General features: G+C 46.6%; 4 protein-coding genes across 4 annotated transcripts in view; 2 read left to right on the top strand and 2 right to left on the bottom strand.

Annotated features, from left to right (window-relative positions):
- LOC132591642 (zinc finger protein 585A-like) overlaps positions 1-2,979 on the top strand; it is a 32,856-nt gene extending 29,877 nt beyond the window's left edge. The window contains exon 7 of the mRNA XM_060271008.1: positions 555-2,979. Coding sequence (XP_060126991.1) covers positions 555-1,798 — 1,244 coding nt within the window. The 3' untranslated portion in view covers positions 1,799-2,979. The remainder of the gene's footprint in view (positions 1-554) is intronic.
- Positions 2,980-7,414: 4,435 nt separating this feature from the next.
- NRM (nurim) lies at positions 7,415-13,400 on the bottom strand. Its single transcript, XM_035107239.2, has 4 exons — positions 13,131-13,400; positions 11,756-11,958; positions 11,040-11,216; positions 7,415-9,362 (listed from the first exon to the last, which is right to left on the bottom strand). The coding sequence occupies exons 1-4, from the start codon at positions 13,273-13,275 to the stop codon at positions 9,045-9,047; spliced, it is 843 nt and encodes a 280-aa protein (XP_034963130.2). The 5' UTR covers positions 13,276-13,400; the 3' UTR covers positions 7,415-9,044.
- A 16,042-nt stretch (positions 13,401-29,442) lies between these two features.
- Positions 29,443-38,306, top strand: LOC118081076 (cuticle collagen 2). Its single transcript, XM_060271214.1, has 2 exons — positions 29,443-29,820; positions 36,225-38,306. Exons 1-2 carry the CDS (start codon positions 29,736-29,738, stop codon positions 36,902-36,904), a joined length of 765 nt encoding a protein of 254 aa, XP_060127197.1. The 5' UTR covers positions 29,443-29,735; the 3' UTR covers positions 36,905-38,306.
- A 2,877-nt stretch (positions 38,307-41,183) lies between these two features.
- On the bottom strand, positions 41,184-70,160 carry LOC118081075 (inactive serine/threonine-protein kinase TEX14). The gene is made up of 20 exons (XM_035107234.2): positions 69,728-70,160; positions 65,630-65,772; positions 65,185-65,299; positions 63,549-63,714; positions 61,896-62,038; positions 60,285-60,345; positions 60,062-60,192; positions 57,100-57,216; positions 56,868-56,991; positions 56,617-56,789; positions 56,388-56,533; positions 53,816-54,006; positions 50,936-51,050; positions 49,609-49,703; positions 48,164-48,313; positions 46,214-46,421; positions 45,047-45,126; positions 44,837-44,910; positions 43,166-43,233; positions 41,184-41,465 (listed from the first exon to the last, which is right to left on the bottom strand). The coding sequence occupies exons 2-20, from the start codon at positions 65,766-65,768 to the stop codon at positions 41,356-41,358; spliced, it is 2,406 nt and encodes an 801-aa protein (XP_034963125.1). The 5' UTR covers positions 65,769-65,772; positions 69,728-70,160; the 3' UTR covers positions 41,184-41,355.
- Positions 70,161-70,437: the final 277 nt, after the last annotated feature.

Here is a 70,437-nt window from a genome sequence, read left to right as displayed (position 1 = left end):
GACCAGCAGCTTCTTAATAATAGTTTCTGGAAAGCACAGGAGGGCAGAGGGCTCTTGTGCTGAAATCTTGCTTGCTGGTTTCCAACAGGCATCTCCTTGGCCACTGTGAGAGCAGGATGCTGGACTAGATGGGCCTTTGCCCAATCCAGCAGGCTCTTCTTAGGTTCTAATAATATTCTACTGTAATGTTTTTACACTTACATGTGGCATGATAACAGTTAATTTTTACTTCTTACTCATAGAGGAGACTGCAATTGGAGCCTGAGATCATTTCCTAAATTGAAAAAAAGAGAGACGAAAAAGACAGAGACGTGTTTTATAAGACGGTTCCATCGTAGATCTCTGTTATAAAATGATTGTTCTTCCTTAAGTGTGAATGGAGTGATCATGGGTTTCTCTTGTCATTAAAATTTGGAACATGGAGAGGACAGTGGAGAATGGAGAGGGTGTTAAAATAAGAGAAGGTGCACATGGGGATGACGTGTGTTCAGTTCCTTTCTTGTCTTTCTTGAAAGCCTTAACACGATTCTCTCCCCCCCACCACTCCCAAACAGGTGAGGAGGAGGATGATCAGGATTCTGCGGAGTCATCTGTGAATTCATTGGGAAGAACAAAGAAACAGTTTAAATGCAGGGAATGTGGAATGTGCTACAGTCGTAGTGGAACACTTCGAAGACATCAACGAACTCACACAGGGGAGAAACCATTTAAATGTATTGAATGTGGAAAGAGCTTCAGTCAAAGTGGATCCCTTAGAATACACCAACGAACTCACACGGGGGAGAAACCGTTTAAATGTATTGAATGTGGAAAGAGCTTCAGTCAAAGTGGAGACCTTAGAATACATCAACGAACTCACACAGGGGAGAAACCATTTAAATGTATTGAATGTGGAAAGAGCTTCAGTAGTATTGGCGAGTTTAGAAAACACCAACGAACTCACACGGGGGAGAAACCATTTAAATGTATTGAATGTGGAAAGAGCTTCAGTAGTAGTGAAAACCTTAGAATACATCAACGAACTCACACGGGGGAGAATCCATTTATATGTATTCAATGTGGAAAGAGCTTCAGTTATCATGGAGCCCTTAGAATGCATCAACGAACTCACACAGGGGAGAAACCATTTAAATGTATTCAATGTGGAAAGAACTTCAGTCAAAGTGGAAACCTTAGAAAACATCAACGAACTCACACGGGGGAGAAACCGTTTAATTGCATTCAATGTGGAGAGAGCTTCAGTCGAAGTGGAAGCCTTAGAATACACCAACGAACTCACACAGGGGAGAAACCATTTAAATGTATTGAATGTGGAAAGAGCTACAGTCAAAGTGGAACATTTAGAAGACATCAACGAACTCACGCAGAGGTGAAACCATTTTACTGCATTGAATGTGGAAAGAGCTTTAGTCGCCATGATGCCCTTAGAATACATGAAAAAACTCACATGGGGGAAAACCATTTGAATGTATTGAATGTGGAAAGAGCTTCACTTGTAGTATATACCTTAGAATACACCAACGCACTCACACGGGAGAAACCATTTAAATGTATTGAATGTGGAAAGAGCTTCAATCAAAGTGGAGACCTTAGAATACACCAACGAACTCACACGGGGGAGAAACCATTTAAATGTATTGAATGTGGAAAGAGCTTCCGTAGTAGTTCAAACCTTAGAATACACCAACGAACTCACTCGGGGGAGAAACCATTTAAATGTATTGAATGTGGAAAGAGCTTCAGTCGTAGTGGATCCCTTACAAAACATCAACGAACTCACACAGGAGAAACCATTTAAATGCATTGAATGTGGAGAGAGCAGTCAAAGTGGATACCTTAGAATACACCAATGATCTCACACAGGGAGAAAGCCACAGATGTAGGGAATGTGGAAAGAACTTCAGAGGGATTGGAGACCTTAATATTCATGCGCATATGTTAATTGTATTGTTGAAAATATTGTTATGGAGAAAATAATAAAGAATTATTCACAAATATATATATTTGTGAGTGAATTCACACAGGTGAAAAGCCATATAAATGTATGCAGTGTTCCACTCAGGGTTCACAAATCAAGAAACTCATAAAGGGGGAAGTAAATTTTAAATGCATGGATCCCGTGTGATGTTCTGGTGCTTGTATTTAAATTTGCATACACACATATATGTATTAAAGTAAATAAGGTCACATATACTAAATGTACAAAATAAGTTGCAAGTTGTTGCTAGATAAACAGGGGGAGAGTGAATCTGGAATGCTCAAGGTGTGTGATGAATCTGTTGAGTTTTGACCTCCGCTCTTCACTGCCAAAATGATGGGCTACAATGGTGGGGGAACAGTAAACAATTGTCAGGGTGCTTAAAACTGCCAGGGCCAGGGCCTTTTCAACACTGGCTCCGGCCTGGTGGAACGCTCTGTCTCATGAGACCAGGGCCCCGCGGGATCTGATTTCTTTCCGCAGGGTCTGTAAGACAGAGTTGTTCCTCCTGGCTTTGGGCTTGGAATCAGCCTGATCACCTCCCCCTCTTTCCTTTTCCTTCTGTCATGGATCCCCTTTTTGGGGACTTCCCTGGCTTTTTTCTGGCCCACATAGGACCAGTCTGGATAGTTGGCCTTGGTGAAGATTTGACGTTTTCTTTTTCTTTTTAAAATATATTAATTGATTTTTGCAACAAAACATAGAAAAAACAGAACACAAAAAAATACATACACAACACAACAAAATATCAACATTACAACAAAAACAACAATATTTCCAATCAATCTTATATCACGTATCTTTGTCGACTTCCTCCATTCCCTCCTAACTGTGTTTCTTTATATCCCTTCCTTAGTACTTTCCATGTCTTGATTCCAATATTTTTAATAATTATCTAAATTGATTAATACTCTTAATACCTTATCAATACAATAAATTTCTTATACTTATCTCAAAATATAATTCTATTCTAATTAAATCTTAAAAATTCAATACCATAATACAGTGTTTCCCAACCTTTTTTGGGCCAAGGCACACTTGTTACATGAAAAAAACCACGCGGCACACCTGGAAGAAAGTTCCCCTCTGCCGCTCATTCCGGCGCCCCTAGAAGCAGCGGCTGTGGCTCCAGCGCGCTCGTCTCTGCTAGCCTGAAAGGGAGAGGGGCTTCGGAGGATCCACCACTTACGGAGCTTCCGGACGAATGTCGGAGGAGGCGACGAGGCAGCGGAGCGCGCTGCCATCGCCGCCACCGCCCCACATTCAACCACCGCGCCGCAAGCGAGCGCGAACTTGCGAAAGGTGGGGTTGGGGAACAGAGCGGCGCCGGGCCATCTCGCGAGAGCAAGCGGCGAGAACAGTTGCCCGAAAGGAGCCCCTGGGAACTGTAGTCCTTTCTCTGGCTCCCTTTCCCTCAACGGCGTGCGGGGGTGGCGGAAGTGGAGCTTTCTCTCGTCAGCCAGGTTTGCGCTCTCGCCCGGGAAACAAGCCACACGTCACAGCACACCAGCCACCGTTTCGCGGCACAGTAGTGTGCCGTGGAACAGCGGTTGAGAAACGCTGCCATAATAACACTTAACTAAATCTTAATACATAATATACTTATCTAACTCTCTTCTACAACCTCCTTTTACTTCCAAATATTTTGCCAGATACTGCTAATCTTACAATTCTTCTCTAAATAAACTTTAAATTTCTTCAAATCTTCTTCCACTGATTCTTCCCCCTGGTCCCGGAGTCTCCCAGTCAGCTCGGACAGTTCCATGAATTTCTATTGCTTCATCTGCCAGTTGTCCACTGTCCATCTTCGGTTTTCCAATTCCTTGCTAGTACAATTCTAGCTGCTGTTGTAATACCTTTCTTGGGTATCGTAGAATCATAGAATCATAGAGTTGGAAGAGACCACAAGGGCCATCCAGTCCAACCCCCTGCCGAGCAGGAAACACCATCAAAGCATTCTTGACATATGCCTGTCAAGCCTCTGCTTAAAGACCTCCAAAGAAGGAGACTCCACCACACTCCTTGGTAGCAAATTCCACTGCCGAACAACTCTTACTGTTAGGAAGTTATTCCTAATGTTTAGGTGGAATCTTCTTTCTTGTAGTTTGAATCCATTGTTCCGTGTCCGCTTCTCTGGAGCAGCAGAAAACAACCTTTCTCCCTCCTCTATATGACATCCTTTTATGTATTTGAACATGGCTATCATATCACCCCTTAACCTTCTCTTCTCCAGAGGAGAGCAAATAAACTCGATAAACAATAAACTCCAGAAGAGCATGATCACTCCCACCTAATGATCCTGCCACTTCTACCCCATTAACCAGGTCATCACTATTGGTTAGGACCAGATCTAAAATGGCTGATCCTCTTGTTGCTTCTCCCACTTTCTGGACAATGAAATTGTCTGCAAGGCCAGTGAGGAATCTGTTTGACCTTATGCTCTTGGCTGAGTTTGACATCCAACAAATATCAGGATAGTTGAAATCCCCCATTACTACTATCTCACCTCCTTTTGAATGCCTGGTCATCTGTTCCAGGAAGGCATCATCTGTGTCCTCAGTTTGGCTTGGGGGTCTATAGTAAACTCCCACAATGAGATCACTGTTATTTTTCTCTCCCTTAATTTTGACCCAGATACTCTCAACTTGGCTTTGAAGTTTTAAATCCTGGATCTCTTCACAGGTATACACATCCCTGACGTATAACGCTACTCCTCCTCCTCTCCTGTTTGGTCTGTTTCTCTGAAATAGATTGTATCCCTCTATTTCTACATTCCAATCATGAGACTCATCCCACCAGGTTTCAGTAATGCCTATTATGTCATATTTAGTTTGCTGTACCAAGAGCTCAAGTTCATCTTGTTTATTTCCCATGCTCTGTGCATTAGTATACAGACATTGAATACCATTTATCATTCCCCCATGTCTCTTATTTAAGGATATTTTCCTCCCACCACTAGGTCTGTGTGCTTTTTGCTCCATTTGGTCCTTGACATTTGGATGATCATCTTCAGAACTTGATAGACTCCTACCTTCAGGACCACTGTCTCCCTCCCCCACATAAATCAGTTTAAAGCCCTCCTGATGAGGTTTTTGAGTTTCATGGCAAAAATATTCCTCCCAACTTTTGTGAGGTGCAGCCCATCACTTTCCAGAAGTCCATCTTCAAGAAACTGCAGACCGTGATCTAAGAATCCAAACCGTTCCTGTTTGCACCATTTGCGAAGCCAGTTGTTCACTTCCCCTATTTTTCCCTCTCTCCCTGGGCCATGGTTACAGGTAGGTAGCCGTGTTGGTCTGGGTCGAAGTAAAATAAAAAAATTCCTTCAGTAGCACCTTAAAGACCAACTAAGTTTTTATTTTGGTATGAGCTTTCGTGTCCATGCACACTTCTTCAGATACACTGAAATAGGAGTCCCCAGGCGCTTATGTAGAGAAGGGGTGGGGAGGGGGTGGGGTATCACTCAGAAGGGTGGTGGAAGTGGGTGATTGACTGACTGATAGTAGGAGAACACTTCAATCTCCCAGGACATTCTATACAAGATCTCAAAGTAGCTGTCTTACTACAAAAGAATTTCAGAAATAGACTGGAAAGAGAAGTTGCTGAATTACAACTTATCACCAAGCTCAAAACCATGGAGGGACCTGGTTTGAACAGAGACACTGGATTCTTATCTCATTATACATGATAAAGCAATCTTCAGCCATCTCATTGTCTCAACCCTTGCTTTTTCATGCAAAACCATTTGCAGTCGTTTTCGGTCATCAACATCTATCAGTCAGTCAATCACCCACTTCCACCACCCTTCTGAATGATACCCCACCCCCTCCCCACCCCTTCTCTACATAAGCGCCTGGGGACTCCTATTTCAGTGTATCTGAAGAAGTGTGCATGCACACGAAAGCTCATGCCAAAATAAAAACTTAGTTGGTCTTTAAGGTGCTACTGAAGGAATTTTTTTATTCCCTGGGCCATGTCGTTCAACTGGGAGGACAGATGAGACGACAATCTGTGCATTTAATTGCTTCAACTTCCTGCCCAGAGCCTCATAATCACTTTTGATCTTCTGTAGGCTATGGCTTGCAGTGTCTTTGAGTTTGAAGATGGGCAGTGGAAGTGGCACATGCTTCTGTTAAAAGCAGATCTAATGAAGATTAAGTTAATTGCAACCTTAAACACACTTGGGTCCCATTAAAGAGGATCCTCATGAGGCCGGACGAACATTGCCCCACTGTGAGGCGTGAAGGCCACCACGCCCTGCAAGGCCTTTTCCACCTGGCCTAGGGGGCAGGGCCCAGACTCACCCAGCCCTAATATGTTAAATATGTATTCTGTAGTTGACCTTTGTAATGTTTTATTTTGAAATCTATTTTGAAATCTTTAAGATAATATTTTAGTTTTCTGTTATGTTGCTTTGACAGTATACTCTATATTTCACTTTTTTCAATTGTTTTGTTTTTGTTTTGTTGATTTAATATGCTGATCATGGCCACTGGTCCCATCACCTCCTGGCAAATAGAAGGGGAAGAAATGGAGGCAGTGAGAGATTTTACTTTCTTGGGTTCCACGATCACTGCAGATGGTGACAGCACTTACGAAATTAAAAGACGCCTGCTTCTTGGGAGAAAAGCAATGACAAACCTAGATAGCATCTTACAAAGCAGAGACATCACCTTGCCGACAAAGGTCCGTATAGTTAAAGCTATGGTTTTCCCAGGAGTGATGTATGGAAGTGAGAGCAGGACCATAAAGAAGGCTGATCGCCGAAGAATTGATGCTTTTGAATTATGGTGCTGGAGGAGACTCTTGAGAGTCCCATGGACTGCAAGAAGATCAAACCTATCCATTCTGAAGGAAATCAGCCCTGAGTGCTCACTGGAAGGACAGATCGTGAAGCTGAGGCTCCAGTACTTTGGCCACCTCATGAGAAGGGAGGACTCCCTGGAAAAGACCCTGATGTTGGGAAAGATGGAGGGCACAAGGAGAAGGGGACGACAGAGGACGAGATGGTTGGACAGTGTTCTCGAAGCTACCAACATGAGTCTGACCAAACTGCGGGAGGCAGTGGAAGACAGGAGTGCCCGGCATGTTCTGGTCCATGGCATCACGAACAGTTGGACACGACTAAACGACAACAACAACCCGCTTTGAGGTTTTCCTTAAAAATATAAAGCGGTATAGAAATAAATAAATAAAAGTATAGAGCAGGGATATCCAACATGGGGTTGTTCAGATGTTGGGGAACAACTCTCATAAGTCTCAGCCCGTATGGCCAAGGTTGATGGGAGTTGTAGTTCAAAAGCTCAGCGGTGGAAAATCTCACGTTTCTTACAGCTTTTCATTATGAATTATTATGGGTAAAACTTTTGTTGATACAGAGCTTATTTTTAGCTTCCAGGAGCAACTGGTCACTTCTGCTTTAGAAACAAACCCAAAGATATTGACACACTTTACTTTAAAACCAAATTTCAGAACAGAGGCAAAATAAACTATTTTTTAAAATAAAAAACACCATTTTTTACTTTACAAACCACAATCTTCTTAATCCAAGATTTGCTTTTCATATGTGTAAATATACTTTGTTAGCAAGAGGGTACAGAAATAATTCAAAAAACTGCAATAAAAGCATTAGCATTTAAAAAGAAATGCTAGTGGGTGTTCAAGGCATTGAGTTACAAATTAAGGCAAAGATCATCCATTGCTAGGTAGACCCAGGAGACATAATCCTAGAATCAACCCCTGCCCCCCACAGCCCGCTTTTGCCTGTAAGTGGAATTGATTCAAAGATCACATAAATCATGATATTTTTTTCTTCATTAATTCTAATGGGCGGGGACGAGTTAAAAGTCGCCCCATGGAGGTATATTTGGGTTTGAGAGGCAGGTGGTCCACTGCCGGACGGCCATCTTGACGAGACTTTCTCAAGGCCTTGTCTATTTCAACCCAGGTAGGCCTTTGAATCGAGAATGCTTTGGGACTGAATTGACACGATGGAACAAGAGGACAGGCAATGAATTCTGATTGCTTGCTTGAAACAGAAATGTATTTGCGAGACACTCTGCTGAAGCTCACAGCCCACTCCACAAATAATCCAGGCTGCTACCTCTTTAAAATAGTTCTTGCTTGTGAATCAAAGCTAAAAATCCTATACTTTAAAAATCACTTGGGCAGAAGTTCCGTAGCAAAAAATGAATGGGAAAAACCCAGTTCTAATGCTTTGTTATTATAATGAATTTCAACTGAGGCATCTGCTATGCTTTTTAACAGCTGCAGAATTCCAGTCAGGTGTGCCTGGTGTCCTCTTGGGTCCATGACAGACAGAGCCCACCCCCTGACTGGTTGTAAGTCAAGCCAGCTAGCAGGTGGGGAATGGCTGGGGGCAGACTGAGGTTACTGGGGCAGTGCCCCACTGATTCCAGCGGGCGCAGCTTTCCCAGAGATGGGGAACATTTTGTCTGTTGACCTACCTGCCTGCTGTGTGCAGTTGTGAATTGTAAAAAAGCCTCACACAAAGAACAACAACCTGACCACCTCACCCAAATTCCAATCGGTTATCAGTGACTCATTGTTCTTCTTAGAACTAGTGTGGGGGGGGGACTCTTTTGGGGCCCAATATATCCCTTTAAGCTTATATATCAGGTATGGGACATCCACAGCCCTCCAGATGTTGATGGCAGCTGAAGTCCAACTACTGGGGGGGCATAGGCTTCCCCCCCTGCTTTAGAGACTTCCCACCAAGGAACTTGGGTTGAATTCTGCCATCTTTGGAGTGCCACCTCTATCCTCAGGGATTCCAACCTAATGGGCCATGTGGCTCGACCTGGCATCACCATATAGAACTCCTTATATGTGTTTTAAGAGATGTAGCAAAGTAGGCCTGCTGGAAGCCAGAACTCTTGGGTCCCATTTATAGACCACTCAAGTCCCGAGTGCATAAAAGCAAAAGGAGATGTAAGACACATTGCATCGTTCAGTGCTTAGCATGGGAGAGTGCAAGGTACCAGGCTCTCAGGCCCCAATATACTGGGACACCAGCACCCACATATAAAGTTGGGGCCACACCAGTTCAGTTCTTAAGGACGGAGGGGCCATTTTGAGCCAGCAGATCCCCATAGGCTGCCTCCTCACGGGAGAAGATCTGGAACTTCTTGTCTAGCTGAGCTCGCAGGTAGAGGTAGTCGTGGTGGTCAAGGTTGTGGGCGCAGGTGATGTAGGCTGTGAAGAGCAACGCGAGGAGCAGGCGGTCGAGGGAGAGGCAGGGAACCGCCCATAGGATGAGGAGAAACTCCAGGTACACGGGGTGGCGAAGGTGGGAGAAGAGGCGGACAGCACGCGTGGACTTCACGGCCAAAGGGTCCCCCATGCCCAGGCAGTGGTAGTAAACCTGCAGAATGAGAGAAACACCCATTTGCACCACAGGCACACAAATCTTTTGAGGAAACAAGACACCGTTTTAGATCTGTAGGCCTCTACATATTCACAAAGGGTGTGTGTGAGATCTGTTTATGTTTTGTTATCTGGACTGGACTGACCAAAAATCCCTCAGAATTCCAGAGTTGGAAAGAAGATAAAGTCCCTACCAGAGAGGAATTGCAAATTAAACTGTTGGACTATGCCAAAATGGCAAAACTGACCATAAAGCTCAGGAACCAAGAAGACCAGAACCTTTAAGAAAGGATGGGGAAAATTTATAATTTATCTTGGAGACCACTTTAAACAGATGAAAACATTAGCAGGATTGCAATAACACTCGTAATGTAGCAAGTACTATAGAGATAATGGACTTATATAAAAGTAGCTGTCACGGCCACGCGTTGCTGTGGCCCAGTCAGGGTCCCCGTTTCCCAGGATAGGCGTATGACGCAATGACACCCCTTTGTCTGTTGCGCCCGGTGTGTAACCTTATATTACCCCCACGTTGTGCCAGCCCCCACCCCGACCCCTGTCTCTTTCCAGTTCAGATACTGTATGGCGATTTTGCCTCCCCCCACCCCGCTGGTTCGTTTAGGTGGCTCCCTTCCTTAAGGGTGGGTGTTTCTTCCTGTTGGGGGTTTCTGTTTGCGCGCAATACTCCCCCTACATTGTGTCACTCCCACCCTGATCTCTCTCTCTCCCACTGACATACCATATGGCGATTTTGCCTCCCCCCCCCATGGTTCGTTTAGGGGGCTCCCTTCCTTAAGGCTGGTGGTTTCTTGGCCGTTGGCGGTTTTCTGTTTGCGCGTAGTCCATTACAGAAGGGATGACGTGGCCAGTTAGAGAACGGAGTACGTGCAGAACAACGTGCAGCCCTGGAAACGTGGGCTGAGCTGCTTTGGAGAGTGAAAAATTTGAAGGTGCAGTACCAGTGGATTGGCCGCTAGAGGGCGATGTTTTGCAACCTCTCATGCTCCTGATTTTGCTGTTTTTCACACAAATTATGCTGTTACGTGTGAGTGGTATGGCATGTGTATATTCTACGTATGTATGAACACCCGCATATACGCATGGAACATTGTGTCCAAATTTCAACGCAATCGGTCAAGCGGTTGCGGAGAAAGGTTTGTGGTCACACACACTTTTTACATTTATATGTATACATGTACATGTATACATTATATATATACATTTACATTTACATGGACCTTTTACATTTATATAAATATATATAGATATGGACTATTGAAAAAGATGCAGTAGAAAAGGTTTAATAATAGGACCCACGGAGGGGGATGTGGGAAGTCCAGAGATTCTGAGGAATCTCCAAATGTGGATGGTTGTATTGTTATAACCTTATACTTTTAAAAATCAAATAAAAATTATTATTATTATTTTAATCCCTCAGAATTCATCCAAATCCAATGCACCCCCTAACTGCTATCACTATAAAGCCACAGCAAGAGAGAGGTAATGGCTTTGAAATTTGCTTCAACCCTGGGACCTCTCTTTTTAGAAATATTGCTCAGCAGGAGCAAAGATCTTCTATCACCATCACTGGGTGGGTCATTTGGCCTCGCTGAGCTCAGCCACCAAATATAGGACGGTGGCCTCTCTAGATGGGGAAAGGGAAGCTGTGCGGTACCTGTTTGACCCCCATCAGCTCTGCGTAGTCAAAGATGAGGATGATGCTAAAGATGACCAGCCAAGCAATGAAGTGGAGGATGAAGCAGATGAGAGGGACCCAAGTGACCCACGGCTCCCTGCTCGTATTCCAGAGCACAGGACCATCCTGCACAGGCTGCCAGTACCTTATCAGCAGCTACGTGGGAAGGAAAAGGCGCATTAGATAAAGTAGATTCTCCTGCAGGCACACGTCTAATGTGGCTGCATTTTGGGAATACAGAACTGCGATCACATTGTAGAAACTGTGTGGTGCTGGACCTGGAGGCATTAGCCAAATCATACAAATCAAATCCACACTGGGTTGTTGTTGTTGTTTTTAAATGGTGCAAGATTCTAGTCCTCATCATTGCAATGATGCATTTTTCTTCACAACATACAGAACGCTATCCTGAGTTAACAGTGTGGGTTTGGGAGCTCTGTGCTCAAAATAAACTGCACCAAGGAGCAAAGAATGCTGAAATTGGGGGATTTGCTTTGGCAATATGCATGAAATGCAGCGTATGAAATCCGAACAGCATCATGCCTGGAAAGATATATTCTGCATTTTGAGCTTAGCTTTTCTGACTTGGGCAATAATTCAGTCTGAATTGCTCTGTTATCTTCCTTTGGGACTTCTTCCTCCCCTTCAGTCCTCTCCCCCCCCCCAATTTTGCTGCCCCAAATTGATACCCCTACCTGGAGAGCCAGCGCTGTGCAGAAGACATAGAAAGATCTCTGTAGAACTCCAAAGCAACTTCTGGTCCAGTGTTTGACTTGCTCGGTGGCCATGAGGCTGTGTTGCAGGATGAAGAGGACAATTAGGCCCACATCCACCATTAGTGGCCGCATGATCTTGGGATCCCTCAGGGCAGCTTCCCATTGAAGATTAGGAGCAGCATCTGCAAAGAAAAGAGGTTTGGTCAAGGTGAGGCCTACTGCATCCAGCAGTGGGCTGGCAGAGGATCTCAGATAGTAGCCCAGAAACTAATCCCAGAGATAAATTGTTCTCTCTCTCATCATCTTAAAACAATCCTTCCACAAGCTGGTGTTCTCTGGATAGCTCAGTTGGTTAGAGCGTGGTGCCAATAGTGCTACGGTTGCAGGTAAGGGACAGCTGCGTATTCCTGCATTGCAGGGGGACTTGACCATCTGATCCTCAGGGTCCCTTCCAACTCTATGATTCTATAATCTCAGATTCTATTGTGTATGAGATGTTGGACTCCAAGACCCATCAGCCCCAGCCAGCAGGGATGGTGAGAATCGTACTTCAAAACTTATGGATGGGGAAGGCTGTCTCAAAGTATTGTGAAGCTGCTGAATTTAATGGCCTTAACATACAGAGAAGGAAGTAGAACATACAGACATTTTTATCCAATCATCTATTACGACATCATGGGATATTTTTACCAAATCATATTGTTCACATACTAGAAGCATCGGCAGAAAAAATAATAATATCTCAGACCACATCCTTTGCCCTGCCTTTTGACAACAAGGCGCCACATTTATTTCTGCTTGCCAGCTTTCTGTTGCTGGAAAAGGCCCAGGGCAAGAAGCAAACTTCCAACAGGAACCACTGAAACATAAAAACACGGTGTTAAAAGCATCTTAGCCATAGCTGCCAAGTTGTCCCTTTTTTTAAGGGAAATTCCCTTATGCTGAATAGGCTTCCTTGCGAGAAAAGGGAAAACTTGGCAGCTATGATCTTAGCTAACATCTAGGAATTTTTTATCATTTGCCTTCCTCCGTTTCAAGGTGGCCGCTTTCGAGTTTCAGCCTCCTGCCACTCGCCTGGGCGTCTTCAGGATCCAGACCAAAAGTAAAAATAGGGGATGAACGGGCAAATTTTCATACCTCTTGGCATGCTGCTGAACTACAACTCCCGTCATCCCTCAGCACTGCCCATGCTGCCCTGGACCCGATACAGAGCCCCAAATCTGGAGGGCCGCCGGATCCCTGCTCCTCCGTCCAAGGACCGCGCACCCCGGCCCGCACCCCTTTGCAAACCCAAGCTCTCATTCCCTCCCCCGCAAGACCCCGCCATTTTTCTCCCGCCCCACCGCCCACGCACCGGTTCTGTGCTGGGCATCCTCCGTCCCCGGCTGCAGGAACAGAGCGCGGAAGGAGACGAAGCGGATCAGCTCCACGCCGGTCCCGAAGGTGAACAGGAAGCTGCCCAGCGCCGGGACCATCATCAGGAGTTGAAGAGCAGCCATAGCGGGGAAATTACGCTTCTCCCGCCGCCTGGAGGAACCGCCTCGCGGAGAGGAGGGGCTCCCTCCGGAATCTCCCGCCCTCCCGTGACGTCACAGACGCGTAATGAGGAGCGCGGGGGGGATTCCTCCCTATCAGGAGCGGGAGGGAGAAGGGGGGTCTTCCCCTAGCATTCCCATAGCTGAGTGACATCACACGCTGGGAAGGGGGCTCTCGTCGAGGGATTCCCCCTTCACGTCGTGACATCACGAAGAACTCTTGGGAGGGGGCTTTGACGTCATACAGGATGGATCTAGGGAGCAGAACCTCCCCGCCCGCCGAAATATTCCTCCCCGTGGCAGAGGAACACGGAAGGGTTGGGGAAAAAAAAGCTCCCTCGAACCTTGTAAGGAAGGAGCGTCTGCTCTTTTCCTCCAGGGGCCTCGACGCAGCTATCGTTCTTCCATCCCCACGTTGGGCAAAAGATTCCTGTATTGCAGGGGGTTGGACTAGATGACCCTGGTGGTCCCTGATAACTTTGTGATTCTTTGATCCGGACCAAGAACGACCGCAAACCGCAACGTAGAAAGCAGAAAGCGGATTCTAAGCGCAATACCGCGGAGGAGGGGCTAAGAATGCCTCCATTCTCACCTTGCCTGCTCAGAAGTGAGCTCAATGGAAGCTCAAAGGTAAGTCTGCGTAGGGGGCTGCGATCCCATCCTCACGTACCTTAGGGTAAGTAGCATCTAACTCAGGCGGTCTGACTTCTGAGTAGTGATGTTTAGGATTGCACAGTGAAACAAACGCTCCCCCCCCCACCGCCCGACATGCTGATAACCCGAATGTACAGGTGTGACATTTTAGGGTCGCCTTCCTCTTTCAATCCAAACATAATTCATAAGACAGGACAGTGTTCTCGAAGCTACGAACATGAGTTTGACCAAGCTGTGGGAGGCAGTGGAAGACAGGAGTGCCTGGCATGCTCTGGTCCATGGGTCATGAAAAGTTGGACACGACTAAACGACTAAACAACAACAGGGAAGAAAGGAAGCCCCTCCCCCCCCCCGACACATCACGTTCAAACAGTCTTGGTAGGACACACTTTGGCTTGTAGTGTCTTTTTTAAAAAAATATATTTTTCAAATTTATACATTTCATTAATTTTACAATCATTTTAACATTTCAAAGTTTGACTTCTTTCCCCCTCTTTCCGTGGTTCCTTAAATTTAATTTTTAACATCTTCTGCATATCCAAATTCATTTAATTTGCTCATTTAATTATCTACTTTAAATATATACTGGTACTCTTATGAAAGTGCAGGTTATTACAATGCCAATGTTTTTATCTGTTTGCAATTTATCTGTAAATATTCAATCAACCATTTCCATCCTATTATAAAAAGTTTGTCATCTTGATTTCTTATTCTTCCGGTAAGTTTCACCATTTCTGCATATTCCATAAGTTTTTGTATCCAAAAACTTATTATTTCCATTTTTGGGCAAGTAGCATTCTTGCTGCTGTAGTCACATACATAAATAAATTTCTATACAATGTAGGCAGTTCTGTCCATATAATTATTTTGGGAATTGTAGGGAATTTGGCTTGCAGTGTCAATGATCAATATTAGAGGAGGAGAAGAATACCTGGCTCAGTATTGTTTACACCAGGTATCTTCAATCTTTACAGACCCAAAAACTATTTTTACCACAAACATACACTGGGCGACCCATTTCTTAATCTTTCACCACAAATTGCAACCCACCTTGGATCAGGTGACAAACCCACTAGTTGAAAAGCAGTGGTCTACTCTGGCTTCATCCCAGCTAGATGCACTAAGGATGCTCTCACCAGCAGGTGGCAGTTCTTAAGTCCCCATGATGGAAAACATTTTTGCTTTCCTTGCACTTCCTGTTCTGGTGAAGCCAATAAGTGGATCCTCAACACCTATCATTGCTTCAGCCAGTCCCTGGAGACTGAATCATCTGGTGAACCTATCATTGCTCATGCTTCAGAGGAACAGTTACCGGTAATTCCACAGGCGCACCACACGACAAAGCTGCCATTAGCACATTTTTATGGTTCGTCTTGGGACGCAGGTGGCGCTGTGGGTTAAACCACAGAGCCTAGGGTGTGCTGATCAGAAGGTCGGCGGTTCATGACAGGTTGAGCTCCCGTTGCTCAGTCCGTGCTCCTGCCAACCTAGCAGTTCGAAAGCACCTCAAAGTGCAAGTAGATAAATAGGTACCACTACAACGGGAAGGTAAACTGTGTTTCCGTGTGCTGCTCTGGTTTGCCAGAAGCAGCTTTGTCATGCTGGCCACATGACCCAGAAGCTGTACTACGCCGCTTCCCTCGGCCAATAGAGCGAGATGAGGAAGAAGAAGAAGAGTTTGGATTTGAATACCGCTTTATCACTACCCTAAGGAGTCTCAACGCAGCTGACATTCTCCTTTCCCTTCCTCTCCCACAACAAACACTCTGTGAGGTGAGTGAGGCTGAGAGACTTCAGAGAAGTGTGACAAGCCCAAGGTCACCCAGCAGCTGCATGTGGAGGAGCGGAGACGCGAAGCTGGTTCCCCAGATTAGGAGTCTACCGCTCTTAACCACTACACCACACTGGCTCCGCAACCCCAGAGTCGGTCACAACTGGACCTAATGGTCAGGGGTCCCGTTTATGGTTCGTCTTAGTGTTTCTTGGTTCAGCATTTTGCAACTAAAAAACAAAACAAACAAACCTGAAAAGGAAAAGGCAAACCCTAAGTTATTGGCATTGCAACTGTTATTAGTGATCAAATTGTCTGTGTGAGAGAGAAAGAGGTGTGTGTGTGTGTGTGTGTGTGTGTGTGTGTGTGTGTGTGTGCCAGGGTTCACACATACCTGTCACTGATCTGTTGAATCCCGGATATTTCTTATGGTGTTTGTCATTCTTAGGGAATGAGAGTGAAGCAAGGTTTAAAAGCGCATGCCAAAGAGGGTCACATGCCCTTCTGTGGGAGCCCCCAAGTTGTGCCTGGCACCTTCATTGTACAGCTTTTGGCTAATGCTGTAGATGCAGCTCTTCATCCTAATTTTTGACACCTGAATCACAGAATTCTAAAGCTGGGAGGGAACCCAAGGGCCATCTTGCTCAACCCACTGCAATGCAGGAATCTTTTGCCCAATGTGGGGCTCGAACCCACAACTCTGAGATTAATGCTCTGTCTTGCTGTGCCAACTGAGCTATTCTTACTGAGGTGTGTGTTTTTAGGACCCTCCTTATTTATGTGTTGTATGTTGTTTAAAATATTATATTTTAAATCATAGAATCATAGAGTTGGAAGAGACCACAAGGGCCATCCAGTCCAACCCCCTGCCAAGCAGGAAACCCCAATCAAAGCATTCTTGACATATGGCTGTCAAGCCTCCGCTTAAAGACCTCCAAAGAAGGAGACTCCACCACACTTCTTGGCAGCAAATTCCACTGTCGAACAGCTCTTACTGTCAGGAAGTTCTTCCTAATGCTTAGGTGGAAGCTTCTTTCTTGTAGTATTAATCCATTGCCCCGTGTCCGCTTTTCTGGAGCAGCAGAAAACAACCTTTCACCCTCCTCTATATGACATGCTTTTATATATTTGAACATGGCTATCATAACACCCCTTAACCTTCTCTTCTCCAGGCTAAACATACCCAGCTCCCTAAGCCGTTCCTCATAAGGCATCATTTCCAGGCCTTTGACCATTTTGGTTGCCCTCCTCTGGACACGTTCCAGCTTGTCAGTATCCTTCTTGAACTGTGGTGCCCAGAACTGGACACAGTACTCCAGGTGAGGTCTGACCAGAGCAGAATACAGTGGTACTATTACTTCCCTTGATCTAGATGCTATACTCCTATTGATGCAGCCCAGAATTGCATTGGCTTTTTTAGCTGCTGCATCACACTGTTGACTCATGTCAAGTTTGTGGTCTACCAGGATTCCCAGATCCTTTTCACATGTACTGCTCTCAAGCCAGTTGTAACCCACCCTGGGACCTTGTAGTTAATAAACCAAACTGCAGCGGAACAGAAATAGCACTGATTGTGATTGCAGCAAAATTTGCTGCTGTCTTACATCCCTGCTGGTGGCTGGACCTATTGGCTAGACCAGTGTTTCTCAACCAGTGTGCCTCCAGATGTTTTGGGACTACAACTCCCATCATTCCTGACCACTGGTCTTGCTAGCTAGGGATGATGGGAGTTGTAGTCCCAAAACATCTGGAGGCACACTGGTTGAGAAACACTGGGCTAGACTGTGCTGGTGTGTGTGTGTGTTGGGGGGGGGGTTCTCTGATGTCTGGCACCTGCCCTGTTAAGATCAGATACTCTTTTGGTCATCCCAGCCCTGTCAGAGGCCACCATCCAGACAAAAGGAAGCATGTTTCAAGTTTCATTGATGCTCAGATCTCTCCCATTGAAATAAATGGGCTGAAATTATACAAACTCAGAACCAAGTGCAGAAGGCAGAAGCAAAGGATTCTGGTGGCTAAGTTAACTTCTTTTCCGCCTGAATTTATTATAGGCTGTTCCTGATGGACGGTTGCATGCATGAGGGAGGTTTGCGACTCTCTGCCATGAATCAAATGGGAGGCACCATTTGTGAATCTTTACTCACAAGTAGCCATATAAGCTCTCTGACGTTTCAGAGCTTGCATTCCTTTGGGATAAGGAATGCACTTCTTTATCCATTAAACAGGTAATAATCTATCTGTTGGTTGGCTAATTGAGATCTTCAAAGTACATCACTCCAAAAATGCAACTACTGTAATCTGTTCTAATGTGGAAGGCTTTGAAATGCAATTATATGTCCTTGCAATCGTGGGATTTTAACTTTCAGCAGGTGCTTGCGTCAGCTTGTGATAAGGAAAGTAATCCTTTGCTGGAAAAATAAAAATTGGAATCATAGAATTGTAGAATTGTAAGGGATCATGGTTAACCCTTACATCAGGCATAGGCAAACTCTGGCCCTCCAGATGTTCGGGACTACAATTCCCATCAGCCCTGACCACTGGTCCTGTTAGCTAGGGATGATGGGAATTGTAGTCCCAAACATTTGGAGGGCCGGAGTTTGCCTATGCCTGCCTTACATGATCACTAAACATCCACTAGATTTCACTTGATTTCAAAAGTGGCTCAAAGCTCAAAGATGATATAGAAATTAACAGGGAAACAGAATAAACCATGGCTAGGCAAAACAAGGCCCGTGGGCCAGATTCTGCCCAATTGCCTTCTAAATCCAGCCCACGGATGGTCCGGGAATCAGCATGTTTTTACATGAGTAGAATGTGTGTTTTTATTTAAAATGCATCTCTGAGTTATTTGTGAGGCATAGGAATTCGTTAACCCACCCCCCAAAAAATATAGTCCGGCCCCCCACAAGGTCTGAGGGACAGTGGACCGGCCCCCTGCTGAAAATTTTTGCTGACCACTGGAATAAACAATCGTATGAATGAGGCCTAACTCACTGATTTTAACAGTTTTCTTCCAAGTTTGCTGAGCTTTGTGTCTGTGTACTTCGATTGTTTGCATGCTTACTCAATAAGTAATATCTACTGCATGCACTGAGACTGACTGCCAGGTAAGGACTGTAGCCTTAGATGTCCTAAATGTGTTGGCTAGTTCATAGCTGTTATTATTTGTTACATCCGAGTCCTGCCCTTTCCCCAACGATGCCATTCTAACATCCCAACAATTCTTTGAGGTAGGCTATCCTGGGATATTGTGACTTGCCAAAGCCAAACATAGAAATACAGATCTTTAAAATATACTGTACTAAGTTCCAAAATCCCCCGCTTGCATAAGCATAGAAAGAGACCACACGTTTGGTAAGTTAATAATGATTTACTTACAAACTCTCCAAAGGTCAGATTCGTGTGCTTTTCCATACAGCGGTCAGAAAACGTTGCGCAGGCAGTAAAACTTGGCTTCGTTACAGTGGTGAAAGTTCCTAAATTATGGGTATAAGAACACAAGAATAGCTTATAAGAACTATGTGGATAAGTTGAAGCAACCAGCTGAGCCTCTTCACTGAGGCTGAGCTTTATATGAGACTGGTTATCCTACAACATGAATCTCCAGCAACTGGCATTCAGAGGCATACTTCCACCAGGGGAAGTAGAACATAGCCATTGTGTCTGTTGATAGGCTTATCCCCCATTAAGTTGTGTAATCCTCTTTGGACGAGATCAGGGTTCCCACCAGTGGTATACAAACTTAATTCAAGTGGTCTGTGGTATAGCTGCAAATATACCATTGAAAACCATACCATAGCATGCACAGTGTATTGCTGTTGCTATTGTTATAAGAAAACCAAAATGGGGTTGGCGTTTACAGCCTAACTCCCAAATCCACCAAGCGGTTCAGTGTCCTCCATGTTCGATCACAAAAGAATGAGTGGAGGCTGGAACCAGGTCTTTATTTTATGTTGCATCAGAGTCTGCCCACCACATCCTTGCAAGAAGGTGAAGACCCAGAACAACTTTTAAAGACTTTAGAAATTGCCCAACCCCTTAGCCAAAGACCACCTACAAGCATCATACCAGCATCACAGAAAGAGGCACAGAAAAACGAGGGTGTGGCTTGTTGTCTCCTGTCCAGTCAAGATACCTGATCATTCTTGCTGATTGCCTTATCTTGGTTAGTGTGAGCCATTCTTTTGAAATAGTAAATACCCCAGTTCTTGATTCTATTGTCACAGAGCATGTGAGAAGTTTATCTCTTTACAGGATTTGAAGGTTTTCGCAAGCGAAAATAACTATTGGAAATTATTTTTTTTCAAGGTACTTCCTTCTGCTGCAGAGAAAATATTTGGGAAGGCTTCGGGATTACGTTGGGAACTCAAATAAAGTGTCTATTTCTTGTGGGGAGTATTTCCTGATTTCTGAAGGGTGAAGGATTGGTTTTCTGTGGAGTGTGTCCAGGGCCAGATATAGGTTTGATGAGGCCCTAAGACAGGCATAGGCAAACTCGCCCCTCCAGCTGTTTTGGGACTACAATTCCCATCATCCCTGACCACTGGTCTTGCTAGCTAGGGATCATGGGAGTTATAGGCCAAAAACATCTCGAGGGCCGAGGTTGCCTATGCCTGTTTTAGAGTAAAAAAACCTTCATGTTATACATGGAAAAGTGCGGTATATTGTACTGTGGAAGTGGTTTTTTGGGGTGGGTGGGTTGCGGCAAGTGGGTTTTTCTCAGAGCAATATGTGCTAACTGTCTTCCCCCTTCCAGCCGTGATCGTTGTGAGCCACGATGCCCGGCTTCACAGAGTCCAACTGCCACCTTTGGGTGGTGAAAGACTGCTCTGTCAACCAGAGCACTCTGCCTGCCTAAGCTACTGAAGGTAATGGGGCCCTTTTTATGTCCAGCTGTCCTTTGTCAACAACAAATTGTCGCTGTTTTTTGTGTTGAATATATGCTATATGGTAACTCATAGGAGCCTACACAACACAAAACACTGTTGCTGTATGTAGGTGTTTTTTTATCTTATATTTTGGAAATGTGCATCTTTTTTTCCCTTTAATTTTTTTGGGGCCCCCAAGAGAGTGAGGCCCTAAGCTATAGCTTGTTTAGCTTATACGTAAATCCGGCACTGAGTGTGACCCTGCTACGTGTGTACCTTAAAATTTGTGTAACACTATGGCAGGCAGAAAAATCATTGTGTGGTCCACCAAGACCACCAGCAATTCTCAAGTATTCCATAGGAAAAAAAGTTTGGGGACCACTGGAGTAGATGACCTTTGAGGTATGTATGTATTTTATTTATTACATTTATATACCATCCTTCATCTGTAGATCTCAGGGTGGTTCACAGCATAAAAATACAAGACAAAAAAACCCAGAAAAATATATAATAAAAACAAAACAATAACTCCCCCACACTTTTAGGTGCCTTCTAACAATACAAATCAGAGTAACAGGCATGCTGTCACCCTCAATCACTGTTGTTTATTACTTGGGAGTTTTAAGGCTAGCCTGCATCCGATGATACTGTAGTCCTTGCCAGGACTACAATAGACAATTGAGGATCAAAGTAGCAGAGGGATAACCACGTATTAAGCAGTGACTCTGATCCTGTTGTCAGTAGCAGTAACAACCTGTTGCGTGGCTCTTTTTATCTGAGCAACGGCATTGCTCAGTCTTTAGCCAATTAAAATAATCCTTAAATGGAGCTTGTGAGTAAAGAGGAAGCAATTTGAGGTGGCAGGTCCAGGAAGCCTGTTCCAGAGCTCACTTTGCCATCAGAGAAGGAAAAGGAGGGGGGCGGATTTTACCTTTGTACAGTTGGCTACTTTGACTTTTGCATACTAAAGTTTTCTCATTTATCTCTCACAGAAGGGAATGCCTTTTCTAAGCTGGTACATGTCTATGACTCTAGGATCATCACACCAGAGTCCAAAAGGATGTGCTATCCTGCTGTATCTTGCCCTTGCATATTTCCATTTTATCAATCTTCCTCTTTCTTTGGCGATCACTCGTAGCCAAGTAAGATTGTCTTCCATAAACACGGTTATAACAGTGGGTCCGTAAGTGACGGTGGAGACCAATTCTGGATCCACATGTCCTTCCACAGTGGGGACATAGGTTTCCGGGTGGGAGTTGATCACAGTGAGGGTTTGCCAAGTGTGCCTTCCTCTTAGCACCTTTCTCCCTTGTGTCCTGAGTTCGAGAGTCTTCGAAGCCCATGACACCTTTGGTAAAGGCTGTTCTCCAATTGGAGCGCTTGCAGGCCAGTGTTTCCCAGTTGTTGGTGTTTATACTACATTTTAAAGATTTGCCTTGAGAGAGTCTTTAAACCTCTTTTATTGACCACTGGCATTACGCTTTCCATTTTTAAGTTTGGAATAAAGTAGTTGCTTTGGAAGACGATAATCAGGCATCTGCACAACATGACCAGTCCAACAAAGTTGATGTTGAAGAATCATGTTGAAGAATATTTTAGAAATATTGCTGTGAGGTATTGGGAACATGCCTATGTACTGTATACACAAATTATTATCAGCTCAGCTGGATAGCTCAGTTGGTTAGAGTGTGGTGTGATAATGCCAAGGTTGCAGGTTTGATCCCCTAAGGAGGTTGGACTAGATGCTCCTCAGTGTCCCTCTCAACTCTATGATTCTGTATAAACAAAAGTGTGCTTGTATTTCTTATTCATTTATGCAGATGTTTGCAAAGCTATGCATGTTGTGAATCCATTTATTCATTTAATCGGCTAACTCTTATTTAAATAGGAGAGAGCACTCAAATATATTCATTAAATGGTATCAGGCATTCTACCACTTAAATAATAGGTGGCATAAACTGCAGATACAAATGAAGCCAAACTTACCTGCTCATCAGTAATACATTGTCTAGGATGGAGCATCTGAGGGTGGGGGACTCCAACTCCCAATATCTCCAGCCAGCCTGGTCAATGAGCAGGGATTATGGGAGTTGTAGTCCAACAAATAGGGACGCGGGTGGCTCTGTGGGTTAAACCACAGAGCCTAGGGCTTGCCGATCAGAAGGTTGGCAGTTCGAATCCCCGCGATGGGGTGAGCTCCCGTTGCTTGGTCCCTGCTCCTGCCAACCTAGCAGTTCGAAAGCACCTCGAAGTGCAAGTAGATAAATAGGTACCGCTTCGGTGGGAAGGTAAACTGCGTTTTCGTGCGCTGCTCTAGTTCGCCAGAAGCAGCTTTGTCATGCTGGCTACATGACCTGGAAGCTGTACGCTGGCTCTCTCGGCCAATAAAGCGAGATGAGCGCCGCAACCCCAGAGTCGGTTACGACTGGACCTAATGGTCAGGGGTCCCTTAGTCCAACAAATATCTGGAACATGGGTGGGCAAACTAAGGCCCAGGAGCTGGATCTGACCCAATCACCTTCTAAATCTGGCCCACGGATGGTTCGGGAATCAGCATGTTTTTATGTGAATAGAATGTGTGCTTTTATGTAAAATGCACCTTTGGGTTATTTGTGGGGCACAGGAATTCGTTCACCCCCCCCCAATATAGTCTGGCCCCCCACAAGGTCTGAGGGACGGTGGACTGGCTCTTGCTGAAAAAGTTTGCTGACCCCTGATCTGGAAGGTGACAGATTCCCTGTGCCTGGTCTAGGAAGTCTTTCAGAATCATATCACATTACAGTGGTACCTCGGTTTAAGTACACAATTGGTTCCGGAAGTCTGTACTTAACCTGAAGTGTACTTAACCTGAAGCGAACTTTCCCATTGAAAGTAATGGAAAGTGGATTAATCCGTTCCAGACCTATATCTGGCCCTCAACTTTGGTCTTTCTCTTTCGAACTAACAGTTACTGCTTTCAGCTCAAAAATAGGCAGGAAAACCTATCTACTGTAGGTATATCTGGGTATTTTGGGAAGCTGGAGTGATGTTTTAAATGGCCCATTAAAAAACCCTGCTAATGTGTTACCTTGTGTACATTGCTTTTGCAAATATGCAATAGACATTTTCCGTTTTTTTAAATATATTTGTTGTCATGTTGTCAAAAACACTTGTTATATTATAGACAATGTACAAAAATTGGAAGTAATCAGAGAAAAAGGCTTTATTGACATGCGTGAATGAAAATATTATAAGGGAACAAAGGGAGGTGGTGGAGGGAATCCAGGGGATTCAAGTTATTCCTATACTGTGGATTCAGTACTGATAGTGTATATACTGTGGTTTTTTTAAATGTTTTCTTGTAGGCTTTTTAAAAAAAATGTAATGTTTTTGTGAAGATTAATAAAAATATTGTACAAAAAGAGAGAGCACATAAAAACACATTTGCCTTGATGAAATAATAACACCCACCCACTTAAAAGTAATTCAAATATGCAAAACACAGGCTTTGTCCCCTCCTGGTCCTTTTCAGACCTGTCTTCTTTATAGAAGGGATGCGGGTGGCGCTGTGGTCCAAACCTCTGAGCCTCTTGGGCTTGCTGATCGGAAGGTCGGAGGTTCGAATCCCCAACTGTCTGTGGACAAACACTGGCTCCCTCGGCCTGAAAGCGAGATGAGTGCCGCACCTCCATAGTCGCCTTTGGACTTAACTTTCCAGCGGTCACTTTACCTTCTTTAGAGAAACAACCCCTCTTGGTCCTGGGTGAGGGGCCTTGCCTAAGGATGCTCTGGTGCTTCCCTTAGCCTGTGCACTTTGACCAATGTGCTCCACCTGCATTTTCCTTCTGCCCACCCAGAATTATGTGGGTGAGTGGGTGCCAGTCTAGCCATGCAAGGTCCTGCTGGAATGGCAAGCAGGTCTCTTGATGTAATAGTGTATAGCAGCTGGTGCTTATAAACAGCCTGAAAGACCTGCCCTCCTAACTTGCCGTGGTCATTGGGGTGATCTTTCCCAGTCAATAGTTTGCCATTCTCAGGCTCATGCAAAACCCATCGCTCGTCCTCATTCTTTTCCTCCCAAAGAGGAGGTGGATGGAATCCAGGACTCACAACTTCGGTTGTGCTATGTCCTCCTGGGCACCGGAGAGAAATCCCGATTCCCTTTACCTTCCCCCCTCCCATATTTTCTGACCTAAATATTTCTCCTGTTCTATTCGAGTGATGAAATAGATACTTGATCCCTGCCAACTAGGTTCCTACAGGACGGGTTCTTGCTTAACACGAAAGGCAATGTGGCAAAGGACTCCCAACTCTGAGCCAGCTCTATTCTTTGCTGAGCTGGCCTCGCTTTGCAATGCAGATTGGTATCCAGAAAGGCAAACACGGGATAAGATCAGGATCCACCCTAACTGCATGTTTTGTCCACTGGCTGTGGTTAGCTGTAATGCTGATGATTTATTTGAACTACGGAACTCACTCCCACAGGAGGCAGTGATGGCCGCAAACTTGGATGGAGGGAATGGCTCTCAAGGGCTACTAGGCACAATGGCGGTGACCTGCGTCCACATTTGGAGGCAGGGTTGCTTCTGAATGCCAGTGGCTGTAAAATGCAGGAGGGGAGAGAGCTATTTGTGCTTGTGGATTTCCCACAAGCATCTGTCTGGCCGCTGTGAGAACAGGATGCTGGACTAGATGGGCTATTGAACTCATTCAGCAGGCGCTTCTTATGTTCTTATAGAGCACCGATTCAGGTGCATGGTGCTCTGCAGGTAAAAGGTAAAGGGACCCCTGACCATTAGGTCCAGTCGTGACCGACTTTGGGGTTGCGGCGCTCATCTCACGTTATTGGCTGAGGGAGCCGGTGTACAGCTTCCAGGTCATGTGGCCAGCATGATAAAGCCACTTCTGGCAAACCAGAGCAGCACACAGAAACGCAGTTTACCTTCCCACTGTAGTGGTACCTATTTATCTACTTGCACTTTACGTGCTTTCAAACTGCTAGGTTGGCAGGAGCTGGGACCAAGCAACGGGAGCTCACCCTGTCACGGGGATTCAAACCGCCGACCTTCTGATCGGCAAGCCCTAGGCTCTGGGGTTTAACCCACAGTGCCACCCTGCTCCTGCAGGTAAACATGAACTAAAAACGAAAGTGCGGGTCTCTGCCCTGCAGAGCGTACAGTTACACCCAGTGCTTTTCTTTCTGGGGGGACGCAGGGTTATGCATACCCCTAAATGTATCCAATACGTTTCCAAGCACAATTCAAACTGTTGGTGCTGACCTTTAAAGCCCTAAATGTCCTCGGCCCAGTATACTTGAAGGAGTGTCTCCACCCCTATCGTTCTGCCTGGACACTGAGGTCTAGCTGCGAGGGCCTTCTGGCAGTTCCCTCACTGCGAAAAAAGTGAGGTAACATGGAACCAGGTAGAGGGCCTTCTTGGTAGTGGCACCTGCCCTGTGGAACACTCTTCCATCAGATGCTAAAAGAATAAACAACTATCTGATGTTTAGAAGACATCTGAAGGCAGCCCTGTTTAGGGAAGTTTTCAATGATTGATGTTTTAATGTATTTTTAATCTCTTGTTGGAAGCCGCCCAGAGTGGCTTGGGAAATCCAGCCAGACGTGCGGGGTATAAATAAATGAATAAATGAATAAATAAATAAATAATAATTATTATTATTAACAACATTTTTTGAATCTAAGTTTGGCCTCATTGAGGGGCAATATTTCAATATGAGTAGGAAAATGAGAGTACCCCTAAACTTTTTTTTAGGAAAAAAAAGCACTGGTTACAGCTTTGATGGTGGGCAAGGAAGCGGAGAAGAAAAAGGGACTAGGGTCACACCCACATCATACTTTTAAAGCATTCTTGTACCACCTTGGCAGTAATGGCTTCCACCAAAGAATCCTGGGAACTGTAGTTTGTTAAGGGCGCTGGGAATTGTGGCTCTGCCTTAACAAACTACGGGAGCCTTTGGTGAGAGCCATCACTGCTCAAGTGCTAAGAGAGTGCTTTAAATGTATAGGATGACGGATGTGATCTAGTTTAGCAAGGGATAAAAGTTAAACATCTGAACCTCATGCGTGATCGGGAATTCAACAAGTTTGTAGTGGCTATTCTTTGTTTTATAGACCACTTTAGTTTTCTTCACTGCTGTATATATTGGCCAGTTCTGCGTTTCAGGTGGAAAGAGCCTACATAAAACACTGTTTGTTCAAAGACATATCACCTGATCAAAGTAGCCGAGTGGTGAAGTACTTATCAAGTGAGTGAATTTCATAATGGTCAAATGCGGAAGAACTAATTGCTCAAACATTGTTCATGTGTCTAGCTTCTGTTATTTACCGTATGTTTCCATGTATAACACGCCCCCGTGTATAACACGCCCCCTATTTTGGGGGACTCTAAATTTATGAAATTCACTACGCACTATCTGTGTATAAGACGACCCCTTATTTTAAACTTCAAAAATTTAGGAAAAAATATAGTCTTATACATGGAAAAATACAGTAATTTAATTTTAATTTTTATCACAGACGGTTATGCAGATAACCGTTTCACAATGTTATTTCACCCCTATTCACAGGAAGTCTTTCTTTGTCAAACAAAACTAGGTAGATAGAGTGCAAAATATGTAACTCCAGTGGCTCAGTTATACAAAGTACCAGATATGAAAGGAAGGCAACGAAATTGCCTGTAATCAAACTGCTGCGTAAAGAAGCATTAATCACCGTGGTACCTAATATGAAAGGAAGGGAATGCTAAAGTGCTTTATAATGATTTCTTCAGCATGAATCACCGTGGTGCTGGATATGGCCAAGAATGGCATTGTAATGACTGGGCACCAAAGAAGGGCGGCAATCATCACAGTACTAAACCAAAGATGAACATGCCCTCTGCACGATGTCTGAATCCATGGGGATGTGTTCAGGGCCGGATTTCGGTTTGATGAGGCCCTAAACTACTGAAGGTAATGGGGCCCTTTGTATGTCCAGCTGTCCTTTGTCAACAACAAATTGTTGTTCTTTGTGTTGAATATATGCTAGATGGTAATTCATAGGAGCCTACACAACACAAAACACTGTTGCTGTATGTAGGTTTTGTTTTATTTGTTTTTTTATCTTATGTTTTGGAACTGTACACCTTTTTTTCCTTTAAATTTTCTGGGGCCCCCAAGAGAGTGGGGCCCTAAGCTATAGCTCAGGGGTCAGCAAACTTTTTTCAGCAGGGGGCCGGTCCACTGTCCCTCAGACCTTGTAGAGGGCAGGACTATATTTTGAAAAAATATATATGAACAAATTCCTATGCCCCACAAATAACCCAGAGATGCATTTTAAATAAAAGGACACATTCTACTCATGTAGAAACACCAGGCAGGCCTCACAAATAACCCAGAGATGCATTTTAAATAAAAGGACACATTCTACTCATATAAAAACACCAGGCAGGCCCCACAAATAACCCAGAGATGCATTTTAAATAAAAGGACACATTCTACTCATGTAAAAACACCAGGCAGGCCCCACAAATAACCCAGAGATGCATTTTAATAAAAGGACACATTCTACTCATGTAAAAACACCAGGCAGGCCCCACAAATAACCCAGAGATGCGTTTTAAATAAAAGGACACATTCTACTCATGTAAAAACATGCTGATTCCTGGACTGTCCGCGGGCCGGATTTAGAAGGCGATTGGGCCACATCCAGCCCCCGGGCCTTAGTTTGGGGACCCCTGCTATCGCTTGTTTAGCTTATATGTAAATCCAGCACTGGGTGTATTCAACAAGGGCTGTGTACACATTGTCAGTTCCCAACACAAGCAAGACCATCGTTTTTCTCAGTTCGGATCAAACCCAGTTTGGGGGAAAGCTCATTGAAACGCAGCATTCCGTAAGAAAACAAAAGGATAGGTGCAGGATAGATATGAATTGTGGCTTAGGCTGTGTGGACATTGCTTCCAAAACCAGTGCCAGAAGGACATCGGTTGCAGAGTTGCGCAACAGCCTTTGTCACTGTGCAAGCAGAAAGACTTCCACGAGTACAACAGGACTTCTCCTCCCTCTGCTCTTCCCCTAAACTTCTTCAACATCTGATCTGGGTTTCCCCGCAACCATCTGGAGCAGATTGGGAAGCGATGTGGTGGAGACATGTTGAAGGAAGAGGGACGGAAAGTTCCATTGCACGAGCAGAAATGGTTTGCCTCGCACAACGACTTAGCTGGTCCCAGCCCATTGGCACCAAGGGAACAACCAGAAACTCCAGCAGGCCAAACGCGGCTTAGCATGGAGATGAAGGGAAATGAAACGACCACTGGAATCATAGAACTGTAGAACTGGAAGGGACCATGTGGGTCATCTAGCCCAACCCACTGCAATGCAGAATTTTTTCACCCAAGGTGAGGCTTGAACCCACAGCCCAGAGATTGAAAGTCCCATGCTCTACTGACTGAGCTAGGAATGTGGTGGGGGAAATTCCAGGGTTTTTGTTCAGAAGGCGAAAAATGGGTGTCCGAACACATGTGCTTTTAATTGTAATACCCTTACTGCAGGATGGTACCAACTTCTGTGCAGAGGAAGAGTCTTTTTGAAGAGGTCGTTTAGTGTAGCAAATTATTCTTTAGGCCAGGGTCACCAAACTAAGGCCCGGGGGCCGGATGCGGCCCAATCGTCTTCTAAATCCGGCCCGCGGATGGTCCGAGAATCAGCATGTTTTACATGAGTAGAATGTGTCCTTTTATTTAAAATGCATCTCTGGGTTATTTGTGGAGTCTGCCTGGTGTTTTTACATGAGTAGAATGTATCCTTTTATTTAAAATGCATCTCTGGGTTATTTGTGGGGCATAGGAATTTGTTCATATTTCCCCCCGAAATGGGCTCCTCCCATTTCCCCACCCAATCACCTTGTTCCCCTGAAAGCACCATCCAGTTAATGGCAGGGCTGACAGGTGTGGCCAACCGCAGTGATAGAGCAGGTGGAATGCAGCCTCCTAATCCCATTTTGGGATGCTATTTTCAAGGCTGGGTGGGGCTCTGGTGATATAAATTCCAGAATACAGAGGGAGGGAGCAGGATACTTCCATCACTCCAAGGCAGAGTCAGCAGAGGGAAGCAGAACTTCTCCTCCTCTTCCTCCTCTCAGAAGCCTCCCGATATGAACTGTGGAAGTCCTGGGCGATGGCCCTTCTGTGGCATGGCTCCTGCGGCCTTCCTCCTGGTTCTGTGTCTCCAATGGCAAGGTATGGTTTGGTGGGGCCCAAGGGCTTATCATCATTCAGACATCATCAGTACAAATCCTCCAGGTGTCCCTATTTTCCAGTCCCGGAATTAAAGAAGCCGTCCCGGTTTCTGATTTGATCCCGGAATGCCCCGCTTTTCCTTAGGAGGTCCCTATTTTCAGCTGAGAAGTGTTGGAGGGTATGTAAATCCCTAATAGTCCCTCAATCTACCTTCTGAGCACCAGCTGCTGGAAACCACAGGAAGAGAGAGGGCTATTGTGCTCAGGTACAGCTTGCAGGTTTCCCACGGGGCCCGGGCGCCCATTCTGATGGATGGATATGATGGCCCTGCAGGGTCTTCTCATGTTCTTACCTGGCTCCTTTGCTATTTGGGATGCCCATGTTTTAGATTTGCTAAGTTGCCTATATCTTAACAAGGTATTTTGGGCATCGAGTGTGGGGCAGGTAATGAATGAGCTTTTGGCTCAGCCAAAAGAGGATTTTCAGGCTCTGTCAATCAGCTGACATCCTTGGTTGTCAGGCTCCCTTGTAAGTGCAAGAAGCCAGGAAGGCTGTCTGCTATAGTTCCCTGACAGCAGTATGTATGTGTGTAAAAGAAGTGTCAACTGACACCAGGTGATTAGCAGAGGAGTGGTTCTGCCCATCTGTTGGGCAGAAGTTGAATCCTGGCAAGACAGAAGTACTATTTTGGGGGGACAGGGGGCGGGCAGGTGAGGGGGACTCCCTGGTCTTGAATGGGGTAACTGTGCCCCTGAAGGACCAGGTGCGCAGCCTGGGAGTCATTTTGGACTCACAGCTGTCCATGGAGGCACAGGTCAATTCTGTGTCCAGGGCGGCTGTCTACCAGCTCCATCTGGTACGCAGGCTGAGACCCTACCTGCCCGCGGACTGTCTCGCCAGAGTGGTGCATGCTCTGGTTATCTCCCGCTTGGACTACTGCAATGTGCTCTACGTGGGGCTACCTTTGAAGGTGTCCCAGAAACTGCAATTAATCCAGAATGCGGCAGCTAGACTAGTGACTGGGAGTGGCCACCGGGACCACATAACACCGGTCCTGAGAGATCTACACTGGCTCCCAGTAGGTTTCCGAGCACAATTCAAAGTGTTGGTACTGACCTTTAAAGCCCTAAACGGCTTCGGTCCTGTATACCTGAAGGAGCGTCTCCACCCCCACCATTCAGCCCGGACACAGAGATCCAGCACCGAGGGCCTTCTGGCGGTTCCCTCATTGTGAGAAGTGAGGTTACAGGGAACCAGACAGAGGGCCTTCTCGGTAGTGGCACCCGTCCTGTGGAACGCCCTCCCAGCAGATGTCAAGGCAATAAGTAATTATTTTATTTTTAGAAGACAACTGAAGGCGGCCCTGTTTAGGGAAGTTTTTAATGTTTAATGCTGTACTGTTTTAATATTCGGTTGGAAGCCACCCAGAGTGGCTGGGGAAACCCAGCCAGATGGGCGGGGTATAAATAATAAATTATTATTATTATTTATTTATTATATCTGTCAACTTGGCCTTGGAGATGCTAGAGGTTGAACCCAGGACTTTTTGCATGCAAGGTGTGCGCTCTACCCCTGAGCAACAACCCTTCTCTACACCTCACACTGTCTTAGTTGCTTGGAGCATGGTGCCGATAAAACCAAGGTTGCAGGTTCGATCCCCATTTGGGACAGCTGCCTATTCCTGCATTGCAGGGGGTTTGACTAGACTAGACTACAGTTCTAGGATTCTATTATTCTTTTGGGCTTTAACTGAAGCACAGAAAGCCAGGAAGTGTCTCAGACTGGTGAGCTTGATCATTTTGTTCCAGAAAAAAAAATCTCTTTTAAAAAACAACAACCCATGCTGATTTCTTTAAAAGCAAAAAGGCTTCACTTAAAAACAACAATAAACAGCTGTCAGTAGCGTTGGTAGACAGACTCCCTGGCCTCCTGTACTTACAAGGAAGCCCAGCTGACGATGTCAGGTGGTTTTCAGGAAACGCAAGTGTCCAGTGAAACTACAGAGTGTAGACCCCCTAGAAAGAGGATTTGCAGAATGGTTGTTGTTTTTTTTAAAGGATGTTCAGAAACCTCTCCTCCACTTCAATAGTAAGGTTACCACAACAAAAAGCTCGCATCGTACCCTGCACACAAGAATTTGACCCAATTTCCCCCTCCCCTTTGATCATTTTTGAGCGCAATTTCTTTTCTTGCTAATGGATGGGGAATGATAGCAGGGGAATGCGGAAGGAAATTTGCAACACTGCTCCAATTGCAAAAAAAAACGAGAGCTGGTCCAGCCCTAGGGAAGGGAATGGCACTGTGCCTTAAAGTGGGAGTAAGAAGAAGAAGATGATCCAATATTCGTTTATTTATTTGCCCACTGTTTATAGAACATATACTGTACCACCATTTAACGGTGGTTAACAAAGTGGTTAACAGCATAAAACCGTATGCTAGTAATCGAACAAACAAGAGTCAACCTTGCACACCTAGAGCAGACAGAATGAAATAGGAGATGAGATGTAAATGCAGGTGGATGGAGAAGAATAGAATCTTGAGAGTGGATGATGGGAATGACATCTTGCCAATACAGATCATTTCTTCCCTTTTCGTTTTTCCTAGTCTTGTTCTCCCCCCCCCCCGCCTTCTCCCATGTTTGCCTTTATCGCGATTATTGCCAGCACTTGACCTGGATCAGGTTAACACGATGCTCTTGGCCTGCCCATTGCCTGGGGCAAATGTCTTATAGGTGAGATGAGTCCGTCCCTAGTGATGAAAGCTATGCTTCTGTTTTATTACTTATAGATTAGGAAAATGTTTTTTTGGCTGGGAGTCAGAATTCCTGGGTAATGTTCCAAATGCATTCAGCGCTTGGGAATGAGAGGCGGTATCGGGCATCAAACTCTTGGGCGTGCCTGATGCGGAAAGCCTTGCAGTGCAAAGAGGTTGATTAGCAGTTGCGAAGCTGGAGGATAAGGCGTGAATTATTCTTAATTCAGATCAAGGCTGGTTTGTGCAGGGGAAATGCATCCAGTGCAGCTTTTCATAAGAAAGGACAGGATAGATCTCTAGAAGGTGGCTAATGGCTTCCAAAACCAGCCATGGGAGCATAGTGGATGCATAGTTGCTGGAAACTGCAAGAGTGCTCTTGTGCTTTTATCCTACATGGGTTCCCCACAGGCAGCCGGTTGGTCACTGTGAGAACAGGGTGCTGAATTAGATGGGCGACTGGCCTGATCCAGCAGACTCTTATTGAATCAATTTCCATAAATGTATCCTGCAGAATGTCTCCAGTCACTGCATTATAAAACACTGCTCCTTGCGCGGCTGCAAAATTGGCATTCAACACCTCAACTGTGCTTGCAAGTGTGCTACAAATGCAGACTTGTGATCGTATGATGCATTTTGTATGTACCATATACACTAACAGAGCAAATGTCTCAGAAAAGCCTCTTCTCACTGTGCATTATCCGAGGCTGCATACACATTACCATTTACTCTGCCTCCGGCGCACTCCCACTGCTGGCTTTTGAATTTGCATGCACCCATTACCCACGACGCAGAGCTACCTTGTGGTTTCTCGAAATATACTGCCATTTGATGCGTTTCTCCTCAAACCAGCCTCAACCCAAAAGGAAAACTTAAGGCACATTTACTTCACAGTTAAACGGAGGTGTGGTGTGTACGTTTGAGCCACTGCACATGGGCAGACGACAGCTTCATCAATAGGGGTATCTGGAGTTACAGCGGTGGGAAAACCAAAGGGATGATGTGCATTGGAAAAAGACACCCCCAGCCCCTCTCTGTGCTGTGTACAGCAATGTGCAATTGCAACTTGAAATGGAGCGGGTGCAAATGACCTTGCGGCATTTAAAGCCACTGATGTGCATGTCCACATTTGGACAAAAAGGTAAAATGTGGATGAGCATAAATCACAATCAACCAGCTATACTCCAGCACTCTTGGAATCCTTCCTACCTACCCACCCAATTGCACCTAGGTTCTCTCTCTTACTGTATTTATTTATTTAAATTAATACATTCATTGCAATTCCATTTCTGCAATATCTCCAACAACAAAAATAAAGAATAACAAAGATAACTGAAAAAGAAAAATACATTTCAATTCATTTCATCATTTTTCCCATCTCAATTTCCCGTCACCTTTCCCCCTTTCCCTCCCCTTTCCCCCCTCGACTTCTCCCCGTCGCTTTTCCGACTTCTGTTGTATCTTTGTTACCATTTGTGCATTCTGTTATCTATACAATTTTATATCCAATTTAGGTTCTCATGAGCTCTTATGTTACTTAGCAAACCCAGAATGCACCAACTCCCCCTTTTGTTTCAATAATTTGTTTGTTGCCGGGTGAGACACAGGAGGAGTTAGAGGAGGGGTGAGCAACATGCAGCCCTCCAGATCAGGGCTCCCCCAAGCTGGAACTCACCAGAACTCAGTTCCAGCACCTCTCAGGTGGGCGCCATTGCCATGAAAAGAGAACAAGGGAGGCGTTCATGGAGAGTTCCGGCACCTCTTTTATCTAGAAAAATAGCAAGGCTCCAGATATTCCTGGAGTACAACTCCCATCATCCCTGACTAGGGTTGCCAGACTCAATAGAGGCCAGGACTTCTGTGCCTTTAATTGCCCTGCTCTCTTTTGAGTCTGGAAACCTTAAAGAGAAACCAGCAGACCCTTTGCTTGGAAATTAAACATAGGGTCTGCTGGTTTCTCTTTAAGGTTTCCAGACTCAAAAGAGAGCAGGGCAATTAAAGGCACAAAAGTCCTGTCCTCTATTGAGTCTGGCAACCCTATCCCTGACCATCAGCTATATATGCTGGCTGGGACTGACGGGAGTTGGGAGCTCAACCACGTTCGGAGGAGAGGCACAGATCTGCGATGAAGGAACTAGGCGTCCTGATTCCTCTTTAATGCAAAGCATGGTGCCCTTCTTCCTGAGAGATTTGCTCATGTCAACATTCCCACAGAAGGGCCCACTCCACCCCTTTCCCAGTTGCCCCTCCCTGACACAGAGCATGCGAACTGAAAGCAAGCGTCCTCAATAAGCCTTTGTTTGCTTTGGTTGTTTTGAACGGCAGTCTGTGTTCTCCACACCCCTTGACTTTTATGCCACCCACGGGTCATGGTACCCTGCCTACTCCTCCCATCTTAGCGAGCTGCTTTCCTGCCTTCCCTCCTCGTGCTTCCAAGAATCTCGTCAGCCATCAGAGGCCTCACTCAGCGCAAGCTGAAACTGATTTTAAAGATCCTCGTGACTTGCCGTGGAAAGAATGGTTCTCCAATGTGAGCCTGGTAATTAAGGTGCTTGACAGCATTCCTGAATGTCTTACCTTCAATTCCATTAGGATGTAAAAATGAGGGCTGTCATCCAGTTAAAGCGATCTTATGTTGAGTCAATTTTACTGCATCCCGATTGCTGAACTGAAGGGCAGCCTAGACTTCTTTTAAACTTAAAAAAACCAAACCAAACAAAAAAAACCAGCAGTGCCTGGTGGACCTGATTGGATGGAAGGCAGGGAGGTCAACAGTAGGGGGAGCAAGAGCCAATGACAGGCAAGTTTTGTCCCAGTCTGTCTCCCTTCTGAGTTTACAAGGGCAACACTAACTTAGGAGGAGCGAACCGACAGGCAATGCCCTCCCCCTACCACCCACAGGGACTAGTTGTTAAGTAAGAAGGCTGTCAAATGGGAGCTAGCACACAGACAATGGTAGAGCAATATACCCTTTTGCCATAATGGACCAGGTACCACTGTAAACAGGTGACCTTTTAAAAAAGCAACAAGCAATCCTTTAACTGCCCCCAATTAAATCTGCATAATATGTGCACACATGTGCAAAATGAATTCTGGGAGCTGCTGTTAAGGGTGCTGAGAGTTATTAGAAAAACCCCTACAGTATTTCCCTCACAGAGCTACCATCTCTAGGGTTCCCATGTGAAGATTTACTGTTAAACCACTCGTGGAACCTGCGAGGGTAATGGAGCGTCTCAGCTCCCTTAACAAACTACAGCTCCCAGAATTCTTTGGGGGAAGCCACGACTGCATAAAGTGGCATTGCAATGCTTTAAATGTTTGGTGCGAAGGCAGATTCTTGGTCCACCTAGCTTCCCATTGCTGTATCCTGTATCCAGGATTTAAACAGGGGGCTTGCTATCTGAGTTCGTTTACCAGAAGTTCTTGAAGACTGAGCAGCCGGGCAGGGGCTCTCTACACAGAACCACGGAGTGGGTTGGGCCTGGCTCTGCCCCCTTCTGTTTCGCCATTGTCTCCATTCTGCGTCAATGCCCCCTGAGCCTCCACACCTTTCACTGCATTGGCAGACCAAAGGCAACAGGACAGGTTGTCATGGCGAGTCCCAGAATGCCACTGTTACTATTCCTGAAATCGGCCGCTTTGTCTCTTTCTAGGCTCAGCCTCCAGATGCATTGAAGGGTCGTCCACGGAAGACCTGCAGCCCATGCCTCCTGGAGTGCAGCGGAACTCTCTGCCCAGCGGCCTCATGCAACCCGACGTCTCGTCAATGGGCCGAAGAGATTGCATCCCTGATGGAGGAGACACCCGCATAGTGGGTGGCAGCCCTGCAACCTTTGGGGGACAGGCAGGGGGTTCTTCTACGGCTGGCCCCAGTTCACCAGGGGCGAGCCCCTTCCAATATGGCAAGCCAAGCCGGCCTGGGCTGTCGGGCAAACCGCTGGGGTCTATATTTGGAGGGACGCTCCCTCCTGCGTTAGGGGCACCAAATGTGAAACCTGGCATGTCGGGTGGCGCTACCCAGTATGGGTATGGCCCTGGATATAACAGCCGGGGTTTCCCCCGCCCAGTGTGGAAGAGACCTGGGCTCCCATACATACCGACTGCTGAGGAGCGGGGTGGAGGCTACATCCCAATACGAAACGAACCACCTAGGCTTTATCCATATGGCGCTGGTGGAGCTGCAGCAGGGGGATCGGCTTACAGCGGCGGGTCCGTAGCATATGGGCCGAGGGGCACGTATGATGGCAGCTACGGGCCCGTCCCTGCAAGTGTGCAGCCTGGTGGACAGCGAGACAGTGGGGATAAAGGAAACCCTTGCACACCAAACTGTTAGGGCGAAAGGCTGGTCCACATCCTGGGAACTTGAGGCGGGGGTGGGTGGAATGTCAGCTCAACTCTTCTGAGAGGGACAAAAGATTAAAAAAAATTCCTTCCAGTAGCACCTTAGAGACCAACTAAGTTTGTCATAGGTATGAGCTTTCGTGTGCATGCACACTTCTTCAGATACACTGAAGAGGCGTATGTGATCTTAGGCTGTGTTCCCCCCCCCCCAAGCTTTGGACCCCTACCCTTAAAAAATGAATTAAAACACATTCAAAAGACATGGTTATGAGTCCTCCTGACCAAGGAGTTTTCAGAACTTTTGCCTGACAAATATGCTCCAAACCGCCATAGAACTACAAGAGTTTTCTGGAGGAATCGGAGATGGAAGGTCATCCAGCCCAATGCAGGAATCTCAACCAAAGCATCCGTGACAGATGGCTGCCCAGCCTCTGCTTAAAAACCTCCAAGGAAGGAGAGTCCACCTCCTCTCAAGGCAGTCCGTTCCACAGCTCTTACTGTCAGAAAGCTCTTCCTGACATTTAGTCGGAATCTCCTTTCTTGTAAACTTGAATCCATTGGTTTGGGTCTTAGCTTCCAGAGCAGGAGAAATAAGCTTGCTCCAATGCTCCATCGTCCATGGGACAGCCCTTCAGATGATTTGAAGATGGCTATCTCATCTCCTCTGTCTCCTCTTTTCCAGGCTAAACATACCCATCTCCCTCAACTGTTTCTCATAAGGCTTGGTTCCCAGACCCTTGATCATTTGGGTTGCCTTCCCATGGCAATCCAGTTTCAAATTGGTAGTGTAGCTGTTTCCCAGTCAATGCCCCCTTGCTTCTTCCATTAGGAAACCCTTCCTTCTCAACCCCCTTGGTAGCCCAGATCCCAAGGCGGAATCGTTTGCTCTCAGCCTTCTGGTGTCACAGTTCTGTCCCACTCCTCCATGTGGCGCAGTAGGTTAAAAGTATAGTATGTCATATGGGTTGACTTGTCCAGTCAGGGGCCGAAATCCTTTGCTCAAGCAATAGTTGCTAGCTCGCCGCTTGATTAAGAACCAGTTTACACGGCCCAGTTGAGCAGGCTGTGTCTGTGCCAACATAAATGAAGCATCTTGGCCATCTTGGACCAGGCCTGCATAGCGTAGTGCAATCCTGAGGGGAGTTAAACCTGCCTGAGATGGCAAAATCAAAGGGGCTGTTTGTATCAAAAATGTTTTATAGTTGCTTGTGATGCCGGCCTGATTGTTTAGTGCATCTCTCTCTCTCTCTCTCTCTCTGAAGCAGAATGTATTAAAGAACCTCTGTCACCTCTTGTCACCTGCTTTTGTTATGTACCATAACCCCTTTGGAAGCAAAGCCTTTTTTGTATTCTTGTCAGACAAAATGCCTGTATTAAAATCCTATGTACTGTAATGCCATAATGGTCTTCTTTTGGAACTGATCCAGGGCCTCTAAGCAGATCCTCCTCCTGGGCCATCTTGCTAGTTTGGAGAGAGGGGTAGAAAAGAATGGGAATGAAACCGCAACGTTGGAAAGGAGCCTCACAGCATTCGGCTGATCTGGAGTTTTGAACTAAGTCGCCTTCCCAATCTGAGGTGGAAATCAATACAGTGGTGCCTCGCTTAACGAATGCCCTGCTTAACGAAATTTCCGCTTAACGAAATGATTTTTCGAGCGGAGGTTGCCTCGCTAGACGAATGCGTTTTACGAAAGATTCGTCTAGTGAATCGCGGTTTCCCATAGGAATGCATTGAAATTCAATTAATGCGTTCCTATGGGCAAAAAAAGTCAAAAAAATCCAGTGCATTCCTATGGGATTCGCTAGACGAATTTTTCGCTATAAGAAAAGACCCGTGGAACAAATTAATTTCGTCTAGCGAGGCACCATAATACAAACCAGAGCTTTCCCCCTTCGTTTCTAATATTGTGGTGCAACAGACATCTATAGAGAACGGCACAGAGAAGGGAGGCCATGAAGCTAAGCTGAATGAAGAACTCTCATTTCCCAAATACTCGAAAGCCTCCCAGCTTTTCTCTGGACTGCCCCATCCCTTCCCTGCCCATATTTAAGTGCTCAACAGGAACAACACACATTTCCAGTTTCTCTCTGAAGTCTTTAGTTGGGGGCTGATAGCAGCATCCAAGTAGGGCTTTTCTGTTAAACTCACTCCATCCTACAATGCTTGGTGGGTTATGGGATTGTTGTGGTGGGGCTGTCAGCCTTTTAAATTATCCTCTTCTGATGGATGGCCCTCAATCCCCGTGGTTCAGTTTTTCAAGAAATAAAAGATACCATCTGTAAGACCTGGCCAACCGACAAGTGTGCTTTGCCTATATTATCGTTTCCCTGGGAAGTCGCAGTGAAGCTACGAAGAGAATTGACTACAGTGGCCAGGGCCGGTGCGTCCATTTAGGTGAACTAGGCACCTGCCTAGAGCGCCAAAATGGAGGGGGCGTTGCTGGCAAGCCTGCCCGCTGCCGCCCATGGACGCGGGTCTCTTTGCCCGGGGAAGTGCGCTGATCCTCCGGTCGCCGTCGCTGCTTCGCCCCCTCACAGCGCTGCATTTTTTCTATTTTATTTTTTATTAATGGGGGGGCCCCCCAGAAGGTGATCTCGCCTAGGGCGCAAAAAACCCTAGCACCAGCCCTGACAGTGGCCTGGGTGGGCATTCTGCCTCATCCGATTCCAGCTAACAAAAGGAACCTTAATTGCTACGGCCTGTTTGGAGGCTTCCACATTTGGGACACAACCATCCTTCACCCGCTCTGTCTTACTGTACCGAGGAGCTGTTAAAAGCCAGTAGCCTGACCACAGTAAATAAAAGGCTAAGAGAGGATCATATAATCAACAGCTATTAACCAATACAGTTAGGAAATGTCAGCTGAAGCTCAAAGCGTTTCCTAACCTCAGACTGCTGGATCGTGGAAGCGTACAGCAGCAAATTATTTATGCCATTATTTCTGGTTTCTGATGGAAGACAGGATACTGGATAGACCTGCTTTTGTTGACTCACTGCCTGCCCAAATCCCAGCAACCGATGCCTCAAAGCATCCTTCCCCACTACATTAAGAATTATGATAATTATGATGATATTTCACTTGTTCCATAAGGAAATGCTGTTACACGTCGGAAAGCGGAGAGACAGAGACAGAGACTGCGTGTACTGGCGAAGAACATATGCACATTTAACTTTGCATTAGATTGTAGAGTTGCGAATGGAGGTACCTGTTAAGTCAGAGAAGTGCTATAGCACCCTGCTCAAAAACCTCCCTTGTGGGTCTTAAGAGTCCAGCTGTTTGTGTGTAAGGTGCCCTTTTAAAAACCAAAAACTAATCCCCAAAGCTGCTCTCCATTTTGCAGAGAAGATAAGCGACGTAAAACCAGACTGAAAACAGAACCCCAAATTTTATTGCGATGCCTCTATAGCCCTGCTATCTGGCCGCACTGAATGGTCTGAGGGACAAATGATGATGCTGCTGTGTTATGAAATCTTAAACCTGCTCCCTGTTGGTTATAAGGACCCAGGTGAGGAAGCCACTTTGTAGTTCTCAGATTAAACGAGGGATAAGCAAACTCGTGCCTTTCTTTGTTAGGACCTTCCAGGACAGCTTATGGAGGTCTGTGGGCTCCCCAAAAAGAACTGGAAGCTCTCAATCGGCAGTGAGGCCTAACTATTCCTCCCCCCTCAGGTTGCAATCCAATATAATCAGGATCAATGGAGCCTTTCTTCTGGAGGCTAATAGTAGATCAGAGGTGGGGGAGGGGGTTCATCAGGATTGTAAGGTAAGAGGAAAGGGTTAACCCCAACCTCACTCTGCTCAATACCTACTGCGATCTCAGTCCTGTTCATTGCCCCTCCTCGTCCCAATGGTGGCAAGTTACATTTCTAGAATGGTACACTCCAATTGCTTTCATGCTATTTGTTTTGAAAACATGGGACTAAACCTTTCTGTATAAATATGTGTGTGTGTACACACACACACACACACACACACACACACACACGACGCTCGGGTTGCGAACTTGATCCGTGCAGGAGGCACGTTCTCAACCCGCAATGCTGCATCTGCGCACGCGGGGGTCCTGATTCGCCGCTTCTGCGCATGTGCCGAAACCCGGAAGTAACCTGACCCCTTCTGGACTCACGGCCAGCCTTTGACGGGGTTGGAAGCCTCCGTACAAACCTGACCCGTAGCTCCCCCCTCCCCCGTCCAGAGTCCTCTGCAAATTACTTTGGTCAACCCCGGTAACACAAATTAGAAACAGAACTTGCACAGAAGTGCAGGAATCATTTGAACTATTTAATTAATGCGTCAGAAGTTGTGTATTCGGGATAGTAGATTCTCAAGGTGCATACGGGTTGATAAAGGAACAAGGATGCAGATTGCTTTTGTTTCAGAATGGGAGCTCTGGTCCAGTCCAGTCCAGTCTCTCCAGTGGAACGGTTATGGTAAGGATCACTCACTGGTTCTTCAAGCTAGCAACCGCCCCTTGCCCTGCAAAGGGGGCTGGAGTTGTTTTCTTTTGCCCTGAGGCAGGAGCTTGTCCTTTTCCATTACTTGCTTGCTGTCCTAAGGAAGTGAGGGGTGGGGTTTTATGAGACACAATGCGGCAGTCAGTTAAGATTCCACACTTAGCAACACAGGAAGCTGCCCATCTATTTGTCTACCTTGTGTTGCTTACTCTGGCAGTGGCTCTCCACATCACCTGTGGAGACCTGATCCTTTAATTGGGGATGTCAGAGACTGAAACCTGTATCTCCTGCATGCAAAACTCATGCTTTATTGTCAAGCTACGTTCCCTCTCCTATTTGGGTACTATTTTGGTTATTCTATCAAACAGCCTAGAGTTTTTCTTTGATACCAGGCCACGTGAGCTGGAAGGAGAGTCTCTTTACTTATAAACTCCCAAGAATAAAGTGGTTTATTTGGGAGGCGGCGGGAGAAGAGTGTGTGTGGCTTCACCTCTGGATTCCTGTGTCACATTTAGTAATAGAGAGGAAGACATTTGTCACAGTAGGTTCTCCCAACACAGAACTTGGGGACAACGAAATCCGCAGTATGTTCAGGAAGCTGCACAATTCCTTTGCAGGTGTCATGTGCAACCCCTTTTATAATCCTACGGACAGGATCTAACCTAGGGCCTTTGACAACATGGTGACGTCCACGATGGTGCAAGTTTGTTGAAACTTCTGCCTCTTCTTCCAGTGGTTTATTACCTGGGACAACTCGCCCCTGTACAGAATTGGTTTGTTGTGTATATTCTGCCTTCCAAAACCCCACATTGTATAATAAAGTCATTAACTAAGATCTGTTTTTTTTTTAAAGAGCAGGCGTCACCTGCCACCTTCTGGCCAGACATACCTATTCCTCTCCAAGTTGAAGGGAAGCCATTCAAGTTATGGGCAGGTAGGTGGCAGGTTAGCTCAGCATAGAACTGAGTCATCTCCCTGACCACTCCTGTGTTCTGAGTACTTATTCATAGCCCTCTAATTTAATTACCATGCTTTCTTTTAAGAAAAAGGGGGGGGGCTAATGAGCATGAACTTCTAATATTAGAAATGTAAAAGCCGTGCTTAAAAAAAATGAACAAGATGGCAACCAGAGTGAGTGAAGATGCAAGATAGCAAAGAGGTGTTTTTTTATATTAAAAAACACAACTGTTTTGATACATAAACAAATAACTTATTTCACTACTTTGTCACATACAGTATTTAGAACAGTGGATATATACAGGTGAAACTTGGAAAATTAGAATATCGTCGAAAAGTGCATTTATTTCAGTAATGCAACTTATTATTTTTTATTTTTCTTTTAATTTTTACATATGCTTTCTTTTGGAAATTCCACAGTAATAAAACAAATAGTTACAAGAATACAAAAATAAACAAAAATAAACATCGCTATTACATTTCATTAATTACATTCCATTTATAATTGACCTGCCTAACGACAAATAATTACAATTACAACAAATAAAGGCTTGACATATCTTGCTTTGCATGCCATGCATCTATCTCATATATTGGTTTCACCTTTTAAGTTGCATTACTGAAATAAATGCACTTTTCGACGATATTCTAATTTTCCGAGTTTCACCTGTATGTGCTTTGTCCTTCAGATGTAAACACCATACATTTAAATCACATTTGAACTGTGGTTTGTTAAGGACAGTGGGAACTGTAGTTGTGAGGGGCAAACTGAGGTTTGGGGGGAGCTGGTGCTATAAATGTGCTTTCAAAGTATGTATGTACACAGACTGCTCCACCTACTTTGGCTCACAGTGGGAGAATCGCCTTTTCCTTGCAGCTCCTGAATGATTTCCTGAAGGAGGTCCAACCTGTGGAGGGATGTGCAAGATGTATTTGAAACACAGTTCCATGCAGTATTTTTATTTATTTTTTAGAAATGAGAGAAATGTAAGGCAGAAGTAACTTCCAGAAAGTACATGCCTGGTTTTAGAAACGAGTTCAGAAGAGTAATTACCAACAAATTTAAGTAGGAGGAAGCAATACTGTCGGGACTTCTGGGTCATGTAGCGCTTCGATTTTTTATTTTAATGCTGAAAAATATTTCCAGGCAATGGTGCGGGTGGAGCATGGGGGAATATTCCTGGGTTTTACTGCTACCGTAGCAACAAGGTGGTGCAACTTCCTGTCTGTTATGTACTGAGCAGAATCCTAGAACAATAGGATCCAGAATGCAGCAGTCAGATTGGTCCGCAGGAGCCACCCAATCCAGCTCCAGGTGGAAGCGAGTCAACAACCTGATTGGCCTGCGGGAGCAGCCAATTAGGCTGCTGGCAGAAGTGAATCCGCAACCTGATTGGCCTACAGGCGCAGCCCTGAAGTAGCCAATCATGCAAGGCCCATTGTGTAAATAGTGTATATAAGCAGATGTTTTAGTGAAAGAGCCATTCTTCTCTTCTTCTTCTGCTACAAGCTGAAGAAAGAGCATGAAATTCACTCTCGACTCCGAGTATATTTCACTGTCCCTACAAAACAGGGCCCGCCCATGTGATACACACCCTGCTTCCTATAAAGCATTCCAGGTCAGTCTTGCTTGTGAATAACCAGGGGACCCTGCTACTCTTTCCCCCTGTGAGAGACTGTGTCTTTGCCACCCTGACCCCATCTACTTGATAAGACCTGGGTCTGACGAAGCCACCTGTCTGTCCCTTAATTTGATTTGGAACAGGGACTGGAGAAACTGTGGTCCTCCAGATTATGTTGGATTCCAACCCACGTCAGCCCCAGCCACCGGGCCAGCGATCAGGAAAGATGGGGGCACTGTGGCCCAATGAGATTTGGAGGGCCATGGGTTCCTCAACCCTGATTTAAAAGATTAAAAGAAACACATTTGTTCCTATATTGCTGAGAGGTCAGCGCAAAGCCAAGACCTCCTAAAATTTTAAAGAGGGGATTCTCTAAATTAAGGATTCTCTAAATCAGGCATCCCCAAACTTCGGCCCTCCAGATGTTTTGGACTACAATTCCCATCTTCCCTGACCACTGGTCCTGTTAGCTAGGGATCATGGGAGTTGTAGGCCAGAACATCTGGAGGGCCGCAGTTTGGGGATGCCTGCCCTAAATCCTCTGGAATTGATCACGGGAAGAGGAGAGGGAGGGGAAGTTCTGTTGTGCAGCCAGAAGTTCTTGCGCTGGCAGAACTGAGTTTAGCACCCTTAGGGTGCAGCAACCCTGTGCCTTCTTCCTCGGGAGAAAGTCCCGTTGAATCCACTGGGGATTCACTTCTGAGCTGGCTTGCATAGGATCGAAATCCAGCAAGAACATACTAACTGGAAGATCAACTGGGCCACGGATTTTAGGGAAGTTGTGAAAATGCCTTTGAAGTAAGAAGGCGCATTGCTTATCAGACCTATCAGGTAACATGCGCTGAAAGCTCATTGTTCAACGCTGCGTGAAAATGTTCAACCCACGTACGTTTGCGAGCAGCAAGGTGGCCCTTCAAGGGTGCTCTCCTTCCTATGGCAAATCTCTGCAGAGACAGGATTTCGCTGTGGAGGAAAATTATTACCGTTAGGGAATGGCTAGGGTTCCATAAGGGAATGACACAGGGAGCTGGCAGCTTTCTCCTTACAAAATAATAATAATAATAATAATAATAATAATAATAATAATAATAATTTCTACCTGTTTCTTTTTCCTAGCCTTGGCTGACAAATCAATGAGAGTCTGCAAGGAGCGGTTTTGAGTGTGGTCCTTGCACTTTTCTGCAGGTGGAGACAGGTGCACGTTAGTGTAATCTTAAGAATGTAAACGGGGACAGGGAGGCAAGAATTCGGTATGGCATAATGCAGGCCATGAGCAACATCATTTGACTGCTTGGATATGGAATCTAGCAGGTTCAAAGCTCCCCTTTGATAGATACACAACTGAGGCTGAGAAACAGCGTTGTTTTGTAAATTGGTGGCACAGCTCAATATACAAAAGAGCAATTCCAGTGGATCGAGACTTTGTGTCAGATAGGCTGTAGTTGAAAGGTGCAATGCAGGCATCCCCAAACTGCGGCCCTCCAGATGTTTCGGCCTACAACTCCCATGATCCCTAGCTAACAGGACCAGTGGTTGGGGAAGATGGGAATTGTAGTCCAAAACATCTGGAGGGCTGAAGTTTGGGGATGCCTGGTACAATGCATACTCTGTATGCATGAGTAAGCCTTCCAGACAGTCCACAAAATCCCTCGCTAAGATATCTCATGTGGCCCTGCTAGGAAAGACCTCTCCCCAAAACAGGCATCCCCTAACTGCGGCCCTCCAGATGTTTTGGCCTACAACTCCCATGATCCATAGCTAACAGGACCTGTGGTCAGGGATGATGGGAATTGTAGTCCAAAACATCTGGAGGGCCGAAGTTTGGGGATGCCTGCCCTAAAATCACAGAGCACTTCTGTTTGTTAGAGTGTATCGATTCAACTTTATTTTACTTCCCATTCGCCACTAATATAGACATTTCTATATTATAGATAGATAAATAGATTTTATGTATCTATCCATCTATCTATGCAAATAATTTATTTCACAAAAATTATACACCACTTGATTGTGCAAAAGACCCTCAAAATGATTTGCATTTTGCCTCGTCCCTCAATAATTCCTACGTAGATTGTAACCATAACAGTAAATCTTTCCGTGTTTTGTTTAGTTTGCAGAAACCAGACTCTTTTAAACGACAAAATATAATTTGGACAGCCCATCTCAAATGTTTTAAGGTTCAGGATCTACAGCTGGAGGAATCCACTGCAGTGGGTTGGACTAGATGATCCACGGGATCTCTCCCAACGCTATGATTCAAGCTCACCCAGTGCTACTTGCTTAGGCAAGGCTCCATCACTGTGGCAGCTTCGGCCCGGCGCCCCCTGCTGGCTGACCAGCGATTCTATCATGTGGATGCCCGAAGCAAAGCGTTTCTCAAGATTCTCCAACGAGGCCTGGGCTTCTGCCAAGAGACAGGCTGAATCCTGCAGACTGCTCACAAACGCCGACTCCTGCTTGTCAACGGGGTCCCCCTGAAGGAGATAACGGAACTGTGAGGAGAGCAAATTTTGGGAAGCAGGGAGGAGGACATGCTAGGTGTGAGCAGTGCTATTTTTCAAGAAAAAGAGGTGCCGGAACTCACCGTGAACGAGACTCCCCTCTTCTCGTACAATGGCCATGGCGGCCACCTGAGAGGTGCCGGAACTGAGTTGCGGCTGGGGGGGGGGGAGCCCTGGGTGCGGGTGAGCTAACTGAGGGACGCATGCCAAGAATGAGGGAGCTTTGAGCAAGATCTTGATCTCATTAAGGGAACTTTAATCAATGAAATCAGTAGACTAAAAAAAACTTTTTAGTCACCTAGAAAGGCATTCACAATCAGGCAGCGCTCTCTTTTTTTTAAATAAAAAAAATGAAATTATGTTCACATAAAGCTGGAGCTGGCAGGTATGATTTTGGAAGAGCCATTCCCCCTTCATTCACCTAGGAGGGAAGACCACTTCTAATAAGATCTGGCCGAGACTTATAGATGCACCATCCAAATACAAAGTTCTTTCTTCAAAACTACCGTTTCAACGATGCAGTTCTAAAAAAACCCTCTGTGAAAACTCCTTTCATCGATGGAAAAAAAGCCTTTTTATAATGAAGTGGCAGCATTGAGTGTTATACCAGGTGCGAATAACCCCATTTCACGTGGGGGTTCTGTTCCCGGCCCCCTTGTGTGTTGGCGGAGCACTTATAAGCACAGACTGCAACTTCCGCCCTGCCCCTGTTCTGCCTCCTCCTTCCAAAAGGAGAAGGCGATCATGTGTCAATTGTATATCAAACGTGAATCATTCCAGCATGGCTGCAAATGTATAGGCCTCTATGGGTGCCGGTTGAAAGGGACGTGGGTTGGAAGTGCAGAAATGGTTAGGAACAGATGGGAAAAGACACAGCAACAGAAGAGGACAAGACATAGCTCTGTGATGGGAAACGAGATACAGTGGTACCTCGGGTTTTAAGAACTTAATTCATTCCGGAGGTCTATTCTTAACCTGAAACTGTTCTTAACCTGAGGTACCATTTTAGCTAATGGGGCCTCCTGCTGCTGCCGCACGATTTCTGTTCTCGTCTTGAAGCAAAGTTCTTAACCCGAGGTACCACTGTATGCGTAACAGGGCAAAATACTAGAGGTTAGGGAGGCTTACACTAGTGAGCTGAGTTGCCTATTAAGAGAGTCCTAATAATGGGAAAGGGACCCAGGTGGCGCTGTGGGTTAAACCACAGAGTCTAGGGCTTGCTGATCAGAAGGTTGGCGGTTCGAATCCCTGCAACGGGGTGAGCTCCTCTTGCTTGGTCCCAGCTCCTGCCCACCTAGCAGTTCGAAAGCACATCAAAGTGCAAGTAGATAAATAGGGACCACTCCGGCGGGAAGATAAACAGCGTTTCCGTGCGCTGCTCTGGTTTGCCAGATGCAGCTTTGTCATGCTGGCCATGGAAGCTGTCTGCGGACAAACGCCGGCTCCCTTGGCCTATAGAGCGAGATGAGCGCCGCAACCCCAGAGTCGGACACGACTGGACCTGATGGTCAGGGGCCCCTTTACCTTTACCTTTAATAATGGGAAAGTGAAAGGATAACTGGTTGGGGTTTTCTGTGTGTGTGTGTGTGTGTGTGGGAAGTTTGTTAAAACAACATGAGGATATATTGGATTTAGCAACCAGCGTTTCCTGCGATCTGGTTTCAGGGGCCTGCAGATCAGGGCTGACGGGGCTTAAGTGAAGCCCAGAACCTCACCATATCTGCAGAAACCAGGCTCCTGTTATCTGACTTGGCTGAGTCCTCTTCATCGCTGCTTGCTGGTTCACAGGTGCTATCAGAGTTTGATCTCTTGTGCTCTCCCAGAGAGGATTTGCGAGGGATACTTCCCTGCTGATTATTTTCCTTCTGCAAGAAAGCAACATTGAATCCGCCGGGTGGAGTCTAACCAGGCATGGATTATTCCTCCCCTTTTTTCTTAGGCGGCGCTGTGCAAATAAACTTTACCAGAGTTAGTGGGAAGAGTCCCTCCTCTTCAATAACTGCAGTTGAGAAAAGTAGGCTTAAGGCTGCCAGGAGGCATCGTTTTCCATTCCACCCCATACTTGGCACACGCAGCCCTGTTGCCATTCTGCTGCAGCTCACCTTCTGCCAGAACCGACATTATTCGCCTTGCTGTCCGCTGGGACGAAATTATGTAGCTTACGTAATTTGTGTGATTAATTACACAAACTATAGTGTCATTATATTATTCCGCCCCATTCATTTCAGGGCAAAGGGAATCCAATGCAAACTTATGCAATCAATTACACATCTTTCGGGGAACGAAAGAGGTGACAGCGAATGCTGACCATATTCATTCATTTCATTGACTTCTGTTCCAGACGTGAGACGAATAAGCGAGCGCTGGCAATTTCCGCTCCTGTTTTGTCAAAATTGGAGCTGCCATACATGCGGAAATAGTGACTGGGCGGAATTTCCGAAAACTGGGGGGTGGGGGTGGGGGGAAGCCCCACAAGTTTTGTGTCCAGGTTTTCACTTTTTGAAATATGGCGACCCTATCAGATTTATCCACTATGAACACAAACTAACGGTGGCAGTGAGAGGTGGGGGCGGTGGGTGCAGCCTGCCAGGGTGTCATCCCTGAAGGGGGGTGACATCGCTGTGGGCGGCACCCCCCAGGGACTCTCCCCGCCACTGGCGCACCCCCACGGGCGGCTAGCCTTGCCCCCACGGGCCCCTCCGGGTGCTGAGCAGCTAGCTCCACCTCTGGGTCAGGGTCCCACTTAACCTATGCCAGGGGTCTCCAAACTAAGGCCCGGGGGCTGGACGCAGCCCAATCGCCTTCTAAATCTGGCCCGCGGACAGTCTGGGAATCAGCATGTCTTTACATGAATAGAATGTGTTCTTATATTTAAAATGCATCTATGGGTTATTTGTGGGGCATAGGAATTCATTCATATTTTTTTTCAAAATATAGTCCGCCCCCCCCACAAGGTCTGAGGGACAGTGGACAGGCCCCCTGCTAAAAAAGTTTGCTGACCCCTGACCTATGCTATAACAGCCCATCCTAGGGAATCACATGGTGGGAGCAGCTTGTGCCAGAATATGGTCCTCCATAGAAGAAAGGAAAAAGTTCCTGAAGCTTCAAGAATCTGTACCCCAAAATGCAGGCCCATTATTCCGCCTTGGTCCTCTGTTACCTGTGCATGTCTGGTTGTCTCACTTTCAGGCTGCGCATTGGGAGTGCTTTGTTCTGCACTCCGGCTGAGGGTCTCCACCTCAAAGTATGGCGGCTCTAGAGGACAAGAATGCAGACAAAGACAAGAGCATATAGAACGAGCATTTTTAGCTCCTTCCCAAGCCTCCATTTCTCCCCCTTTCTTCTCTTCAGTTGTCGTTATTATTAGTCATTATTACCAACATGCTTCTTATGTCTACAAAATTTGCGATTCCCGCCACATGCAAACCTATGAGAGATAACGTCTTGCCTCACAAAGCATCAGATTTGTAGCCAAGAGCAGTGCTTTTTTCTGGGGGGGATCCATGGGGTAAGCGTACCCCTAAACATTTTGTGAATCTAACAGGAGAAGAAATTAGTTTCTTTTCTAGCACGGCGAATAGTCAGTTCCGTTGCTACCCCCGATGGCGGCCCCATTTCCTGTCACGGTGTTTCCTGTGTCTCAGATGGAATCGAGCGTTTAATGTGTGAAGTAGGAGTTGGAATCTAGCATGGTGATTTGGTCAGCTTCATTGTCACCACCTCCAATGGCAGCTTTCTTTCCTGTCACAGTGTTTCAGCTGTGCTGTCAGCTGTGTAATATGAGGTGATGCATGTTCTTTGTACTCTTGTCCACTTACTGTACAGTGGTACCTCGACTTACGAATTTAATCCATTCCGAACAGACCTTCGTAAGTCGAAAAATTTGTAAGTCGATGCCAATGGGAAATCCTATCTAAACCGCATCCAAAATGGTGGACGGAACTCTGTTCGTAACTCGAAACATTTGTAAGTCGAGTCATTCGTAAGTCGAGGTACCACTGTATTTATTTTCCCTGATTTGAACTATAAAATGGTGATTTCCTCGAGTCAAAATGAGAGTACCTCTAAACATTTTTTTTTAAGAAAAAAAAGCAACAACCAAGAGAATACCTGAATTTTCAAATCCATTCTGGTCACTTGACCTCAGGATTTTGGGCCCAGATTCACTTTTCTCTGACCACACAGCATAAGGGCAAGAATAATGGCAGCACAATGTGAAATCCAGCGCAATGGTTGCAGTAGTGGAAGCTTGTACAATAAGATGAAGGCCACAACAACCTGTTGCACACCCAGCCACAAGAACCATGCTGGCTTCCAGAACCTTCTCTTGCACAAGTCCATTCCACTAGTGCAACTAGGACACCACTAAAGGACTTGGATTCAGTGCTACACTGATTTCCTCCTCCCCGCGTCTTTTTTCTTGAACCCATGAAGCAATGCCCCATTGTACTTCCTGGCCGGTTCCTACTCTTTGGGATCAAACTGACCTTCAGGAATTATTGGAAGGGATGATTCGTCCGACTCAGCCTGCCCTGCCCACAGACAGAGCTTCTTGGGAGACGATGCTGCTGATGAAACGAGAGGGATGCCCCCTGAGGCATCCTAGGAAGAGAAAAATAACACACTGTATGCTTCTGATCACGATAATTACAAGAAGGGCTACGGCAGCAGCTTGCATATTCCTAGAGAAAAGCTTGAGGCACTGCATGTTCAGTAAGGAAGCCAGGTGCAACCTGAGCTCAACTCATGCTTGTCTCATGTTTTCCTTCAGGTAAGATAGAGATGACAGTAATGACTCCTTCAGAAGACCGGCTTATCCAGCACCCACCCCAAGTTACTTGCACAAAGCTTACATATGGTCTTTATTAAGCAGCTATTGAGGCCCTCAAGGACCGCCTCTTTCCATGTGAACCTACCCAGACCCTGAGATCATCTTCCGAGGCCCTCCTTCATGCGCCTCATCCTTGTGAGGTTCGGAGGCTGGCAACATGAGAACGGGGCCTTCTCTGCAGTGGCTCCCTGTCTGTGGAATGCTCTCCCCAAGGAAGTTCACCTGGCGCCTTCATTATACACCTTTAGGCGCCAGGCAAAAATGTTCCTTTTTAACCAGGACTTGGGTTGATCTGATTTCTATCTTATGCCTTTTTAAAATACGTGGTTTTTTGGGGGGGAGCTATGGGGTTGTCATGGGTGTACCCAGCAGGGGGGTGCAGCTGCTCCCCCCTAGAAGGCCAAACTGCGGGCCCAGCTAGGGAAGCAAATACCCTGCGCAGGCACCCCACTTGTTGACACGGGAGGGGAGGGGGGAGGAAACGCTGCTGGTGCCGCGGCTCCTCGGTGGCGGCTCCTCCTCTCAGCCCGCCCTGCCTACATTTGCACCAATTCCCGCCCACTAAAGCCTTCGCGCCTCCCAATGGAAAGCCCTGTCGGGCGGCAACCTCTCCTGCCTAAGAGTTCTGCTGGGCTGGCAAGCGAAGGAGATGCGGCTCCCTGTATTGGTTGCAGCTGCTGCCGCGCTCTGCCTCCCGATAGGCTGCACTGCGATCGTCGGCACCACGGGCTGGGAATCGCCCCTTCCCTCCTCTGCACCCCCCTACCCCCTTCTGAGTTAGGAGTTGCTACTGAGACTCCTCCTGGGCCGGGAGAGGAAGTGCACTGACAGGAGCCAGTTCAGCCTCGGTGGGCAGAAGCCCGCAAAGGAGGAGTGGGGGGCGGCGCCCGAAGGCGGTGGTCGTGGCTGCAAGGAAGCTGCGTGGGGGCGTTTGCACCGGATTGCCAGCGGCAGGAGTAGCTCAGTGGCAGTGACCCTTCCTCGCCGCCCCCCACCCCCGGCAATAGGAAAGGAGCTGCCTTGGGGGGCGGCACAGCTCTCCGCTCCCCCTGCGTGCATTGCCCTCTCCGGGCATTGACTGCTGTTTCCTTCTTTGCAATGCGCCCCCCCCAGCCTCTCTCCCTTGCTGCCCCTGCTGAGAGAGGGGCGTTGAGGGCGGGGGAGCCGCTGCCGCCGCCGTAGAGTCGCAGCTGGGGGGGGGGCCTCGCCTGCGCTGCGCCACCCCACCTTTCCCATCTTTTGCTCCCTTGCGATGGAGAGGTGGCGGTGGCAGCTTCTTCTTCTTCTTTGAGGGTCTCAGCTTGGCGGGAGGGTCCCCAGTATCCTCCCAGGCCACAGGGGGATGGCCCCCCAGGACTAGCAGACCTCTGAGCTCCTTCCCCATCCCAGATATATAGGGTGGGAACTGGCAAGGCTTCGGGGGGACCTGGAGGAGGGAAAGCGGGGCCCAAAGGAGTTTTTCAGGGGGGTGGCTAGCCTTAAATGGATGGAAGCAGTCTTTTCAGAGCAGGGCCGTCTTAAGCATACCCGGCGCCGTGGTGTGACGGATCCCTCTGGTGCCCCCACCCGCCCCGTTTCCCGGCGCGGCGGGCGCAGCTCACTGCACGGCTGCCACCTGGAGAGCCGGAGCCCTGTGCAACCCAGCCTGGGCGTAGGGCCGGCCCTGGGCCAGGAGGTGCTGCCCGCCCCCTGTTGTGACGCCCCTGCGCGCGGCGGAGGCGGCCCCAGGCCCGCGCGCCTCCGGAAAGCAGCCTGAAGCCGCTGAACAGCTGAGAGGCGTGCCTGGGGCAGCCTCCGCCGCGCCTCTCAGCGGGCGCAGTGGCGCCCCCGGTGGCCTGGCACCCTGGCGCTCTGTGCCACCAGACCCGGGCCTAGAGACGGCCCTGCTTCAGAGCAGGGGAATTTAGTGTGAGAGAGTTTAGGGGGTTCATTTAGAGGCTGCAGCCGCCGTCGCCGAGTCGTCGGGCCCGCTGGCCCTGTAGCCCTGCCCACATTCCCACTTTGTGGCCCCTCCCCTCCCGTGCCTTGGCCCCGCCCCTGAATGACCATGGCTTGCCCCCCCCCCCTAGTTTTGATCCTGGGTACGCCCCTGCGGGTTGTTGTTTTTATTTTTTATTATGCATTTTGTGGTGTTATCTTTATTTTATTTTGTGAACCGCCCTGAGACCCCTGGGTATAGGACGGCATATAAATTCAATAAGTAAAATAATAATAATTTGTTTGCGGGGAAGTTATATGACGAGCTTTCACCTGCCATTCATCTCATTTTGTTTACAGTTTTTTTAAAATATCTCCCCGTTGTTAATTTTATTTATTTATTGTTAATAATGGTTTATTTGTTGCCTGCCCTTCACCCTAATGCCCCGGGGTGGGTTAGAGCATAAAAATCGACAATAAAAAACCATTTAAAACAAATTTGTCCGTCTCACACTTGTCAATCTCCTTCCAAACTGAAAAAAATAAATAAATCTGGTTATTATAATTTAAACACCAACAACATGGAGGCAAACTAAAGAAACACCCATTAACTCCTCACCTGCTGGGCTGCCCGCAAAACATAGCGCAAGTCGGGGAAAGTACCCTTCCGATCGCGTTCCTTCAAGGCTGTGCCGCCTTTGACCACCTCATAGAGAGGCTGGGGCACACGGGCATCAGCCGAGAGAGACTGCCCTGCTTCCATCTTCTCCTTCACAGCGAGGCCATCCAAACCACCCCAAGGAACTTCCCCTGAAAAATACAGGTTGCTTGACTTGTAGGGTTAGGCAGAGCCACTATAAGTCTAGAAGAGCCAGCGCTTTTTTGGGGATTGGCACTTGCCTCATTTCTGGCACCCCATTTCAACCGTTTTGTGCTGGTGCCCACACTATATATATTTTTTATCAAGCTATGAGTACCTCATTTATTTATTTATTTTAACCCCCCCCCAAAAAAAAAGGGTCTGCCAAGAGTAGTGGCTATCCTTAAAGAAAAATATTGGGCAGGGATGTTTGAAATGGCAACCCCCTCCCCCCGCTTTTTCTCCAAACTAGCTCCTGCCATAGGTAGGTTACTGTATGGGGTTGCGGCACTCATCTCGCTTTCAGGCCGAGGGAGCCGGCGTTTGTCCGCAGACAGCTTTCCGGGTTATGTGGCCAGCAGGACTAAACCGCTTCCGGCGCAACGGAACACCGTGACGGAAACCAGAGCGCACGGAAATGCTGTTTACCTTCCCTCTGCAATGGTGCCTATTTATCTACTTGCACTGGTGGGCTTTCGAACGGCTAGGTTGGCAGAAGCTGGGACAGAGCAATGGGAGCTCACCCCGTTGCGGGGATTCAAACCACCGACCTTCTGATCAGCAAGCCCAAGAGGCTCAGTGGCTTAGACCACAGTGCCACCCACATCTCTTTACCTTGCACGGTGCTGATAACACCAAGGTCGCAGGTTCGATCCTCATGTGGGACAGCTATATTCCTGCTTTACGCGAGCTGGACTAGATTATCCTAAGGGTCCCAAATGGCTCTAGGATACTATTATTCTATGCTTCTATACTTCCCTCTTTCCCAGAGGTCAGGGCGCAGGCACTACTGGATTTTGGATTGGGATGACTGAGTTGCGTTGGCTGAGGGAAGTGAACGACGACTTAATCCCCTCAGCCCACAGCAACCATAACAAATCTGTAACCGAAAGAAGTTGCCTCAGAGGTGCAGGGATGTTCCTTCATGGGGAGGAGGAAGTAAGAACCTAAGTGGGAGCCCTTCTGGATCAGAACAAGGGTGTGTCCAGCCCAGCGTTCAGTTTCCAAGTGAGGCAAACCAGGTGAGAAGTCAGCTGAGAGGACAAGGGGGCCACAGTCAGCTTCCTCCCCAGGAACTGGGATCCAGAGGAACCTCAACTCAGAACCCAAGAGGATCTGCTTAACTTCCACAATTAAAACCCACACAGTTCCATCCAATTCCATTTTGAAGCCCTCCAAGCTCACATTGTGCGGCATCGAATTCCAAAAGTTAATTGTACACTGTTTATACTTCCTTTTGTCTGTGCGGAATCTACTGTTAATCAACTTAAAATGCCATTTTAAAATGTGGGGTTTTTTGGGGTGTGTGTGTGTGTGTTAACGTTTTAATTTTGATTATATATTTTGTGGTTTTTTTATTTTGATTATGTTCTGTGAAATTGCCCCGAGACCTCCGAGTATAGGGTGGTATATAAATTCATTCATTCATTCAACTAACCAATTTCTCTGGATATCTCCCAGTTCTAGCTTTATGAGAATGGAAGAAAAAGACCAATCCAGCCCCACTGCCCACACCATGCCTCATTTTATAAACCTCTATCATATCCCCCAGCTGCCTTTTTTCTAAGCCAAAGAGTGCCAGACATTTCAGCCATTCCTCATGTGGAAGGAACTCCAGTTCTTTCACCATCTGGTAGCCCATTTCTTCACCTTTGCACTAGTATTTTAAGTAATGACATATGGTCAGTCTATCTATGCTATGTATTAGTTACCTTCCTCTTTTAAAAGAGCCCCTTACTCAATTCTCCTTTTCACCAATTGTCTATTACCAAATCACCTCTCAGATCCTCTAAAAGATGGTATTCTCTGAAAAGTTATTCTTCTTTCTCTGAAAAGTTATTCATTCAAGCCATCCTTGTAGATTAGATTTGCACTCTTAAGGGGAAAAATATATTCAAATAATGCAGGTCTCAGAGCCTGACGCTGAAGCCTAAAAACGTTAATTCTAAAAATACAGCCGTACCTTGGAAGTTTGACTTCCAAGATGTTCGGAAACCATAGCCCGGCTTCTGATTGGCTGCAGGAAGCTCCTGCAGCCAATCGGAAGCCCTGTCGGACGTTTGGCTTCCAAAATTAGTTCGCACCGGAACACTCACTTCCGGTTTGTGGCGTTTGGGAGCCAAAACGTTTGAGAACTCAGCTGCTCGAAAACCAAGGTACGACTGTAGCGCCATTTTAAAGTGCTTGCTCGATTCTCTTCTGCTAACACATTTATAGGCCAAGGCAAACCTTTCTGGTAACTGGAATTTCCCTCGGAACTTATGGTCAGCTGATGGGCTCCTTGAGACATGCCAGTCTTGCCTACTGCTTTCCACTCTGGACAGAAACCAACCTGTAAAGATCTCCTGGATCACCGTACAGAAGCTGTAGAGGTCAGAGTTCAAGGAAGCCAGGCGCTCTCTGATGACTTCCAAGGGCAGCCAGTTGTAGAGAGCAGGGGGTGGAGGAATAGGCTGGGCTAACCTGTTTTTCTCCGCCCTGCTGAAACAGAACTGAAACCAGTCAAATGTTCCAAGGAATCCCACTGGAGTCTTCCAAAGACCGCACTTGCTCCAACCAACCTCTGCTGCATGTGCTCGAGGTTGCTGAGCTTGGCAAGTCCAGGTCTCACCAGCTGAACTGCATGGGAGGTCACAGCCCGGTGAATATAACCCCGAGAGTGCAGGAACAAGAGCGCTTCGGAGACTTGCAGCAGCAAACGCAGAGTCGCCGAGGGAGCTGGGGAGCTAGACTTCTGCAGTGGGGGAAGAGGGAGAGGGATAAGCTTAGGGAGCGAGGAAAGGAGCCCAGCTTCCCCGGCCGTCTCACTTACCTCACAGTGCAAGGCATAGTAGAGGGAACACATGCCCACCCTCTCAAAGACGAGCTGGAGGTTTTGCAGGTCCAGAGATGGGCTCACAGCCAAGAGAAGCAGAAGGTGGGGGTGGTGGAGCTGGCTGAAGGAAACACGGAAGCCATGCTGAACAAACGGCAGTGAGCACCCACGTACCAACAGGGCTTATCCCTCCATGATCTGAGTCCTAAAGCCCGCCAGCTTGAATTACCTGCAGTATTTTTGTTCAGCGAGGAGCAAGTCCAGGGCGCCACGCATTTTACTGCAGTGGGGATGGGCTTCGGGCTTTAAGCTTCGCACCGTGACAAACTGCCCATTCCACAGCAAGCTGGAAGCAAGGGGGAAAGGTGTCATTTCTATGAAATGAGGAGTTATAACTAACACACGTGTCATACTTCTTTGGTTCGCTTAGCCTGCAGCTCCTCCAGATCTCCATCACTGCTCATGTGTTCAAACCAACATCTTTCGTAACCCATGCATTCCACTCTTGCTGCAAATTTCCCCAAGTGCTATATCCTGTTCTTCCATGACTTATTTTAAACTTCTCTGTAACTTGAAAGCTTGCAGAAGGCGCGTTAAATGCCAGTTAGTCCAAAGACTGACTTGTTACTTGTGTGTACGTCTCGGCAAATGTAACTTCTTACTCTGTGGCTTTCGTTCGGCAAAGATCAGCTACCAAATACCAAATAATACGATCTGCCCAATTTCATCTCTTGGCCCTGGTCTTCACAACAAGCCGTTCCACTTATCAATGAATGAGTACAATGCAGGACTTCTTTATGGTCCAGTAGAACGTGTAGCATGTTGGATTTATGAAAGGGATAGGAGGGTTTGTGTCTGGGCTGGTGAGGATGGAGCAAATGAATGAAAGGAAAAGTTCAGGAGAAGATGGCTGGGGGTACGTGGCAATGGATGAAAGGAACATGTTGGGGGGGGGGAAATGTATGGATTCCTACAAGTGATAGGTATGACGTCTGCAGATGAGGGATGGTGAAACTACAGCCCGATCATATTTTAGCGCACTATGGAATGTAAAAAACCCACGCTGCTGTGAACTCCTTGGATAAAAACAGATTACTGTATTTTCCCATGTATAACACGCCCCCATGTATAAGTCTCTTTTTTGGGACTCCAAATTCAGAAAATGGAGGGGGGCCCCGGGGGGAGATTGCTAAGAGTTGTTGACCTTTTTTGGGGGGCGGGGCGGCGGAGGTTGCCAAAAATTGCTCACCTGCAGGACCGCCACAGCCAATCGCATGCACATCAACGAGGCAACCAATCGCCTGCACGCTCGCCAAAAGGAAGCGCCAATCACCTGCCCAATTGCTGCAGCAGAAAACAGCCACATCCACCAATCACCTGCAAAAAAGCTGCAATCTCCTGCTCGTGGCAGCCACCATTCGCCGTTTCCACCTCTCCACTACCCGTGTATAAGAAGAGCCCACAATTTTTAGCATTCTTTTCTAATAAAATAACCTCGTCTTATACATGGAAAAATATGGTAATTAAAAAACCTGTTAGCAGCAGGGCACTGATAGGAAATCTTTGAATGAATAAATTGGGTGAATGTATTTTTGAGGATGGAGAAAGGAATACAGGACATCAGAAAGGTGAAATGCACGTAGCTGGTGAATGGAAAATGCATGACCGCAGCGATCTCCCAAGAGGGTGGGCTTAAATGCAGCAGGGGCAGATCTGGTTCAGCCCCCTCCACCTGAGACCGGATTGGCCCGTTGAAACTGGCCTTCCCACCAGGCCATCAAGCACAATTCAAAGTGTGCTTTAAAGCTCTAAATGGCCTCGGCCCAGTATACCTGAAGGAGCGCCTCCACCCCCATCGTTCAGCCCGGACACTGAGGTCCAGCTCCAAGGGCCGTCTGGCGGTTCCCTCACTGTGAAAAAAGTGAGGTTACAGGGAACCAGGCAGAGTGCCTTCTTGGTAGTGGCACCCGCCCTGTGGAATGCCCTCCCATCAGATGTCAAGGAAATAAACAACTATCTGACTTTTAGAAGACATCTGAAGGCAGCCCTGTTTAGGGAAGTTGATGTTTGATGTTTTACTCTGTTGAATATTCTGTTGGAAGCCGCCCAGCCCTCTTTGGAGTTCTTTAAGCAGAGGTTTGACAGCCATCTGTCAGGAATGCTTTGATTGTGTTTCCTGCTTGGCAGGGGGTTGGACTGGATGGCCCTTGTGGTCTCTTCCAACTCGATGATTCTATGATTCTAAGCCTCCCCCGGGACAGAGCTGGGGCCACACGGCACGGCAAACACCACTCCCCTGGAGCCCCAGGTGAGCAGAGGTTATGTGACTGCATAATAATTATTTTATTTAACCAATATCTTACGAGGTCACTGCTTGAGGATTACGATACACTACAAGTCTGAGGGTGCAGGGTGATATGGTAAGGAAACGTTTGACTCTGCAACTAAACTAAAGTATATTATAAACAAGACAACCAAGAACTAAAAAAATATGTCGAAATTCTGGGCCCATAACCCAATGTAGGAACATTTATAATATACTTTAGTTTGGTTGCAGAGTCAAACGTTTCCTTACTGAAGTCTGCACAGCAGCAAAATGGCTTTCTTAGTTGCGAATCCCTTTTATCCCTCTTAAAAACAATACACATGAATCTGTGTTATAATAAGACAAACTACCAGTTTACTGTCAGATTCGTACTTAGGTTACAAAATAAACTACATGTTACATATTAGTGAGTCTTAACAACTCCTTCATAGCATCTATCAGCAGCAGCTTAACTGTTCAACGGTCCAAACAAACTGACACAAAGATGACAGTTGGTCCTTCTTGGAATGTTGGAGTTGACTGACACATCCCACCAGGGATACAGGAAGCTCCCTTATGCCATTGGTCCACCCAGCTCAGTGCTGTCTACACAGATTGGTAGCAGCTCTCCATGGTTTCAGACAGGAGTCCTGCCCAGCCCTACCTGAACATGGGGCCTTCTGGTGCCAAGCAGATGCTCTACTACTGAGCTGTGTCCCTCCCCAATTCATTTCACTGTGGTCAGTCTGCTTCCCTGCGACCAGGTATCTCCCTAGAACTGGGTGTTGCAGGAAGAGAACCTATTGTTGCTATTGCTATATTTTTTATCCTAGATGGGTGATAGGTGAGAACAGACAGGGCTGATAGGTAATGCTGATAGCTTTACTTCCTCATGAGTGTGTACGGTCCGTTCTGGTAGCTCCAGTCTGGTTCTCCGTGACCTCGGAGCAGCTCCCTGTCGTCCGCAATGAACGTGAAGGCAGCCATCCCGGGATGCTGGCCCTTGCTTGGGCACAGCTGAAAGAGAAGGGAGGAGTTATGAGCCTAGAAACTATGGCCTCTCTACTACCGGTACATCAAACCACACCCTTCCAGAGAAGTTTACTTACTTGCCTGTATCCAATAGCTGTCTCCTTGCTGCTTCCCAACCTATCGGGGCCGTCCAAATGCCTGCAACAAGAGGGGTTGGAAACAAAGCCTTGTGAGACACATTTAGGTGTCGGGAGGACTGGCGTTAGGCAACCCCAGTGATTTCCACGGGAGATTAAGTGGTCCGGAAATGCAGTCGAAGCACAAACGATAGTATTTTGCCTGCAAACGTTCTACTGCTACTGTTGCTGTGAATCACTACCTGATTATAAGTCTTATTTTTCAACTTGCTTTTCAACTTGTTGCTTGATTCTGCTGTGGGGGAGGAGGGGAAAGGAGATTGTTAGCCGCTTTGAGACTCCTTCGGGTAGTGATAAAGCGGGATATCGAATCCAAATCCAAACTCTTCTTCGATTCTCTGTTTAGTGGGGTGACCAGGCGGAAGCCCTCCTGCTTCATTGCCGGACTTGCTCAATTAAGGCTTTATGGTCTAATTCCTATGCTTTTAATTATTGTGGTTGCTCAGGGTGGGATTTTAAAACTCTGTTCAACTCATCGCTCTGCCCGGACACTGAGATCCAGCGCCGAGGGCCTTCTGGCGGTTCCCTCACTACGAGAAGCCAAGTTACAGGGAACCAGGCAGAGGGCCTTCTCGGTAGTGGCACCCGCCCTGTGGAATGCCCTCCCACCAGAGGTCAAAGAGAACAACAATTACCAGACCTTTAGAAGGCATCTTAAGGCAGCCCTGTTTAGGGAAGCTTTTAATGTTTGATGGATTTCTGTATTTTAATGTTTTGTTGGAAGCCACCCAGAGTGGCTGGGGGAACCTGGCCAGATGGGCGGGGTATAAATAATAATATATTATTATTATTATTATTATTATTATTATTATTATTATTATTATTATTACCCACACATGTGGGGGCCTGGAGGGATAGATTGCAATGAATATATCCTCTCCTACCTATTTAAACCCATCCCCAAAGTTTCAGTAGAAGAAAGCAATTCTATGAATATTGTTTCATCAAGTTTTGCAACAACACGGAAGGCTTTCCCAAGGCTGAGTTTTTACAGATGTGGCCACAAGGAGATGATTTGTGAGGGTGCAGCTTCCACCTGTCATCTTATTGATGCTTGGATCCAGACAGATTTTGCTCATCCCACAAACAGGAGAGCTGTTTCCATTCATGGAGCAAACCGGAGCAAATGTCATGAACCCGGCCCTGTGGAGTGCTCTGCTCATAGAGATTTGGCAGGCACCTTCTGTTTCAACCTTTAAATGCCTGCAGAAAGAAAACTTTTCTGCGACACCGGGGTTATGTTGGAAATCAAGAGTGCATATTTCCTTTTTAAATTTTTTTATTAAATTTATTTATTTGGTTTTTCAGATTAACATTTTACAGTCATTTCGGCATGCAGTCCATCAACTTCAGAACGCATATTTCCATAATGGTTAGTTGATGGCTTCCAATTTTATATTTGAATGTGCTAAGATGTTTTATCATCATCATTATCACCACCATCATTCATTATTCTTCAGTTGTCTGTCTCAGTAGAGGGCTGGGTCCAAACAGAGACTAGGCTATGGCTCCCGCAGCATTAGAGAAGAGAGGCAGCAGGTGGATCCTTACCAGAAGGAGGTGGATAAGAGCGAGGAGAGTGAGGAGCGCAGGCTGCGTGGTGATGCTGCTAGAGCTTTGGAATACAGCAATGGGTCCCCGTGCTGCACCAGCATAGACATCTGGCCACAGCACCACTGGATCAAATCCATGACCTTGAGGCAATGGAAAAAAGAGGAGCTACACAGCGGAACGGCACTCCACAACAGCCATGATTTAAGTTGAGATTTCTGCATTGTGGGGGGGGGTGGGACTTGGTGTCAGGCTTCAGGGAATTGGCTTCCTCCCCACTTGGCCATAGATAAGCAGAACAAAAGAAAAGGAGGCTTCTTACCAGTTAGAATCTTTAATAACTGCAGCGAGAGACAACGGAACACATCTCTCTAGAATGGCGGTGCTCCCAACTAAGGCTTACTCCCCTTCCGTCCCTAGTAATCTACGTCACTCCTAAATCTTGTAACCTGAGCTCGTACCCTCTGTGCTTTCTGTTCTGCCACTTTCTCAGCTCTCCTTGACCTTGGGCAGGGCCGGCCCTACGTATAGGCTGGGTGGCGCAGGGCACCATGGCGCCGGCCTGCCAGGAGGGCGCCGCAAGCTGCGCCCGTCCGCTGGCCGGCCGGTCTGCCGCGCAGCTGCGCGCTGCGCCCACCGCACTGGGAAACGGGGCGGGAGGGCGCCGGAGAGATTGCGCTGTGCCTGCCCGCCCGCCGCGCAGCGCCCACCCGCCCACCGCGCTGGGAAACTGGGCGGGAGGGCGCCGGAGAGATCCGGCGCACCACGGCGCGAGGGGCGCTTAAGACGGCCCTGACCTTGGGGAGAACAGATGGATGCTTTCCAGAGAGAGTGAATCTGTTAACCCTCTCTCTTCCAGTGTTTCCCAACTTCTGCCTTCTGCACTATGCCTCTCTGCAAACCACTGTTCTAAATCTATAATGTCCTCCTGCTCCTGGGAAGATTCAGGGTTGGGGGGAGGAGGTAGGCTCCCAGGACCTACGCCCTAGGATTTTCGCATCAGAGATGCCCTTACCTCAACCTTTTGTTTTAAACACACAATCTTAATTTGCCCAGGGGCATCTCTCTATATGAATAAACAAGGGCAAATATTATGCAAATTTTGTTGTCATGGGTTGTGCCCTGACCTCAAGTCTATTATCAGTTTTATTATGGTGTTTGGCGCATAAAGAGTCTCCATTCGACCTGCAACTCTTTAAAAGCATAAAGCATGCCACACAGAATCAGAGGAAAACACAATGTGTTACAATAAAAGCCACACAACAGCCTATAAAGCAAACCCAACGAAACAGCAGTAGAACCACACCATCGAAAAAGGCATCAAAATCACCCCCAATTTGTCAAAAAGGTAAGTTTTCACCTGGCACCGAAAGGATGTTAGTGAAGGCAGCAGCCAAACCTCACTGCGGAGAGCATTCCACAACAAACTTCAAAAGCCCCCTGCATGAAGGCTAATGGGTGGGCTGTTGGAGGAAAGGGGGAGCAAAATTTTGGTCCTTCCTCTCAACCCTGCATAGATACTAGAGAGGAGGGACAGCCCTCTCCAGCCCTTCTTTGCCAGCCTCCCCCCCCCCCCCCGGTAACCTTAATGGTTTATTTCCGTGACTGCTCAAGAAATAAGACATGTCAACCTGGTGAAGTTGTTGTAAATACCTCGGTATTCTGCTCGCTCCCAGCTAGCTGGGCCCAGTCTTTAGGGGTCTGCCCCTTTTGATCATGGAACCTTAGATCACCTCCAGCTTTCAGGATGTGGCCCAGAAGTTTTTGGTGGCCTGAGATAGCAGCTGCATGGACTGGGGTGCTACCATCATAGCAACGGCTTTAGGGTGGGGGAAGAGAAGGAGAAAGAGGTGTTAGGGTGCAAAGAACAGGGGACAAGTAAAGTTCTGCCAGCCATAGTTTTTGTAATCAGAAATGCAATTTTAGCTGATGGAGTTAATGCATACATCTCTGCTCAGATGGGGGGGGGGTACTCAGTTGTATTCCCTGTTAGTGTGGTGTAGTGGTTAAGAGCGGTAGACTCGTAATCTGGGGAACCGGGTTCGCGTCTCCGCTCCTCCACATGCAGCTGCTGGGTGACCTTGGGCTAGTCACACTTCTCTGAAGTCTCTCAGCCTCACTCACCTCACAGAGTGTTTGTTGTGGGGGAGGAAGGGAAAGGAGATTGTTAGCTGCTTTGAGACTCCTTCGGGTAGTGATAAAGCGGGATATCAAATCCAAACTCTTCTTCTTCTTTAGGGAGGACAGCACTGCCGGCGGGGCTGGAGGAGGCGGGCAGCGGCTGGAGGGCGGCTCCTCTAGTGGGGAAGAGGGGGAGGCTGGACGTGGCGCCTCCCGGCTCAGCTGGACGCTTCGTGCCGCGGTGGCCACAGCAGACAGAGGCATCGGGTGCAGTGCTACTTTGGCATGGCGGAGGCGGGCAAGGGTTGTGAGCTGATGCCGGGAGGCGCCGTGTCCAGCCTCCACCACCTCTTCCCTGGCGCCCTCCAGAACTTTGGCAGCCTGGTGCCTCATGCCACTAGCCTCTATGAGTAAGACACCCCTGATCATTTATGCTTTGAAAGACAAGCCCTTTGTGGCTACAGAAGAATTGATTCAGAGCTGACGATAAAATGTTTTAAGGTCTTTTCCCCATAAGAGGCACCAATGTTTACAAATTTGAAACTTAAGGTTTATTCAGCCAATGGTAGCCAATACTCTTTGGGGTAAATATGAGGAGCTGGTATCATATATGGCAGGCACGTCCAACAGGTAGATCAAGATCACGGGACGTCTGTGGTAGATCACTGGTAGACCACTGGCTCCCCCTAAAGAAGCTCAACAACTTTGACCCCCCTAACAAAAAGCTCAACATTTTTGCCCTTCACCCCAAAGAAACGGAGATTTCCTTCTCCCTAAAAAAAGAGCCCTACAACTTTGACCTGAACCCCTAAAAAACCTCCAAAAAGGGAGTAGATCACAGTTTCTTGGGAATTGGCCACCCCTGATATATGGGAAACATTGCTATGGGTGTCAGCACAAAATGTTAGCTAATGGCTACCGGGGGGGGGGGGGAGAGGTGCTAGTATTTTGGGGAGCATCGTCCCCCAAAAAGCACCGTGAATGAGACTTTTGCAATCTCTCCTAAATAAACATACATACATGTATACCCAAGCCTGGGGGGATATATATGTTGAGACAAGACAGAAAGTTCTATGTTTTAAGAGGGACCGGACTCAAATGGAGACGGGCCTTCTCAGGAATAGCTAGTTTTCTAGACACTGCCTCTAAGAATTTGGTTACCACTCACTGGTTGGGGTTGGCGCCGAAGTGCAAAAATAGCTGGACTAGCGGGACGTGTCTCAGTAGGGCAGCAAGATACAAACCCGTCTGTCCGGATGCATTGTGGCAGTCCACATCCACTCCTGAAGAAGGAAACACAAACGCTGTTCATGAACAACGGCAAGAGGTTTTGTTGAAGAGATAAGACTACAGGGGATTGGACCAGGCAACCCTCGTAGTCCCTCTACTATTCTATGGGTCTATGGTACCAGAATGCACTGTTTCAATTTCAAATAGCAAAACCTAGTCTTGTCTCATGCCCAAGCAGCATATACAGAAGCATATCTGACTTCCCCTCACTCTGTAACCCAACCAGTCCCCATATTCTGTCAGGATGAACAACTGTGCTGCAATGCAATTTACTGGAGGTAATTTACCTACCGTACACGGAGTTTGAAACAGATTGGCTTTACCTCTCTTTAGCAGTATCTTGGCTTTCTTGACATTGCCCTCAATAGCATGCCTGAGTAACTGCCCCTCCAGAGATTCAGGGTCTGTAATGTAGCCTACGCTCACAGGACAGCTTGGTGGAAGCGCTGGAGACTGTGGCATCACACTAGAGAGAGGGAGAGACAAAGTGTTCATGGTTTAAAAAGAGGTAGAGAGAAGTGAAGGTAGGAAGCCATATTGAAAAACAACCCAATTCTCAGGTGTGCTTGGCAAAACTTTTATGACTATCACTGGATTAAAGCACTATTAGTAGATTAATCACTATCTTTAAATGATTAAGCAATTGTATTTGCAAATGCCCCCCCAAAAGTTGTGAAGAAGCCTGCTTTGTTTTTGCAACATTAGCAAATCATTGTTGTTGTTGTTTAGTCCTTTAGTTGTGTCCGACTCTTCGTGACCCCATGGACCATAGCACGCCAGGCACTCCTGTCCTGCACTGCCTCCCACAGTTTGGCCAAACTCATGTCCGTAGCTTCGAGAACACTGTCCAACCATCTCGTCCTCTGTCGTCCCCTTCTCCTAGTGCCCTCAATCTTTCCTAACATCAGGGTCTTTCCCAAGGATTCTTCTCTTCTCATGAGGTGGCCAAAGTATTGGAGCCTCAGCTTCACGATCTGTCCTTCCAGTGAGCACTCAGGGCTGATTTCCTTCAGAATGGATAGATTTGATCTTCTTGCAGTCCATGGGACTCTCAAGAGTCTCCTCCAGCACCATAATTCAAAAGCATCAATTCTTCGGCGATCAGCCTTCTTTATGGTCCAGCTCTCACTTCCATACATCACTACTGGGAAAACCATAGCTTTTAACTATACAGACCTTTGTAGGCAAGGTGATGTCTCTGCTTTTTAAGATGCTGTCTAGGTTTGTCATTGCTTTTCTCCCAAGAAGCAGGCGTCTTTTAATTTCGTGACTGCTGTCACCATCTGCAGTGATCAAGGAGCCCAAGAAAGTAAAATCTCTCACTGCCTCCATTTCTTCCCCTTCTATTTGCCAGGAGGTGATGGGACCAGTGGCCATGATCTTGGTTTTTTTGATGTTGAGCTTCAGACCATATTTTGCGCTCTCCTCTTTCACCCTCATTAAAAGGTTCTTTAATTCCTCCTCACTTTCTGCCATCAAGGTTGTGTCATCTGCATATCTGAGGTTGTTGATATTTCTTCCGGCAATCTTAATTCCGGCTTGGAATTAAGCAAGTCATTATGTCTCCCTTTAGAAACAATGGGAATACAGTGCTGCAATATTTAGCTGATGTTCTGCAACCAAAAAGGTCAAGACTAGTTTTTTCATTACTGCATTTGCTTTATATCAGAATTTAAACCATGCTACACTGATTGTGCCTATCTTTTTAATTTATAAAGGGTATGTAATCAATCCATGTTATCAAGTTATTAAACTCCGAAGCCCAAAGAAATATTTTTCGGTGTGTGTATTTAGTAAGCTTTTCTGTTCTGGTTGTGGGTAGGGCTTAATCTTTTGACAGGACAATCCTGAACATGTTTTCACAGAGGCATGTGTCATTGATTTGAACTGAACAAGTGTGGCAAGTGTGCTAAAGATTGCACATACAAGTATTCTCACACCTCAAATTACTTAAATGCCTCCCTTCCCATTGTTTTGTCAGGCTCTGATGAAAGGCATAGTAAATGAGGCTGTTGTTTTATCGTGTTTTTACTATGCCTCTGATGAAAGGCATAGTAAATGAGGCTGTTGTTTTATCACGTTTTTAATATTCTGTTGGGAGCCGCCCAGAGAGGCTGGGGAAACCCAGCCAGGTGGGCGGGGTATAAATAATAAATTATTTATTAATAAATTAAATGCGGCTACATTCCAACATACAACCCAAATAATACGAGGTTGGATTTCTGGCTCCTAACACTCCAGAGAAGTCTGCCCTACGTTACAACCGCATCTGTTCCAACTCTACAGACAGAGAATCTCACCTAAGAGATCTACAGCAAACCTTTTTAGAACTAAAATATCCACGTGATGAAGTTAAACAACAGATCAACAGAGCCAGACTGATACCTATAGAGAACCTGCTGCAAGACAGACCCAAAAAAGAAAATAACAGAACACCACTAGTCATCACATACAGCTCCCAAGTTAAAACAGTACAACGCATCATCAGAGATCTACAGCCTCTCCTGGACAATGACAGCTCCCTTTCTCAAGCTCTGGGAGGAAGACCTTTCATTGCCTACAGACAGCCACCCAATCTTAAACAACTCCTCACCCACAATAATACAACCACCAGACTTAACATGGACACTGGTACCAGAGCCTGCAATAAACCCAGATGCCAACTTTGCTGCCACATACACCCGGACAACACCATTACTGGCCCCAACAACATCCAACATACCATCTCAGGACTATTTAATTGCTCATCTTCTAACATTGTGTATGCCATCAAATGCCAACAGTGCCCTTCAGCTCTCTATATTGGACAAACAGGCCAAACCCTACGCCAAAGGATAAATGGACATAAATCTGACATCAGGAACCAGAAGACAGAAAAACCAGTAGGAGAACACTTCAATCTCCCAGGACATTCTATACAAGATCTCAAAGTAGCTGTCTTACTACAAAAGAATTTCAGAAATAGACTGGAAAGAGAAGTTGCTGAATTACAACTTATCACCAAGCTCAAAACCATGGAGGGACCTGGTTTGAACAGAGACACTGGATTCTTATCTCATTATACATGATAAAGCGATCTTCAGCCATCTCAACCCTTGCTTTTTCATGCAAAACCATTTGCAGTCGTTTTCAGTCATCAACAGCTATCAGTCAGTCAATCACCCACTTCCACCACCCTTCTGAGTGATACCCCCTCCCCACCCCTTCTCCACATAAGCGCCTGGGGACTCCTATTTCGTGTATTTTTTTGTATGTGGATTTCCAGAGAAAGTGGAATTGAAAGTGGCTTGGCCACTTGAGAAGAGATTGGGGAGAGGTTTAGGAGATCTCAATAAAGCAAGGACCAGAGACAGGATTTTAGTTTGTTGAACTACCATTTGGCAAAATTATTTTCGAATGCTGGACAAACAGTACAATATGATACAGTATATATCTTACCAAAAGTAAGCCCCATTGGGTTAAAGGGGCCTTACTTACAGGTAAATGGACGCAGTGTTGCTGCCGAATGTGGAGACAGGCCAGGAACCCCTACAGGAGTGAGCAGCTGGCAGGCAGAATCAGAAGGGAATTCTGTAAGGCAGGCATGTCCAACAGGTAGATCGTGATCTGGTAGATCACTGGATGTCTGTGGTACAGTAGATCAATGGCTCCCCCCCAAAGAAGCTGAAAAACTTTGGCGCCCCTAAAAAAAACTCAACACCTTTGCCCTGCACCCCTAAAATGATCTTAACTACCAAAAACAGGGCTTTCCTTCCTTAAAAAAAGCTCAATGTCGCTTTCCTCCTTCCTAAAGAAGCTGAACAACTTTTATGTGAACCCCCAAAAACAGGGCTTTCCTTCCTGCCAGTTTTTAACTCTGTGAGTAGATTGCAGTCTCTTGGAAGTTGGCCACCCCTGCTGTAAGGTTTTCTTTCTGTGAGAGTTCTGCTCACAATGAAACAATTTGTTCACCAGCTATTTATTGACCATTCGGTTTGCAAGCTTTCACCCCACACTTTCCCAATGTGTATCCCCATCACTTCCCTTATTGCAAAAAGTCCAGTTTGGGAGGGGAAGTGGGTTTGATGTGTAAGGCTTCCAAACAAACTTTATTTGAGCATCCAGAATTTTCTGTTACCCATTTGCAGAAGAGTGAGTCTGGAAGTGCCTTCTCCTTTTAAATTAAACGCTGCAATGTTAAAACAATCCCTGCATTGCAGGGGGTTGGACTAGATGACCCTCACGGTCCCTTTCAAACTCTACAATTCTATGGTACAGTTGTGCCCCTGGATGTGTCGACTGGTTGCATCAGGTTAAGCAGCCAACTGCATGAGCAATGGTTGTATAAATGACTGCCCTGTCTCCCCTTGCTTTCTTCACAGACCCAGGGAACGAGTTCAAACGCATCCAGCCTTACATTTCTAATGCAAATTCAAGCCTACCTGGAAATCCCAGCTGCAAATGCTCATGGATATGGGGAGCGCACTCTGCCTATGTTCAGAGGTCCTTTCATTGATTCTTAATTCTTAAATCCCAGGGCGGGGTGTGTGTGTGTGTGTGTGAACCTTGGTTCTAACTATGAGCCATTTATGTCAAAATTACAGGGAAGTTGTGAACTTCCAAAACAACTCAGCTCGTAGAGAAAAACATCCATGCCAACTCTTCACTGCAATAAAACCCGAGTCCCGACTAAAATGGTAATTTTGAATTAACGTGCAAGTTCAGCCCTTGTTTCAATTATTCTAACTCAAGCATACAAACTACAAGGGGCGGGGAAGAAAATAATAAACCTTTAACTGCACTGAGCTGATGCGGTTAAAAATAAATCCCCTTTTCACCCCAAGGGCTGAAAGTTAAATTGTGTGCGAGCGGGTGCAAGAGAGTGAAGAGACTCAGAATAAGCTGAGAACAACTCAAGCGCCGCCTGGGAGACGGCGGCCTTAAAAGCCGCTCTTTCTCCGGATTGGCTGTCGAGGATGCGTAATGTGCGGACGGGCGGTTTGTTATTTTTAACGGCCGCGGTGCTGGGAGGAAACCGCCAAGTGAGGAGGGCAGGAATTCACAAAAACGCGGTCTGGGCAGCGCAGGCGCAGATGGAGGCACGTCAGGAGCCCAGGGCCAAACGGCGCCTCTTAAAGCCGCGCTGCTCCAG

This window comes from Zootoca vivipara, chromosome 2 (genome assembly GCF_963506605.1).
Source record: "Zootoca vivipara chromosome 2, rZooViv1.1, whole genome shotgun sequence".
NCBI lineage: Eukaryota > Metazoa > Chordata > Lepidosauria > Squamata > Lacertidae > Zootoca > Zootoca vivipara.
The sequence above is the reverse complement of the archived record's forward strand: the minus strand, read 5'-3'. Positions and strand labels throughout refer to the sequence as shown.

Coding starts and splice junctions, on each gene's coding strand:
- NRM (XM_035107239.2), bottom strand. CDS start 13,275: ATGGCTGCTCTTCAACTCCTGATGATGGTCCCGGCGCTGGGCAGCTTC. Junction 11,959..13,130: donor GGATGCCCAGCACAGAACCG/GTGCGTGGGCGG, acceptor TTTTCTTTGCAG/ATGCTGCTCCTAATCTTCAA. Junction 9,363..11,039: donor AGCTGATGGGGGTCAAACAG/GTACCGCACAGC, acceptor CTCATTCTGCAG/GTTTACTACCACTGCCTGGG.
- LOC118081076 (XM_060271214.1), top strand. CDS start 29,736: ATGAACTGTGGAAGTCCTGGGCGATGGCCCTTCTGTGGCATGGCTCCT. Junction 29,821..36,224: donor TCTGTGTCTCCAATGGCAAG/GTATGGTTTGGT, acceptor GTCTCTTTCTAG/GCTCAGCCTCCAGATGCATT.
- LOC118081075 (XM_035107234.2), bottom strand. CDS start 65,768: ATGCCACAGTCTCCAGCGCTTCCACCAAGCTGTCCTGTGAGCGTAGGC. Junction 62,039..63,548: donor GGAGCGAGCAGAATACCGAG/GTATTTACAACA, acceptor CATTGCCTCAAG/GTCATGGATTTGATCCAGTG. Junction 51,051..53,815: donor TTTTGCGGGCAGCCCAGCAG/GTGAGGAGTTAA, acceptor TTCTCTTCCTAG/GATGCCTCAGGGGGCATCCC.